The 60,742-nt window shown below is 36.9% G+C and overlaps 9 protein-coding genes and 1 long non-coding RNA gene across 12 annotated transcripts; 4 read left to right on the top strand and 6 right to left on the bottom strand.

The window, feature by feature from the left end:
* Positions 1 to 7,488: 7,488 nt before the first annotated feature.
* Positions 7,489 to 16,318, bottom strand: LOC110854826 (electroneutral sodium bicarbonate exchanger 1). Of its 2 annotated transcripts, none has more exons than XM_035855700.1 (16): positions 16,218 to 16,318; positions 15,579 to 15,757; positions 15,081 to 15,132; positions 14,648 to 14,918; positions 14,110 to 14,195; positions 13,860 to 14,045; positions 13,601 to 13,789; positions 13,424 to 13,539; positions 12,631 to 12,894; positions 12,100 to 12,265; positions 11,892 to 12,035; positions 10,899 to 11,336; positions 9,444 to 9,820; positions 8,999 to 9,119; positions 8,220 to 8,428; positions 7,489 to 7,731 (listed from the first exon to the last, which is right to left on the bottom strand). In XM_035855700.1, exons 2-16 carry the CDS (start codon positions 15,725 to 15,727, stop codon positions 7,632 to 7,634), a joined length of 2,868 nt encoding a protein of 955 aa, XP_035711593.1. In that variant the 5' UTR covers positions 15,728 to 15,757; positions 16,218 to 16,318; the 3' UTR covers positions 7,489 to 7,631. The 2 variants fall into 2 exon arrangements, with proteins under 2 accessions (XP_035711593.1, XP_021958949.1); XM_022103257.2 differs by having other exon boundaries at positions 15,579 to 15,788; positions 16,218 to 16,302.
* Positions 16,319 to 21,713: 5,395 nt separating this feature from the next.
* LOC110855052 lies at positions 21,714 to 23,388 on the top strand. The gene is made up of 4 exons (XM_022103485.2): positions 21,714 to 21,822; positions 22,246 to 22,340; positions 22,448 to 22,921; positions 23,010 to 23,388. The coding sequence occupies exons 1-3, from the start codon at positions 21,728 to 21,730 to the stop codon at positions 22,912 to 22,914; spliced, it is 657 nt and encodes a 218-aa protein (XP_021959177.2). The 5' UTR covers positions 21,714 to 21,727; the 3' UTR covers positions 22,915 to 22,921; positions 23,010 to 23,388.
* A 798-nt stretch (positions 23,389 to 24,186) lies between these two features.
* LOC118437018 (astacin-like metalloprotease toxin 5) lies at positions 24,187 to 26,847 on the top strand. The gene is made up of 4 exons (XM_035855761.1): positions 24,187 to 24,293; positions 24,739 to 24,885; positions 25,564 to 25,860; positions 26,448 to 26,847. Exons 1-4 carry the CDS (start codon positions 24,215 to 24,217, stop codon positions 26,666 to 26,668), a joined length of 744 nt encoding a protein of 247 aa, XP_035711654.1. The 5' UTR covers positions 24,187 to 24,214; the 3' UTR covers positions 26,669 to 26,847.
* Positions 26,848 to 27,776: 929 nt separating this feature from the next.
* Positions 27,777 to 29,397, top strand: LOC110855097. The gene is made up of 2 exons (XM_022103520.2): positions 27,777 to 27,841; positions 28,782 to 29,397. The coding sequence occupies exons 1-2, from the start codon at positions 27,797 to 27,799 to the stop codon at positions 29,187 to 29,189; spliced, it is 453 nt and encodes a 150-aa protein (XP_021959212.1). The 5' UTR covers positions 27,777 to 27,796; the 3' UTR covers positions 29,190 to 29,397.
* A 1,033-nt stretch (positions 29,398 to 30,430) lies between these two features.
* LOC110855090 lies at positions 30,431 to 31,117 on the bottom strand. The gene is made up of 4 exons (XR_002548420.2): positions 31,060 to 31,117; positions 30,851 to 30,982; positions 30,687 to 30,780; positions 30,431 to 30,607 (listed from the first exon to the last, which is right to left on the bottom strand). It is a non-coding gene; the product is annotated as an uncharacterized LOC110855090 (long non-coding RNA).
* A 1,730-nt stretch (positions 31,118 to 32,847) lies between these two features.
* On the top strand, positions 32,848 to 34,622 carry LOC110855099. Its single transcript, XM_022103521.2, has 4 exons — positions 32,848 to 32,983; positions 33,289 to 33,475; positions 34,189 to 34,217; positions 34,295 to 34,622. The coding sequence occupies exons 1-4, from the start codon at positions 32,963 to 32,965 to the stop codon at positions 34,406 to 34,408; spliced, it is 351 nt and encodes a 116-aa protein (XP_021959213.1). The 5' UTR covers positions 32,848 to 32,962; the 3' UTR covers positions 34,409 to 34,622.
* Positions 34,623 to 34,746: 124 nt separating this feature from the next.
* Positions 34,747 to 38,002, bottom strand: LOC110855162 (zinc finger protein 85-like). 2 transcript variants are annotated; one of them, XM_035855857.1, is made up of 4 exons: positions 37,471 to 38,002; positions 36,906 to 36,966; positions 36,406 to 36,631; positions 34,747 to 36,115 (listed from the first exon to the last, which is right to left on the bottom strand). In XM_035855857.1, exons 1-4 carry the CDS (start codon positions 37,945 to 37,947, stop codon positions 35,968 to 35,970), a joined length of 912 nt encoding a protein of 303 aa, XP_035711750.1. In that variant the 5' UTR covers positions 37,948 to 38,002; the 3' UTR covers positions 34,747 to 35,967. The 2 variants fall into 2 exon arrangements, with proteins under 2 accessions (XP_035711750.1, XP_035711751.1); XM_035855858.1 differs by having other exon boundaries at positions 36,412 to 36,631.
* A 1,974-nt stretch (positions 38,003 to 39,976) lies between these two features.
* LOC110855043 lies at positions 39,977 to 41,096 on the bottom strand. Its single transcript, XM_022103477.2, has 2 exons — positions 40,801 to 41,096; positions 39,977 to 40,386 (listed from the first exon to the last, which is right to left on the bottom strand). The coding sequence occupies exons 1-2, from the start codon at positions 41,018 to 41,020 to the stop codon at positions 40,142 to 40,144; spliced, it is 465 nt and encodes a 154-aa protein (XP_021959169.1). The 5' UTR covers positions 41,021 to 41,096; the 3' UTR covers positions 39,977 to 40,141.
* A 507-nt stretch (positions 41,097 to 41,603) lies between these two features.
* LOC110855010 lies at positions 41,604 to 43,983 on the bottom strand. The gene is made up of 2 exons (XM_022103442.2): positions 43,709 to 43,983; positions 41,604 to 42,145 (listed from the first exon to the last, which is right to left on the bottom strand). The coding sequence occupies exons 1-2, from the start codon at positions 43,923 to 43,925 to the stop codon at positions 41,751 to 41,753; spliced, it is 612 nt and encodes a 203-aa protein (XP_021959134.1). The 5' UTR covers positions 43,926 to 43,983; the 3' UTR covers positions 41,604 to 41,750.
* Positions 43,984 to 48,590: 4,607 nt separating this feature from the next.
* Positions 48,591 to 55,333, bottom strand: LOC118437022 (reducing polyketide synthase swnK-like). The gene is made up of 3 exons (XM_035855776.1): positions 55,127 to 55,333; positions 50,567 to 50,791; positions 48,591 to 50,389 (listed from the first exon to the last, which is right to left on the bottom strand). The coding sequence occupies exons 2-3, from the start codon at positions 50,691 to 50,693 to the stop codon at positions 49,674 to 49,676; spliced, it is 843 nt and encodes a 280-aa protein (XP_035711669.1). The 5' UTR covers positions 50,694 to 50,791; positions 55,127 to 55,333; the 3' UTR covers positions 48,591 to 49,673.
* Positions 55,334 to 60,742: the final 5,409 nt, after the last annotated feature.

Raw genomic sequence — 60,742 nt, 5'->3', positions numbered from 1 at the left:
TCGGTCATGGCGAGGATGAAATTTCTCCGAGCGAAATATTTCCTACAATTCATGTCAACGACAGTTCTGCTACGTTGGATACGTCAACCCTCTCTGTCCCAACTCGCCGCCGATCATCAGTGTCGCCTTCATCTCCTGGCGTAACAAAGAAGGACACATTCGCCGCGGCTCGCCGGTGGATTCTAAACTCCCTAGTCCCAGAGCGGAACTCACGAATAAGGAAGGCAGATGTTTTCGCTCGCTACGCAATTTTTATTGATCAATCGGGAGAGGGTGGAGTCGCCGAGACCACCCTCGGCAAATATATCAAGGAGTTGCTGCCCGACGTTGTTAGTCGTCGAACAACTGGAGCAGACGCCCACACATTTTTCGATGGGATGCGATGGATAGACTCACCGCCGTCGGGTGAATCAACACAAACAGATTGGAGCGAAATTCTTGCTCGTCTTAAGATGACCATACCTACACTGCGTCGGGTACCGAAGGGGGCAAGAATGGAGGTTGCTCGTGCCCTTACAAAAATCTTAGAGGAGGTCACCACCACCAAAACCGAAGACTCATGGGGCAGGCTATTTCTTTTTCCATACGCGAGCCTTGCCGTGCCCCAGAAGACGGACAAGGTGAAGAACTTGACAACGTGGTTCAAGTCACAAGTCGCCCGGTGATTATTGGACCAGGCAGCCCCACCGCCACGGCTCGCACGCCCTCCCGCCAAAGCCCCTCGAGAAATGGAAAGTGTGGCCAAGAAAGTGGAGGCAAAGCTGGCGGATGGAGATGTCCGGGGGGCAATTCGCCTTGCTTGTTCTGACGACTCGATAGCCCCCAGGACCCAGGAGACCATTGATGCACTCATCGCCAAACATCCGCCACACCCCGAACCGACGGAATATCCAGGACCACCAACTACCTCACCGGAACCACCAGCGGTCGAGCCGATAGAAATCATTACTGCTATCTCAAGTTTTCCGCCGGGGTCAGCGGGAGGCCTTGATTCCCTTCGCCCGCAAATTCTAAAAGATCTGGTCGCGACGGAGCAGGGCGAAGTGGGAGATAAATTAATTGAGGCTATACTAAATTTTACAAATTTTGTTCTCAGTGGAGGTGTGCCGGCCCAGTTTTGTCCCATTTTTTATGGAGCCTCCCTGACCGCCCTAAAGAAGAAAACTGGCGGGATTCGGCCCGTGGCGGTTGGAAATGTGTGGCGCCGCCTTTCCGCCAAAATCGCGCTGAAAAGGATGTCGTCCGACCTTGTGGAGTACCTAGCTCCCCATCAACTGGGGTGGGGGTTCGGGGGGGTGCCGAAGCAGCGGCACATGCGGCCCGCATCTACTGGGGATTCGCCCATACGACATCCAAAGCCTTTCTGAAAGTGGATTTCAATAACGCATTTAACGAGATACGGCGGGATACAGTCCTTAAAATAATTCATGAAAGGTTCCCCTCAATGTTCAGTTTTTTGTCGCAGGCCTATTCGTCCCCGTCTCAACTATTTTATGGGGACACATATCTCCTCCCGCCGTGGTTGCCAACAAGGGGACCCGGTAGGCCCCGCCCTCTTCGCCCTTGTCGTCCAGCCCATTATCCTCGCCATCGAGACGGAGCTCAACTTGTGGTATCTGGACGATGCAACTTTAGCGGACACCCCAGAAAAAGTGCTGATTGCTCTTGATACCATTATCCGCATGGGGGAGGAGGTTGGCCTTCGGCTCAACACCGCCAAGTGTGAAGTGGGCGTGCTTGCGGCGGACGAACATGCCCATCTTGAAATTTTGGAGCGTTTTCGGAAGGCCGCACCGGGGATCCAGGAGATTTCTCCGGAAACTGCTGTTCTGCTAGGTGCCCCTCTTACCGACGAATCTATCGAGGCGGTGTTAGGGGCAAAATCGGACCAACTCGCCAAACTTGGCGCCCGACTCCTCGAGCTCTCCTCCCATTCTGCTTTCTTTCTCTTTCGGGCCTCCATATCGACCCCGCGTCTTATCTATTTCCTTCGATGTGCCCCCACTTGGAGAAGATTCGACGAACTTAAGAGTGTAATGGAGGGAATCCTTAACTGCACCCTCTCTCCCCAATCTTGGCTCCAGTCCTCCCTACCGGTCAGTGAAGGTGGTCTGGGAGTAAGGCATGCTGTAGACGTGGCGATTCCGTGTTTCCTCGCGTCCGCCTACAGCGCCTTGCCCCTCGTTGAACTCCTTCTGCCGCCTTACTTACAAGACACCGATGTGGCTAGACAAGGAGAGGAAAGGTGGAATCCCATGGGTCCTGCTGAACTGCCCCCACTCGAAGTTAGAGGCGCTCAAGCCGCATGGGAAATGCCTCAACAGGAGGCCGCCGTTAACCACCTCAGAAGTGGAGCAACTACCCCAGAAGAGAAGGCTCGTCTCCTTGCCATGGGGTTCCCGAACGTGGGGGCATGGCTCAACGCTGTCCCTTCACCACAACGTGGGACTTTACTCCCCAACGAGACGGTCCGAGTTGCTTGCGCCCTTCGTCTTGGCTGCGACGTGTGCCACCCTCACAAATGTCCGTGTGGAGCGGAGGTCACATCAAAAGGCTATCATGGCTTAAAATGCAAAAGGAGCGCAGGTCGTTATTCGCGACACACCGCTGCCAATGACGTCATTTGGAGAGCGCTCCGATCTGCCGGAGCCCCAGCTATCAAAGAGCCACCAGGTTGCTCTCGACAAGACGAGAAGCGCCCTGACGCCCTAACATTAATCCCATGGGCGAGAGGGAGAGCCCTAGTATGGGACTTCACTTGTTCGGACACCTTCGCACCGTCTTACCTCCCTCAAACTTGCGTTCATCCTGGTGCGGCAGCCGAAAAGGCGGAGGACGCCAAAAAGAAAAAAATACGATTTCCTCCAGGACAGATTCCTCTTTGTACCCGTAGCCATCGAAACAATGGGAGTGTGGGGAAAGGAGGGTCTGTCCCTTATCAAGGAAATCGGATCAAGGATCACGATCCTCACGGGAGAGAAGAGGGCAACATCGTTTCTCCTACAAAGGATGAGCATATCTGTGCAACGTGGAAATGCGGCTACAATTTTAGGGTCTCTTCCAGCCGGACGAGAGCTGGAAGAGATATTTTTACTCTAATATGACGAAATAGGTTAAGTGTTTCTTTAAATTTCAGATAGGGACAAATTTGTAAGGCGCTGGTCGTTTAGACTTTTTTAAAATGTAATAATGTACACATGCATCTCTGCGAATACAATTTATACAACAATGAATAAAAGCTCAACCGCGTAGTAATAAATTTAAAAATTGTGGTTAGAATCCACCTCAGTTTTGTAAGATTTGAAAGTGTCAGATATCATACATATTTTAAGAATTTGATTTTGCCTTTGGAATGTACAAAATTACTCTCACGCTCAATTTATTATATCATATTTTAGTTTCATTGTGTGCCATATTCAATTATCTTAAGCAACATGCTAAACTGCGGGTTAGGATGAGTTAAAGTTTTTTTTAAAAAAGGTGGGTATTACCCACGGGAAGTTGGGGTTTTTAAGTTTAATAAAGTACGATAATATGTGTGACAATACTACAAATTAGCTACTAATTAAAATTAAATAAGTAAGTTGTTCTTGTCGAAAATTTACTTAAAAAGGAGATTGAGAATGATTCAGTTTGACACCAAAAACCCTGCATTTTCCATACCCCGAGATACATTTTGTGTTCACGAGAAATTAACTACTATATACATACATACCTCGAAGTATGTAGTTTTATTTTTGCATCAGTATTAAAATTCTTGGCGCGCCGCCGCCGCCGAAAAAAATTCACGGCGCGCCGACGCCGCCGCAGAAAAAAATTGGCGCCGATTTTATTTTGGCTTGAATACTAGATTTTGGTCTAATTATAATTACAAAAGTCATCCTTTAACAATATTTTCAGTCCCAAACCAAAGAGTTTTCATTTGATGATCTCTTATTTATGACAAATACAAAGTATTAGAATAACATTGGAATAAATATTTATGAAAAATGGGACAAATTTTCCAAGATTTTTACCAGTTGAATTTTCAATTAATTTGCGTTTTTGAAGATAAGTTACTAATTTTGGCGTAACCTTAATTTCGCGTCTTTATAATATCTTCAAAAAGCCATTATAAAGATTTTTTTATCACGAAAGAGGGAAATTGTACCCGAAATTACTTTCCAGAAATTTTCAAAGTTTACTATGTATGTAAATATATTAAAATTTCCAAAATTTTTGGGTGGAAATCTTTTCTAATTAAAGAATTGATATCTTAATCTTCAAAATGCTAAATTTAAATTACAAAGATTGAAAAACGCGGAAGTGTTTTAAAACCCCCGAATAATAATTCTGAGCATTGTTTTGAAGTAATACTACACATAATCAAAACGAACTTGCAGCGTTATAAAAATTGGTGAAAGATTAGACGTTAAAAAATGAAAATGCTTTTGTCAAAATCGGAGATGTTATAATTTTAACTTAAAAAGTGCTTTCCATTTTTTATCTTTGACGTTATGAGTGGTCCCTTATCCTACATCTACCCACGTGCACAGAAACAGACCGGGAGACATAACGCTTTTATATACATACCGTAAATACTCTATTTATAGCCGGGGCTAAAATCCAAAACTGGGTGTCACGGACCCGGCTACAATTAGAGACCCGGCTAAAATTTGGTCCGCCCTAATTTAAGTCATTACAAAATTAGCGAATAATTAATGTTGAAATCAGCTAAATATTCGCTTTAAATCTACTTCTTTAAACGAGGTTTTGTAGTTTTTAAAAACTTGCTGTCGTGATTATATGCATGCATTCTTATTAAGATCCTAACACATTATTCTGCAAATTTCGACCTTATTCGTTGATTAACCGGATGTTCAGTATTTTTGTAGGATCGGGTATGAACGGGGACACAGCGAAAAATACAGGCTATAATTAGAGACCCGGTCATAATTAGGGACCCGGCTATAAATAGAGACCCGGCTAAAATTTTGAAATCTTGGTCTATATAGCCAGACCCGGCTATATTTGGACACCGGCTATAATTAGAATAGGGCTATAAATAGAGGTTTTACGGTATAAGGGTTTAAAACTATGACATGTGGAAAGACATAAATGATAAAAGATTGCGTACATCTTTTTTTTTACCCGACCACGTTTTTTTGCGACCGAAAATGTACAAAATAGCTCTTTAAAAGCTCACAAAAAATTATTTAACATTTGGCGCCGCCGCCGGCAAAAAACCGGCGCGGCGCGGCGCGCCGCCGCCGCCGACCCTTAGTAAAATTTAAGCCGCCGCCGCCGATGTTACCATCGGCGTCGACCTCTGATACACATATGCAGCCAGCAGAGATCCGTGATTATTGAATTTTTTGGGGGGATTAAGGATTAAGGATTAATGTTATTCCGGGCTTAGATTAATCCAGGATTAATTAAATAATTCAATTTTTAAGGATTACAGATTAATTATTCCTGATTAATTCTTGATTAAGATTAATGTGATTTTTATTTTGTTATGTTGAATTATTGACACAGCGATATTACGGCAGGTTTGCTGCACAAACTACGCCATTGGCCTTTACCAAGTCGCAAGACTTGTCAAATTATTCGGCCTCAAAAAAGATGCCGACCAAAATAGATATCAAATCTTTCAGTTCAGCTAGATTACTGTTCGCCATGATTAACGATTGAACCAGTATTTTTATGGAAGCAACAATTTAAAGTTAAAAGTATAAGTATAAGTAAAAGTATAAGTAGTCTTAACTAATTACTGGCTGCCAGCCAGTAATTAGTTAAGACCACTTATCTAATTGTAAAAGTGTGTAATTGTACAGCCTGATTTAACTCTTTCTAGGGATGTAATATGCGAAGATACAACGAAACAAAAATGCGATAAGATTCGAATCCCTTTCAAAAATTTCCATGTGCATTTAAAAACTGTTCATGGAATCCTGGAAAGTGTTGACGGGACGAATATGGTTTGCGACTTTCCTTTTTTATTAAATGGGGACATTTTTGCAAGTAAGAACGCTCCTTTGAAATTGGGAAATTCATACCTGTTAAAGTTGAGTGAAATTTGTGGTGACACAACTGCTTGTGTACAATTTTTTACCAAAAAAAAAGTTATTCAAGGCTGTGTAAAATTTATTCAAGAATCACAATTATAACCAAAGCGGTTAGGTCATATATTGACACCGGGGGTGTTGATTTGACAAATTTTTATTTTGAGTGTATGATATTTACAAAATTAACTTGTGTATTCAAGATCCTGGACATTGCGGCACCCTCGGAATCCTAAAGAAACACGGCCAGACATTACTATTGCATTTCTATAAGGAGGCGAATTCGGTGCACTTTTGGGCAACACTGCTTGGAAATGACAAAACCGCGGAGAAACACTGGTTTCATTTAAATATAAAGAATGGCAAGGGTAATCCAAGAAAGGTATGTACGTGAGTTTCAAGAATTTAATCAATGATGAAAAATATGGTAAAATATGACCGATTTTCTAAGAATGTTATCCAGAAAAAATCGAAATTATATTAGTTAAATTTTTAAATAGATGGATCTATCTTACACGATGCCGGTATTACCGTATCACGGCAATTCCAAACTTGGTGGGGGGATCGTGCATGAAAACTGTGTCACAATTACGTCCTCCTCTGTGACTAAGTTCGGAGTGCGGAAAGAACCTGAGAAATTCCCCAATCTGTTTGTTTTGCCAATTATGTAGGTTTGGTATAGTTTAAAATTTTTCGTCAAAACGTCAAAACTCGATTTTTGCATATTTTTGTAAAATCGTACGTAAATAAACCGTTACAACGAATGTAACCAAGGGGTAAAAGGAGTGTGTTATCCGTCGACCTGAACACCATATTATTATTGTGTTTGTCCGTTCAAAATCTGTTAAAATTTGCATGCCTAACGTGTTTTCAACAATTCTGAACAATTTATAAGATTTAACTATTGATGACCATGTTGTGACCTTTGAGGTCAAATTGGACGTCACCACTAAATTCGGGGTTACATTTCAGTTCAAATTGATACATGTATGCAATTTTACCTTTAAATGAGATTTCAAGATATTTTGACCTTGACGGGTGCGACCTACAGTGTCCATCTTCGATTTCATCCTGTCCTATGATGTTTTTCAAAGTTTCAAGTTTTATATGTCCTTTGGTTCAAAAGCTATCTGAGCTACGGACAGATAGACGGACGGACATAACGATCTTATAAAGGGCTTTCACCCTTTACTATTGGTACATAACCACTATTTTTTACATGCAACGTTATCCCGAATAAGTCTACAGATATGTAGATATTTAACTACCAATTTTTTAAGCCTGCTCAAACTACAATTTACATGATTAGGTCGATGAAACAGAGGTAGACTTTGACCAATTTAGCGAGTGAAAAAGTTGCACAGTTGCCTCCGGAATTTAATTTAAATAAATTTGATTAACACTGCAAAATTACGGTTAAATCTTAGTACATGATGCCTAAATATTTTCGGTATACTAACTCGCCCTCTCGGCGACATTTTTATTTAACTTTATTTACAATTCATCCTTAGGTTCTAAATTCTTATTCAAATATTTAACAACGTTAGTACATATCATTAAAAGTAAGCTTTTTTGAGCATTCTCATGTTACTCTGATTCTTCAATGATGTCCAAGTCACGGTCAGTCGTCCCAACAGGGACGGCGTCTTCCTCCTCTTCTTCCACAGGCGTGTCAAAACTGTACGTTCTGCGAATTACAATTTTGGTAGAATTTACTGCAGTTCGGCCTTTTTATACTTTTTATAGTGCACGTAGGCCTTTATAAAATTAAGCATTTACTGCAGACAGGCCTTTATAAAATTAAGCATTGACTGCAGACAGGCCTTTATAAATTTAAGCATTGACTGCAGACAGGCCTTTATAAAATTAAGCATTGACTGCAGACAGGCCTTTATAAAATTAAGCATTGACTGCAGACAGGCCTTTATAAATTTAAGCATTGACTGCAGACAGGCCTTTATAAAATTAAGCATTTACTGCAGACAGGCCTTTATAAAATTAAGCATTGACTGCACTTAGGATTAGGCGTTTGTATAATTAGCACGACGATATGTGTAAAACATGGAGTTTCCATCATACTTAATTCATCGCGTCATAATCAGGTGACTTAATGGGTACATACAACTTGTATGTACGAAACTCAATCAAATATTTAAATTAGGGTCCATCCCTTACCGTATTTTCTCTTCGGGTTCTTTCTCATTCTCCATTTTCGTCACCGCCGGACTTCTTGGCGGGGCCGTGCTAGCCAGCTTTTTTGGCGGGGGTACTGTTTTCTTGGTTTTTTTACGTTTCGAATCCGGCAGCAAATCGTCCAAAGCTTGGAGTTCTTTTTGAGTGAAAATGTAATCCAGCAGCTTGCGAACGACCATCATCACTACCAACTGAAAACGAGAAATAGATAAAACTTGGATTAGCAAAGATTAGTAAATATTCTGTACGCAATAATTCCAGAAAAAGTATTTGAACGAGTGAGTAACTTAAAGAAACTCAGAATGTAGTTTTTTGTTTAAAATAACACTGTGGGTATTCACGTCAATTTCTTAAAAGCCGTAAACCTCGCTTCGCAACTTTGCGATTTTTGCGAAGATTTGCGATGCGACAACGAATCAGATTGCTTTATTTTTTTTGCGAAACATACAAAGCAAAAGGGCATCTACATATTATCGTCGTAAAATATCTCGTCGTCCAAGAAATTTTAATTAAAATTTTCAGAAATGTGCCCAGACAACCTTAAACTAACTCGGTGAAATGAGTTATGTTTAAAGTTGTTCAGGTAATATGTATTTTGGGCGTTCAGGACATCGATTTCGCAAAGTTGCGAAGATGTGTTGCGAAACGACCTTTTTAAATGACGTGAATACCCACACTGTTTTTAAGAGTGTTATTTATACATACATGAACATATACATGATGGTCAACATGCGTTTTACACATTAGAATTTTGTTCTTACCATTAAGGGAAACAGTATTGCTGTTGCTTTCATAGATTTGATTACCCACAGCAGAATCAGACAAAGGAGTTGAATCAGTGTGAATAGGTGGACCCTCGCCAAGGGGACGTTTCTCAAATATCTGCACGTACATAATTCTTAAGTTTAAGTACGCCAAAAAATAATAATATGTACAAAAACTATTATCATACATAATTAAAAATAATGTTATCATTTCTTAAATTATGAATAGTATTACTTTTATGGAAGTAAGTAAATGCACTATATTTACTTTAGTAAATTTACGTAGGATTTAGTACATTTTACGTAATATTCTATTTACTTATTTTACCTACTTCACAGTGCATTTATTTTCACAGGGGTAACATTAGTTTTAAGAGTGTATTAGGTAAATTTGCAAATTTGTAACTTTTAAGTTTAAAGCGTTTCTTAAAAAATTCCTTACCCGTGATCCGGTTGGTATTTTAGTGGCATTGCGAAAAGCAGGATCCTCTCGAAAAGTTCCATCCTCATCAGAGCGGAGAATCCCATGTATAGAAACACCCCGTAGAGAACCGGCATCGGCACAAATTTCAAAATTGGTGTTAAAAGGACAGATAGTCCAACTGAGAGGAAGACCAAAACGTTCGAAACTCGCTGCTCACGAACACCTAAAAAGCGCGGTTTCTCCCCTGGCGCGGCAGATTCGGATTCCATTTTTAGGGAATTTACATTCGTGAGGCTTTCCACGGTGGCCGCGCAAAACCAGGGTAGCCCAAGGAACGAGTTGATGCAAATTAATCCAGCCAAAAGGAACAGGTCGAGATGGTAGCCACACCCTTTCTGAAAAAGTTTTAAGAAACACATGTAACCTGAAACAAATTTTGACACATGTGAAACTCGAAAAGACTGACTTCTTGGTTTTCGCCGTTACATTGGGCATATTCACACAAACAAGTTTCACGTGCACTCTTAAAGCTAACAATGGAGGCGCAAACCATGTTCAGCCCAGATAATTTTTTGACCTTCTTAGTTTGAAAGAGCAAGTCTATACAAACAACATTTGGTTCGGCACTTGGGCAGATGCGCAAATTTCAGCACGCTATGGGCGCCGCAAGTTCGCAAAAACGCACGATTTTTCGGGCAATGCCCAGCGCGAGCTCAACTTTGTGCGTTTTTGCGAACTTGCGGCGCCCATAACGTGCTGAAATTTGCGCATCTGCCCAAGTGCCGAACCAAATGTTGCTTGTATAGACTTGCTCTTTCAAACTAATATGTAAGGTCAAAAAATTATCTGGGCTGAACGTGGTTTGCGCCTCCATTGTAAGTAAGGTTTCTCTTTTAAAGAGTAAAAACGAAAACTGAGTTCATAATTAAGTAAACTGTACAAAATTCAGAGTAAAATTTACTTTTTAATATTAAGTTACCGTTACTCTATGATTAGTATAAATATGTAAATACTTGTTTAGAATTTAGAGTGGATTTACTTCGAAAATGGTAACATTATTTTTAAGAGTGTATCACACCCTTCCGAAACATGAGTCTACCCATTGGCAAATTTGCTGATAAGTTGAAATAGCTAAAATTTGCTGAAGTTTACACCTTTATATTTATATCAAAAAATCATGTACTCGTATATACGAATCTGCATATTCTCAAATTCTAACTTCAATGATTAAAAGATGTCAGAGAAATTCAGTTATCACTCATAAAAATAATGTAACTCATTCAAAAGTAATTGTAGTCTCGATTTTAAATTAAGCAAATTATGTATCCTCACAAATGTCAACTTGATAGAGAGTAAAATTTACTGTGGATTCAGAATAGTCTGCTTAATATAGATTTAAGGTTGTATTTACATAAAGGGTAGCATTATTTTTAAGAGAGTATACATATTTCTATTGAAAACGTCACCACTTACCCTCAACTTGTGATCCTTCCTGTTCACAATAACTGCAGTGATTTGCTGATCCATAAAAATCAAAATCGTTGCCAACAATGCGGGCAAAATGGCGGCGAAAATGCTCCAAAATGGATTTTTCCCGAACGGGCTGATCACCCAGCCTCGTTCGTCCGACGTGGGCGCAAACTTGTCAGGAACGACTAATTTCGGGGTTTGAATCCCAACCAGGAAGTCGACCAGAGTGCACGCCCCGATTGCCAAAACGACCGAAAAATCGGACACAATGTAGCGAAACGCGGTCGGGAAGAAGGGTGAGACGCGAAATTCTTTTAGCATAAAAGAGACGAAGAATGTGCCAAAAAAGAGGAGGAGAGACATTAAGAAGACCGTTTGGTTGGTCTGGGCTTGCAGCGAGGTGATCAAGGGGTGTGGTTCGGTTGTCGAATTTGCATAATCCTGTGGACCAAATTGATTTTAGTTTGGGTAAAATCTGGCATTTTTCAAGTCGCAAAAGACTTCGAAACTTAAGGTTGCATTTAGTGACGACTTGATCTGTCATAGATTTTTAGTCTCACTCCACCCCTGTTCAATATCATTGAAGTGCAAGATTTTTGAAATGCATAAGTTTCATGACTTTGGAGGTAAATTCAGCCTTTAATAATGTTTTTATGGAATTTTTAATACCACAAAACTATTGACTTAAAATAATTTGCACTTCATGTGCCCAAAAATTACCTACAAAATTACTTAATTCGCTAATTTCTATAAAAAAATTATAGTTTTGTAACACCAAAAATTTACTTCGTATAAAAATATTTATCCTAAAACTCATAAAACTTATTCCATCTGAAGAATTTGCATTTAAATACACTGAATAAAGGTAGAATGAGATTTCAATTCTATGCTGGAGCCATTCCATCTTAAAGGAACAATGCTATTTTTGCCTTGCGTGAAAAATTCTAAGTCCAGATTTTTAAAATTTCAATCAAAATTAACAAAAAAATTATTCACATTATCCACAGCAAATTCCCAATTCCAAGGTACTGCACCCTCCGTGATATTATTGTCCAGGTCCTCTCCATTGGAATCCGTATAATTTCCGAACGATCCGATATCATGGTCAATGTTTCTAATCAGCATCACATTTTTTACGGCCTGTCACCGAAAAAAATTGAAATTTTAAATATTTTCAATTATCAATTTTATACTTTCAAATTACCTCGACCATGAAAATGACCGCGATCAAGGTGGCAAAGTCATCCTCGGTAAATCTCGTGATGTACGAAACGAGCGAACTTGCATCCAAGGCGACGAGCACGACCAAAATCGCGGCTATCCAGACGCCCACCCATAACCGAAACTCGAGATAATCCAGCCCGTTAGATCTTAATAAATTTGAATAAATTGCCTAAATACATGTTCACACTGTTATGGACTGTGATTTAAAAGTATACTATTTTTGATATGTCTTTCCCATGCAGAATTGAGTCTAATTATAAAATACGAACCATCGCAATCTGAAATATTCACTTATCTAGATATTGATTTCTCAGGATTTAAGCTGCTACCACGTGGTATTCAAATTTTTGCCGGTGATTCAAAATTTGCTACTAATATAAGGTAAAAGTTTAATACCGAACTATTAATGCCGTATTACTTGTCAATACAACTTTGATACAGTCATAAATTAATACTGCTTGGTACAATTTTAATACCGGATTTCTAAGAGTGCATTAATCCATTCACTTACTCAGAAAAGTGGACCAAAATTGTTTCAAACACGAGCACGGGTCCCGTCGACCCCAAAATGAGCAAGGGTTGACCGGAAAATAGTGCAAATCCGACGCCACATAACGCTCCCGCCATCATAGTTTCAATTGTCCCCATGTAATTGTGCGTGGCTAGGCCCATAAGCCCGCCAAACGTGATGATCGGGGTGAGACAGGCAAAATAGAGGAACAACCAGGTCGCCAGACATTGCAGTGATAAGGCATCCGTTATGTCAGATTTATACCTGGAATGAGGCATCCAATAAGATACTTATCAATAATTCTACGTATATCCTAATTTATTTCCAAAAAAACTAATTTTCGCGTCATCGTCAAACGAATTATCTGATAATACAGAGGTAGCCAAAATAATGATCAGATAAGTCAGCTTAAAAATCTGAAGCAGGAAATTACGTTTTTTTTTAAATTAAGCTATCGACCTCTTTTTAGATTAACTTTTGCAAAAAATTATTCGCAAATTGGTTTCTAAATAATTTTATCCACATTACACACACATGTGATTTTTTTATACTTTTCATGCCGTGACTATAAAAGTTTGCAAGCGGGTGTACCAAATTGTTGGAAATGCTTGGCTCAGCAATTTAAGCAAATACAAATTTTGCAAATATTTGGCCACTCTTAGATACGAAACCTTACGCTTTGCAATCAAGAATGCGCAAAAACTTTAGAATTTTTCATATATTAACGGCTTTTCATTTCAAGTATATTTGTATGTACATATGAAATTAGCAAAATCGTCAAATGGTCCCTCACCAAGGTAACTTCCTCTTAACATCGTTGTACAATCCGCCAAATAATTTCCCACTCCGAACCAGCCCTGTATCTTCTGGGTTGTCCTCCTCATCCGAATCTTCGTCGCCACTTCCGTCCTGAAAATAATTTGCAAATTTGCAAATCTATCTCACACTCTGAAAAAACTATGCTACCCACTTTAGCCTGCGGTTCCAGCCTGATAGACGCATCCCACGAGGCCGGTGGCAAAAGTGATGTCGATTTTTGAAATGCTTCCAACGCTTGCAAAATCTGTCCGGGTTTGTCCGCTTTGTACGCGGCGGATCGGAACCTGGGATCCGTAAACATGGTCCCGACGGCTCTGCCAATCTCGTAGAAATCCATTTCCTGCATGAGAAAAAATTCGCAAAGTTTGCAAATTATTTTTGCAAAAAAAATCTCTGTTTCGTTTACTTACCACCGGGGCCAGTAGGACGAACAAGAATCTCGTCGGCAGCGGGACTTCGGTCAAATTCCCGAGCACGACGGCTTCCCCTAATCGCAAAAAGGCGGCGATTGGAACTTGCAAAAAATACAGTTGTCCCACCATCACGTTGACACATTCCGCGTTGGACGCAATTTTTCGCATGAATTGCAAGTTTTTCTAGAAATTGGGATATTTCCGTTAATCATTTCTTTAAATTGGCATCTAAAATATTTATAAATACCTCTTCGTCATCCTTTTTTGGCAAATGGTGATGATAAACGACTGAGGAAAGGCTGGTTCTCCGATGTTGAAGCATGTGCGGCTCCACTACAAAAATTTGCAAAAATGAATAAATTACGAAGCATTGATTTTATTTTGCTTGGTGGTGCATCGCTTCAAATAAAGTTTTAAACACTATTTATGTAACCCAAATCGGGCAAAAATTGCAGATTTTGCAGGAACCAGAGAAAATTCAACCTCTTGAAAAATATCTGGAAACCTTATCCTTAAAAATTTTCATCATTTTTTCCACTACTGGGGCACTATTAGAAAAGTTTACATTACACACTTAAAAATAATGTTACGAATTTTAAAAGAATATATACACTCGATTTAAAATTAAGTACACTATTTTTATTAAAGTTCGAGTAACGTTAGAAATAAGTTTACTATGAATGTAGCTTATAAATATTTACTTAATATAAAATTGAGAATTTTTCAAAAAGTTTAAATTATCTTTAAGCGTGCGTAACAAATTTTTTAACGAAACGCTTACACACGTTTTGGTTTATGGACTTCTTGCTTCTTCCTTTTTTGAAAAAGCCCGCTCTCCTCGTAGTGATGGACTTTAGGTCGCAACAAAGTTTGGAGGATCTTGGCCCTGTGCATCTCCTCAATCGAGCCCTGCGCCGCCCAACGTTCGACCAGCTGGCGAAAAGTCTTCCCCTCCCCGTCCCCCGTGTCGAAGTCGAGATCCACAATTATCGCGCCCGAATCGAATCCCTTTCTCAAATCGTGAATCGCTTGAGCCTTCACGGTCGGCACGAATGGCTGTTAAACATAAAAATTCATTTTGATCTCAGTGTTATGTGCTACGTATGTACATATTTAGCGTCAAAAAGTACTAAATATTTACATACTTATGTAAAATTACATTTCGCAATTTTTCGAAAATAATTTTAAGATTGGGTAATTGTTTTAACCGTTTCTCACCTTCGACCATCGTTTCCCACCTTGTTCCACGTTCTCTTCATATTTCACCCACCTTTCAATTAAAGATTTAACGTTTAAGGTAGAAATAATAATAATGTCAATTCCATTACAGTTCAACACTACCACAAAAATACAAGGAATTTCAATCTATGTCTACAAAATTCTAGCGTTTTGAAAATTTAATGCACTATCAACTCCAAATTAAGCCAACTGCACTAAATCCAGAGTAAGCTATCAAGATTTGGTAATAAAATATTTAGAATTGGGACTGTAGTTATATTTTTAGATTGGGGGTGCATTAGTTTTAAGTGTGCCCTGCACAATTTTATAAAATTTATCTAATTCCGTGCACAGCTGTATCAATGATTTATCAAGAATGTAGGGCGACAGATTTTACTTAGAAAATTATAAATGTGGGCCAAATTTTGCAGAAAAAGTGCAAAGTTACATATATGTACATATATAATCATCTACTCGCAAAAAATCATATGTACATACCTTGAAGCTTCTCGCCATTCCTCTCTACCCAACGAGTTGAAATGCATCATCTCCACGAACAAGGGGTACTCCTCGTCGTCTCCTTCCCCTTCAAGGATCCCCTCAAAAAAGGCGTCCTTTTCCGCATTGTTGTTCGCCTTATCCTTCATCTCCGCAAAAAAACTGGGGCACAATAATCACTACTCGAAAAAATCACAATATTTGCCAAATCTGTAACACCACGTTTGTTAAAACAAATAACAATTATTTAATGATGACCATGGGGCGGATATGTATTTATTATCAACTTTATCACTCGAAATATTTCCAGGTTTTCGGATAAATGTAAGTTTTTAAATTAATATTTTCACTATTGGAAACCTACGTAAGTCTTTGACATGCTTTTTGCAAAAGTGCATACAAATATTTGGCAAATATTTCAACGATACCAGAAGTAACTTTTTTCCTTCAAAAAATTGCAAATTAAAAAAAAATGTACAGCATCGTATTAAAAAATGAAAATGTGAACATATATGTTTTTTTGTAAATATTATATAAAAAATTTTGCCCGTATTTATTAAATCTAAAATATGTGCATATTTCAGCGATTTGGCTTATTTAAATACATATCCACCCTTTGATGGCGACACTCACACGCACCTTGCAAAAATGTGCAATAAAATAAATTTTTATTTTGCACGACACAACAACTTCCTCCCTTCCTAGCCACCTACTCGGTCCGGACTGGGTCTGCTGGTTAAGAAAACATCCACTTTAGCTTGGCCAGGGATGGTCAATTTGTCTCATTTTTTATTCATTAATTCATCCTCGTTTAGCCGGACGCGTACATAACTCAGTTTGTCAGATCTTATAATTTAAGCTGTAAATTTGAGTCTCAAATTAGAACTGGCAACTATTTTGTTTTGCTGGTAGCAGATTTTCCTGCATAAAGGATGTCATTAATTTTTTAGCCAAGTAAAGGCCAAGCTTTTCATAAAGTTTTGGGTGTTAAGATGGGACATGTAAGTCACGTGAGTCGGAAAATCGGTCACGCACTTTTGCACGGTCCGACGCATGATAATTTTCCGAATTTAAATTCACTTTGGCAAATGCACTTCTAAAAATAACACCTTTTCTTAGAAAGGAAGAAGAGCAGATTGCAATTAGTCCGTTGTGCACAAGGTAACTAAAAAATATGTACGAATGCCACAACATAACAGAAAAGACAAACTTTTCTGCCAGGGTTCGCAAAATGTGCGATATTTTAGCCAGTTTGTAAATAAATATCTGAATAAGTACTGACATAAATTACTTGTTTTTTTGCAGGCAGAGATCATAATTTACTCGTCAAATAGTTCCGCAATTGATATTACATCATTATTACGTAAATTCATACGTCCAATTCTAAGAAAATCAAGAAACTATGGTTGGTTTTTTATAGTTAGACCAAATTCTTCATAATAATAAACATATACAAGTAATTACGGGTTTTTCATGAGACATTTTTCAAATTTCCTGACAAAAATATTTTTTCGAGATAATATTTAAACCTACTTTTCGAAATACATATACATGCCTACATAAATATGTAATATTATCCGATACAAAATCGTGTCAAATTTCAAATCTCTGCAGAGAAGAGTACACGCATACACTCTTAATAGCTCGGTAAAGTCACGCAGGTAATGATTTCTCGGTAATGAATTTGGTAATAATATGTATTTTACCAGGTAGTAAAAATTCGTTGTCATGATGGGTAAACTTTATTATCAAGCCATTACCACACCGTACAAGTTATCATTACCACTTTGGTAGAGTCGTATATTTGTGCTTTTCGGTAATATTTATTACCAGATTATTTACAATGAATTGTCCAGGTTTATTAACTCTTTTTTCTTTAATTGTGCGTAACGCAACCCTGTTCTTTCCTCGGCACGTAGTCGTATCCCATGACCAGATTATGTATGCATTTTGCCACATAATCAGCTCCAGAAGACACATCCCAGCAGGCGCCGCATCAATTGGAGGAATTAACGCCAATTGTGAAATACTTGCTAATTTGTTCCTCACCACATTAAAGACAAGCTCACTCACTCCTGCTTAAAAAAGTTATGATTTATGGCACTTCCTTCCTTACGATGCTTCAAGTTAAGGGGCCTTTCACAAATTATTTATGGAAACGTCGATATATGTATGTATCACATTATAAAAAACTGACCTTTAGACCATATAAAAATTGCAGGCGAAATTTTTAATTACAATTTTGGTATACATAGTTTAGCAAAATATTACTAACAATGGAGGCACAAACCATGTTCAGCCCAGATAATTTTTTGACCTTATTAGTTTGAAAGAGCATGTCTTTACAAACAACTTTTGGTTCGGCACTTGGGCAGATGCGCAAATTTCAGCACGTTATGGGCGCCGCAAGTTCGCAAAAACCCACGATTTTTCGGGCAATGCCCAGCGCGAGCTCAACTTCGTGCGTTTTTGCGAACTTGCGGCGCCCATAACGTGCTGAAATTTGCGCATCTGCCCAAGTGCCGAACCAAATGTTGCTTGTATAGACTTGCTCTTTCAAACTAATAAGGTAAAAAAATTATCTGGGCTGAACATGGTTTGCGCCTCCATTGTAAGTAGATTTGAATCTTGAGAAATTTTTTTAAATACATTTTGATACTTTTCTAAAAAAAAAATTCGCTATAATCAAGTTTGTTCATAAATTTGTAATTATCTATTTTTTACAATTTAAAGTAATATTATTTAGAGCCAATTTTGAAACCTGGTCACTACAGAAACCCAAAAATACATATATCAATTTAAAAATACGGAGTGGCATCACCACGCTATTAAAATCTTTTAATCTTTCAACGGTTCATGCAAGCTTACAACCATCAAAGAACTGCGGCTGATTAATCTAAATTAGTCGGCCCGAGATTCAAATCATTTATCATCACTTTAAATTTATTAATCTCAGAATGAAAGAAACTGCTTCAATCTAGTCGATATCTAAATATAAACCGGTTTTCGTACCATATAACGAGACGAGTCCGATGACATTAAAAGGAAAAAAAAATTCCATGTAAAGTAAACAACGAGATAACAAAATTCATGGATAAAACTTGTAATTTTACTGGCTTGTTGGTAAGGGGCCGATCATAAAACATGTAAGCAAAAATTACAATTTTATAGATCTCGCACTCCCTCTTTAACATGTCACATATCATTCCAGCTAGACATGCACCGAGTACTCGGGGCTGCCGAGTACTCGGCAGGTTTTGGCCGTGTTCTCACTACTCGGACTTGGCCGAGTATTTTTGCGTGCTCGGCCGAGTATTCCTTCAATTTTTATATGCATCCAGTACCACTTTACCCGGTACCTACACCGAGCAGTTCGAATTATCCATCATGTGATTTTTGCAATTAATATCAAACTTACTTGAAAAATGCATCCATGAAATTTGTTAATTCTATCCGGTAATCAACTTTAATCGAACTGTTGGAACAGGAAGAAGAATCAGTAGCTTCACGTGATTCCGTCCACCAGTTCTCAAAATAAAGGTATTGGTAATTAAATATTATGTAAACAATGATTTTTTTTATGATGTTTTTAACAATTTACTCGGTGGCCTAGCCTTGCTCGGTATTCGATTGCCGAGTTTTGCTCGGTGCTCGGCAAACGAGCAGAAACGAGTACTCGGCAAAAATATAGAGGGTGTTCCGGAAGTAATGCAACTTTGGTCAAATGCACATATAAACTCAACGAATGAATTTTTTAAAGCGAAATTTTGGTCAGAAAGGGACAAAGGTTAAAGCTAATTAAGTTTTGCTTCCAATGGTCCGTACACCCCTTCCGCCAAATTTGGAGACGTTTTTGTTGGGCGCTCACAACTAGTGCTTCGCCACTGTTTTTGGTCACCTTTTTTGAGATTTTTGACCACATGTGTTGAAATAAGTTCAAATTTTTGACTGAAGTTTTTCGATTACAATATTTTTTCTAGGATAGGAACTAAAATTGTTCAATAGGTCTTGTATTTGGCAAATTTGGGAACGTTGTTCACCTCTATCATGTTAATTGCATTTGATCCGTTTTAAGGCGGAGCGTGATACTTTGGCTTATATTTAATTTCCAGTTTTGCATAAATGGTTTTCTTGAAGGTGGGAGAGTTGTATTATGTGCAAATAAAAGCATTTTGATAATCTGAGCAGTAAATCGTCTTGTACAGGACGATCAATTTTGGTTAATTTTAATTACTTCAGGTCAAGGATTTTTTCTGCCCTCCTGCTTGCTACTTTTATTTTACTCTTGACTATATTTATAAGCTTCTAGAACCTTCTAGGATTTGATGTCCAACTTCTAAGCTTTCAAATAATGTATGGTGTTCGGTGAGAACTTCAAGTACTTCAGCGAATTTCGCTCCGACATAACAAATTTCTATCTACACGAAGTTTATTACTTTCGGGGCTGCCACACGAATGTACCGACCAGATATTTTTTGCGATTAGTCTTTTTTTGCAGCTCATACCTTAGTATAACACAACAAATCGTCACTTTTGGAATTTCTTATTTTTTAAAGTGAACACAGCTCAATTTCTTGGAGCGCGTAACCACTTTTTCGAGGTAGTGGCAGACGATGGTTGCGAGTTGCTTGGTGGTATTTGACCTCATTTTGGAACGGATAGAGATATCGACTTCTGGTTTTCGGATTCTACTAGATAAATGTGTGGACTACAATATTCACCCAATTTCGAATTTGGGGCAAATTGATACCCTTGGATATATGCATTTTACCAAAGTTGCATTACTTCCGGAACACCCTCTAACCGAGCGCTCGGTGCTCGGCCGAGTCGACTTTTTCGGTACTCGGTGCATGTCTAATTCCAGCATCTTATCCCCCTCCTCTCTCCGTCCTCCTCTCGCGTTAAATAATTTATGAACGGCCCCTCATACTGATTCTCGTATTTTGAGAAATTTAAGTGTCATGGACATACAGAGGACATATATTTTTTAATGTACAGGGTGGTTTAAAAGTCAGGTTACAATGGAAAATTTTTCAATGGGAAAAATTCGTAAATTTCCATTAGTTACGGGTTACGGATTGAGATTTTTATTAATTTTTATCAGAACTCATGGAACACTGATGACAAAATTCTTAAAATATTTAATTTCAGAGGCAAAATTTCTGTAACTAGTGGAGATTTGTGAATTTTTCCCATTGAAAAATTTTCCATTGTAACCTGACATTTAAACCACCCTGTATGATATCACGAATACCATAAATCACTTTGGAAGGAGGTTAGAAATCGTACATAAATACGTCATTTTGGATACTTGCTTATTACGAAACTGGAAAAATTAAGAACTACTTATTCTTACAATTAGATATTACTGGAATTTTTATTGATAATTTAAACCAATTACTTGATTATAACTCGTATTTACATACATTATAATTTTGACAAGTCTCAATCGTTTCTAATATTTAAATGGTACGGATTAATATGTACATTTGAATCATGATTTTCGTCATGTTTATTTAAAAATTCGAAAACATATCCAATTATTTATATATGTAGAAGACTTAATCATCCTATAAATTTGGAATAATTAAAACTACCATTTTTTAATTAAATAATTGCATTCAATTAGCTCAAAATTATTGTATTATTTATCGTATGTAAATCATAAATTCATATCCTATGTACGCACGTGACATTTGTACAGGTCATTTGTACAGGAATATGTATGTATTTAATAATAGCCAACTCGAAGTCCTATAGCGTCCAGCATTTGCTACACCAAAAAAATATCACATGAACCAAGGCAAACCTATATACAAGTTTGTGGCCGTTCATAAATTACGGAACGCAAAAATCTTAATTTTTTAGACCCCCATCCACCCCCCCATTAGCATGTGTAACATACTTACATAGGCACGATATTATATGAACTCTGACCCTTCCAGCCTAACAACCATTCAGTATTAAATACGTAACTTGTGGATGGCCCTTTTCATCAAGTTTGTCCATACTTTAAAGGGCCCTTTTAAAAATAGAGGAAGACTTCCAAGAAAAAACGCTAACTATACATACTCTCTCCCCGCATGCCCCTTGATTCAACTCGACCCATATTTTTGGAGTTTCTAATTTTACTTTTACCTAATTTTGTCATGACGGAGGAATTAAATTTTTTACTCACTCATATGATAAATCACCCTTGGAAAGGTTACACGCACACAACTCCAGCACCTTTGGAATCAATTTGGTATGTACATAAATAAATTACACTTAATATGGACTTACACCGTTTATAAATTTTAATCGAAATTTTATTGAAGTAAGTATTGGTGGAGAAACGAGAAAAAAGTTTTAGAAATTTGTTAATATTTCGAGGTTTGCAATCCATTATTAAGACATTCGTAGAAAAAGACGACAAAATTATCCCACCGTAAAGTTTTGAAGTATGTAAATAATGAATATTTAGTTAGTTTTATGCAAATTTCGTAATTAATTGTCTGACAAAATTTGACATCAACAATTTTCTCTTCGACACTATGGATTTGAAAGTGCTTGGTTTTTCATAGAAACTTATTCCAGAAATAATTAATAATTGTCTCATGTATCTCCGTTGTACAATGTGTACATATTTAGATACTTATTTAAAAAATATATTTTTTTTAAATTTCAGCTACATAAATTACATTTCCAACCTTCTCATTGAGCCACACATACATTCCCCACTTAGCCAGACCGACTTACAAATGGAACCGTGCAGAGAGCAGGGTAAATTGTTCACTTAACAAAAAATGCATCGTCTTACAACAAAGAGGATACGTACATATTTACACAAATGTTGAAAATTTAATTGTGGTTTTATCCCCAAAATTTAGAAATTTCCAAGAAAATGAATACCCAAACCGGTCAAGAATTCAATTTCAACCCCACCGTCAATCCTGGCCCTTCATATTTTGGAAACTTCCCTTCCACCAGTCGCGCTAATTCTTCAGAAATTTCGAAATTTCCCCAAAATCTTTCCACCCCCGAGATAACCCCAAATACACCCGTGAAAAAGGAGCTTCGTTCCATTTTAAAAACCCCCCTTCGCAGTGCAGAATACCAGCCAAATGAAAAATATACGAGAAAAATTCGCGTAAAAGTTGGAACAAAGAGGAATCACGAGGAGTCCAGGATGGAAACGGATTCTGAGGCCGAACAAGAAAAACCCAGAAAACGGGTCACATTTTGGCCAGTAATAAATTTATACGCTTCTTGGGCTCAAAAACGTCGAAACAAGGAAAACGCTAAAATGGAAGAAATTAACGAATTGTTCGGACAGATGTTGAAAGACGGGGAATAATAAAAAGGTAGGAAAAAATTTGATGAGTTAATTAGAATTTAATTAAAAATCTAATCGTAATCAATTAAATTGTCGCATAATTTTTACACTTTTAGCAAAATGGTGTCGAATCACGGAGGGCATATATTACGGTAATAAAGAGCGTTACCGTATCTGTAGGAATGAAGTGCACCGTTGTGGTAATGAAAATTTACCACTTGGAAATATCTTAAATCGGGGAGGAAGTTATTCCCAAATTTATACCACGTGACTTCACCACATTTTTAAAAGTGTATTTATTACCTTACTTATGTCACCTTACTTTACACGTAGTTATTGCGAAGTTATGTACATGTTGATACCTAAAAAATGCATAACTATAAATAAGAAATAATGGTGCTTACATATTTAATCTACTTAATTTACTAGTTATGTAATTACTTACTAATTAATGAATTTTTAATGTATAATAAATACAAAAAAATTCAGAAGGAATTTTTATCACCAAATAAGGTTTGTCATATTAATTTGCATTTTAATTGTGGTTTCGTAAAACAACGACTGACAATGGAGGTCTCCTAACGTATGCTCACAGATTTGGACCAAACTAGCGTCAATCGATTACAAATATAATTAGTAGGAAATTTGCAAATGGAACTATCTGCCAATGCGCAGGTTTGGCGGAGATATTTGCATAAAAAGCGGGAAAAATGCGCAGCAAATTTGGAAATTGAAAAATTTGCTGGCCTTGGTGGTGCATTTTTTCCTCTTTTATGCAAATATCTTCGCTAAACTTGAGCATTGGCAGATAGTTCCATTTGCAAATTTCATACTAATTATATTTGTGATCGATTGACACCAGTTTGGTCCAAATCTGTGAGCATACGTTGGGAGACCTCCATTGTGAGTTGCATTGCTGCTTAAAGACTTGACGTGAGTACCCCGTATTGTAGTGTTTACGAATAATCCTCTGTTTCCATTGTAACCTGACTTTTAAACCACCCTGTATATGATAATGTAACAAATTATTTCGACATACAAAATAAATATGTAAGTACAAGGTCAGGCGTACCGTACGCCCTGAATTGTTTGAAGTACGTAACATCGGCCCCACGTAAATGATTCCTTAATTAATTACTAATTGCATAACCCATCTGGCTGCACATATGTATGTATGGGTGAAATGTTGACGTCATCGCTGTTTTGTGCTGTGCCTACCTCAACAAAAATTAGAATATAAGGATAAATGCAGGTAAGATTTTTATCATTGATATTCGTACTTGTCATGGCATCTTCTCTAATCTTCGTGATCCTCAGCGGGATGATATCTGTTGTAATCGGAGGCAGTGATTTTCTTTCATTCAAAAAAATGGGCGAGTCAGACTGGTCGCGAAATCGGGGTAATTTATCTGTATCAAAAGTTTTTTATTATGGTTTGATTTTATTAAATTAGAGACTTATCACATGCAAAGCTTAGGGCGAGTAGTCTTTTCTTTAGTAAAAAATCAATCCATAATTGTTCCCAAGTTTAAGCATAGCACCCAGGACGGATTTTTCACGCGAAACGGTTTTCCATTAACGTACATATTCGTTCACTGGGATTATTTGAGTTTCACTTCAAAATGCTCCAAATGGTTGGTAAACTTTTTCCCGTAAAAAATCCGTCCTGAGTACTAGGCTTTATCCAATAAGTTAGAATTGTGATGGTCTATTCACAATTATTGGACATTAATTGTCGAAGTTTTTTTTTAATTTTTGACAATACAAAATAAAATTTCGACATCTTGTGGAGCTAAATTCTAAAGAATCACAATTTTGTCGTCAAAGTTTTAAATTTCTGCACAGTTCGACACCGATTGAATGACGCGGTGCGATTTGGGGACATGTTATTTCCGCGGGAAGCTCTACGAAATGCAACCCGATCCGCCGTACCAAACGATAACCAACTTTGGCCGGGTGGAATCATTCCGTACGAAATTGACAAATCTGCCGGTAAACTATTTTCAGCAAGGTTATTATAAATTTAGGACATATGTATGTAGTCATGTACGCATTCATTTTTCGGTATTAATCTTGTTTTCACTGGGTATTAAAATTTTGCAATTTATAGGCCCGGTAAAATTTTACCGAACCTAAACTCAAAACATAAATTTGTCAAATCAACACGGCCGGTGTCAAGATATGAATTAACCGCTTTGGTTACAATGTTGAATCCGAGTTATGATGATTTTGATACCGGTAGTTATAACGTTATGGCCGAACGGAAAAATTTCATTACCACTCGGAATCACAATTGTAACCAAGGCGGTTAAGTCATATAATGACACGGGCGGTGTTGATTTGACAAATTTTTGTTTTGAGCGTACAAATTGCAAAATTTTAATATTTAGCACGCTTTTACTACACTATTATATATTAATTGTGACTCATTCTGGTAGAATAGTACATAATTATTAATCATTAATATATAATAATAATCGATAATATATAATTTTAGCACGCGTTTGAAGAGAGTATTCATTTTTATAATTTGACTATGTGCGTCTGTACTTATGCATGTTGTCCACGTCTAGTTCAGTCCATATTTTGTAGTCCATATTTTATTGTCCATATTATTGCCGGATCTCATTTATTCCGTCATTAATTAAAAATTTTAACATTTTTTATTAGCACAATACACATCTCTTTTCATCCAAGCGACCCAGCAGTTCAATAACTTTACCTGCGTAAAATTCGTTCCTCGCGGAAATGAGGAGAATTACCTGGGCGTCCAGACGGGCGAGGGTGGGTGCTACTCATACGTCGGGTATTGGCTCTCGGGCCGCCAAGAGTTTGGGATAGGGCGTGGCTGCGTGGACATTGGGACCATCGTGCACGAGTTGGGGCACACGGTTGGCCTGTATCATGAACACGATCGGAGCGATAGGGACGATTACATCGTCATATTTTGGAGTAATGTCCAACCAGGTGAGAATCTACCTTGACAAGGTAATTTCTTTTCCAGAAATTAGCGTGATCGTGTCTTTAAAATATTCTTGGGCCATTTTTCATAATTCGCAGATGTCATCCACACCTTAAATATGTGCATAATTCATATTTGTTGCATTATTTGTCTGCCTGGATAAGTTCTACATTAATAATTACATACTACTTTCCACATATATACGTTTATGCAATTTTACATAATTGCACTTTGCATAATTGCCCTTTGCATAATTGCACTTGGCATAATTGCACTTTGCATAATTCAGTTTTGCATAAATCTAAAACGCAATACCTCAAGCCAGGCATGTATGTACCTTTATCAAAATTTATACTAAACTATTGCAAATTTGTCAAATCCAAATGTCCCAAATTTGTCAAAATTTTACCTTTCAAAATTTGACTTTTCTTGGACAAAATTCCGGTTTTATCGGTGCAACTATACTATTGGCCATGTTAATCGGTCTTGTTTAAATCGTGGAAAAAATTGAATTGTGCATATTCTACTCAAAATTTTTTTAATATCTAAAAAAATAATTTCCTTAATAAATCAATGTCTTGATTCTCGACAGGTTACGAGGATCGATTTGAAAAAATGCTCCCTGCCCAGAATCGTCTCCTCAACGGGTACGATACCGACAGCATTATGCACTACGGGGAGGCCGCGTTCTCCAAGGATGGCGCCAGTGAGACGATGAGAAGCAAATTCGGCCACGTTTTGCGAGACCCGTCAGAAAAACATGGCCTGGACAAGAGTGACATTGAAAGGATTAATAAACTGTATAAATGCTGACGACCCGACGGAAATTCAGAAGTAAAAATTACATCATCATGATTCGAAAATCGATCCAAGTTTTTTAATAAAATTGGATAATCAAATTACGAAAGAGTCCAACTAAACATGTTAATTATTTAATGTTCGATTGATGACTTGGCTGAATAATGTAACAATGAAATATCAATATTGACATACCTAAATACGGCTTAAAGGGAAGAATTGACGTTGTCAGATAGAACGGGAGGTATTTATTTACATAAATTTAACTAATCCGGGTAAGGTAGAAGAACTGAGACCCAAAACCATCCATGTACCTGTTTGATGACGCAATGCATGCACGTTTCTTCCTTAAATTACTGTTTTTTAGCTTGTTTTTGATACTATATACCATATTTCATAACAGATACATGCCCAATCCTATAAAAATGGTCGTACTAATCAGACAAAATATTATGCACACCTGGGGCTATCCATATATTACGTCATAAAAAATTCTTGATTTTAGCACCCACCCATCTAACTTATGGGTATATTAAGAGATACGGAATTTTCACATGGAAGAGATAGAAAGACCTTAATCACCCACCTACTACAATGATTACGTAATTTATGGACCTTGCATCTCCGAGTAATTAAGCCTAGCATATTCTCAACTTATCACATAATGTACATATACATACCAAGCACCCTGTCTTTGCTTTGGTTTTGAGTGAACAAGTTGTGTCTCAAATGGAGCGACGGTGGCGCACATACCTATCTGTGTATTGAGTTGCTCGAGACAACTACCCGTGGCGCTTGTGTGCCAGCCTGCCAGTGTATTATTAGTTTGGTTGAGGACCACGACGGGCGCTCATAAGGTGGCTACTATCGCTCGTTCAGTACGCCTTCTAGATTTACTATATAGTATAATTCTGTGATACATACACAGCAACTGCATAATTAGCAAGGGAACGTACATGTATTACAACGCCCATTTCTACCCACCTCTTCCCTATCCTTTCTGATGACGTAATGTGTGGACGTTCCCCACCTGGAAAAATACAGCATTTCATCTAATAGTATTTTAACGAGGGTGCAGATCATGTATGTCAATTTAAGAGTTGAAAAGCAAGATGAACTCGTATTTCGTATAACAGACGGAAAATGAAGGTTCTCTTATCGACTTTCCTTGCAGCGACCACGGCCGTGGTGGGTATTTACGCATTTTATATTATACAACATATTATAAATTTCAATACTTTTAATTTACATATTCCAAATTTTTACTTTTAATTTACAAGTTTAAATGTTTCTAATATGCATAAGTAAAAAATTTCAATACTTCAAAGTTACATATTTTAAACTTACAAGGGAAGGTCCCCGACTGCTTATCGTGTCCAGGGTAACCACCATGTTTTTTAGAATCTACTAGGACCCCAGATGAAGGATTAATTGATATTTACGTGTAAAACTCATATTTGGCGCCATGGCGTGGCACCAAGCTTAAAAATTTGCATTTTCGACCAATTTCAAACCCTCATAACTCTTGCAGTTTATGTCGGATTTTCAAATTTGTATGCTTAAAATGATCACAAACGTCGAAATTTTCGAGAAAAAAACAATAATCAAAAATTTCTAATTTTTGAGATATTTTTAGCATTTTTTCGACGAACCCCCATTTGTAAGAAAATTATGAAATTTTGCGAAAAGTTAAAAGCGATAATTTTGGAAAAAATTTCATGGGATATGAAAGTTGAACTCCTTGTCATGATTTTTGCCAAAAATATTGAAAATCCGTCAAGGATTTCAAAAGTTATGGCGGTTTCAAAAATAAAAACATTCAAATTTGGCGAATTTGGCGCCACGGCACGACGCCACATATGAGTTTGACACGGAAATATGAATGAATCCTTCCTCTGGCGTCCTAGTAGATTCTAAAAAACATGGTGGGTACCTTTGACACGATAAGCAGTCGGGGACCTTCCCTTGTTAGATGTTTTCCATTTACCCAGTTTAATCTAGTTTTGTTCTACTATAGGTTAATGTCTCACTTTGCCCTAGTGATATCACAAATCACAGAAAAATCACCTTAATCACAAAGTTAATACCCCAGTTCAAACATGGATTAACACGATTTCTAATTTCACAGGTGGTTGTAGCGTCGGCCGCCCTTGGTCAGAGAATGGGGGGCTATCGTGCCGCGAGAAAAGCGCCGAACGATGGTCGCGTCGGGCGGAAGGCAACCAGAAAAGGTACAGGCGATGGTCGAGTCGCTCGAAAAGCGCCGAACGATGGCCGAATCGCGAGAAAAGCTACGAGAAAGGGTACAAACGATGGCCGGGTCGCTAGAAAAGTCGCGAACGACGGTCGAATTGCGCGGAAAGCGCCGAGGATAATGCGAAAAGGCCCTGCGAATTCTCGCACCGCCAGAAATACTCCGACAGAGGGTCAATTACCCGGAAACATAAGTCGAGGTAAAATGATTTGGGAGTCTGAAATGGACGACACCGAAACCAATGTTCGCCTTGCTATCGACAAAATGGAAAAGTACGAATAAGTCAACCCTTTCCCCAATTTCCTCAGAAATTAAATTAAATTTCGAATAAAACTGTTACGCATTTGCCAGACTACAAATTTTATTTTTGATAACGTTCGCCTGCATATTTACAAGGGAAACTTTTTTTAAATTATCACCCGACTTGTGAACCATAATGCTTGTCATTACCGTGCCGGTAAGAGTCATGCACATACACGCACTTGTAATATGCACCCCATACAGTAATGATGTAATACCAGTTGCCTAAGAGTGTGTTGGAAATTTAAAATTCAAATCGTTAATTTTGGTTAGAATATTTATTTACAAACTTAGGAAATAATGAGACGCTTTTGTAAGATGAGAATGAATAGTTTCATAAAAGTTTGTGAGCTACATACATAATTTTCCCTTAAAATATTTCTAACTTTTTTTTTCAAAGTTTCTATTTAAGTTTGCAGAATTTACGAATTTTACAGTGCTAAGGATAAGTATGTAGGAAGGATTTAGCATTAGTCCTATACATATGTGTATATTACTAATAAGTATGTAATACACCTTAACTATTACAAATTTTGCTGTGTCACCATTGTTTACTTAAAGGAACTAAAATCGATTTTTTAATTTAATTTGTAACCGTTTAATGGAGTGAATGGGGAGCAAAATTATCTAGTTATTCAGCCTGTACATATAGCAAGTCACCAATGCTTCCTGCTTGGCAAGCGTAAAACCGTATCCACTCAAGTGTTAAACACGGCGTGAACCACCAACGACGAAGCAGCCTTCACTAATAAATAGATGGTCAGTCAGTGTTGGTTGAAATGTTGGATCAGGTTTTTTAAGTGTGAATACTGCATTTTTGCTACTATTTACGTTACTTTTTGTCTTGCACATACATGCACTACACTCTAAATAAAATCATTACCAAATCATTACCAAAATGCACACGTATATGACTCTGCAGAAACGGTAATAATAACCACCGGCTGGTAAAGAAATTGATTGAACCCGAAGTGGTAATAAAGAACACTTTTCGGGATAAAATTAACACCATGATGTATGACAGATGTACTACAATATGTTGTAAAATGTCTACCGCCAGGTAATAAACCGTACCACTTTGTACACGGTGTGCTATTCATACCGGTATTAATGCTTTGCATTACGTATACCCCATTATTACCAAATGTTGTGCAGATTTCCACCGAAAAGAATGGATTTTTTGCTTTTCTTTACAATAATCTTTTAATCAATTATATTCGTTGTAAAATCATTTTAAAACATACTTACATAATTACAAAATTTAAGAATAATGCAAACTATTGAGTTACATACATACATATACATATTTACATATTTATTCTTCTATTCCCCCTTCAAATTCTGATAAATCGTCGATTTTGGATGAGTCCACATCGGTTGACGTCATCAAATAAAATGTCCTGCAGATTAAAAATTCACAATTTTTAGAAACTCTCAATACAAGAGCAAATTTAAATAATTCACGAAATTTTCACTCACCAGACCGTCCCCTGACTTAGAACATCTCAATGAAGGCAGTAGCTTAATTATTACAGCTGTTAAGTGTTTCTGGTCGGAGGTTGTAGGAGAAAGTCTGAAATTTAATTGGTCAAATTAAATATATTATTAAATATTAAGAATTCTTAAGCGTCTCAAACTTTCACCTCAATTACATAACTACGCAACCAATTCATTAACTAAAGTTGTCGACGACGGTTTATCGAAGCAGTTTTTCTGATTGCACTCTGGTACTAAACGGAAATTTCGGCGCTCTCAGTCGTTGCAGCGTTTACAATCTTCAAAAATTAAAAATAATTTTATATAATTATTTTCGGATTTCGGATATCTAAGAATATCATTAAATGATTGTAACCTGACTGAAAATATCAACCTCATTGGAAATTTGGGTTTTTCGGAAACCATTACTGGATATCGACGTCTCATCAGGACGTGCAGCTAGAAAGATATAATATGTTGCAGACTAGAAATAATTTAAGCTTAATAAATTACTGACCGTAAATTATTGATGAAACTGGACAGGCCGGATCCAATTTTACTTCGGTTTGTATTTCGCCTTTGACAAAGAATTCAAAGTTTTGGGTTATAAGGTTTTCAGCAAGGATAGGAATACTTCGTCGTCGATCTCCGCCCCCTTGGTCGTCTTGCAGAAAAATCTCTGCTCCGATTTCCAACTCAAATTTTCGTTTCACTGAAAAAATAAACATAAGTTTATTTTATAAACTCGTTTATAAACTCGTTCCTATTAAGATGGTGCTCGATCACCATCTTGATAAGGAACCTACCTATGATAATTTTATACTTACCTGTTTCCTAAAATCCTATTTAATTTCCAAAGGTTTTTATCAGTTTTTCCCACATGCAGAATTTGGAATTGGACACGGGGATTATTTCGGCATGTTGACTTGAGTTGAGCTGAGCGGAAACTAAAACTGAAAAAAGCGCCGCTGCATAGCGTCTCACAATTCATACAAAATGTATTAAAATTCTTACCCGTGTGGTAATAAACTACACCAAAATGTAGATCTCATCAGCACCACAACGGAAAAAATTTGTACTGCACTTGATTAAAATTATGGTAAAGAGTGCTATATAAGTTTGAACGACATTATTACCAGCTGGTAGAAATTTATTACCAAAATTATAAAGATAGCTTAAAATATTGCGGTGGAAGGCTAGTTACCCGTTTGGTATTGATACGGTAATAATCCCGTATACTTTTTGTAGGACGCGTAATTACCAAGAGCTCGGTAAAGACGCTTATTAGGAATTCTTTACCAAGTTGCTAAGAGTGTATCTAAATAACAGCGTACATATATTGGAATCTTTCAACTTGTAAAGGGACACGCTAAAAAATAGTGTTACCTTAAGTAAATGCAATCTGAATTTAAAATTCAGCAAACTTTACGTAATTTATAGAAAAATATACTCTTTTTTAAATGATGATACTGGATTTACTATAGTTTACTTTAATACAGAAAAGGTATTAAATCTTTACAGGCTGGAGTATAAATAAATATGTATACATTATTTGTGTGACATATATGTCACATAAACGGCACGGTAATAAATAACGGGAATTTCCATTTAACATTATTGTACTAGAAAATTTACACCTCAGAGACCAACCACTATCAATCCGGTAAGAAGTTATTACCAACTCAATACCAGTATTATGGAGTATTGTATATTTCTTGTTCAACCGAATTTTTAACAGTTCTTGAAATTGAGACTACATTTACTTTGAGGAGGGTAACATAATTTAAAATTTTTAAGAGTGAAGCTATTTCAGAAAATTAATTGAAAGCATTTATAAATACACTTACGCAAAAAATTGCTTTAAAGTAAGTGACACACCGCTGTAAACAGCACACATTTTACAATATGCGTTTTACTTGCATATCTAATCCAACAATACATATTTGCATACATATTTGCATATATACATAGGTGCACAAAATCCTTGCCACAATTTGTGGCCCACAAATCTCGCATAAAATCCTGATCCGTCACGACAATCGGTCATGGCCCGTTATATGTACGCACATACAGTCACATAAAATGCATGCAAATCTTATACGTAAACGTGTCCACGCTATTTTATTAAGCTCATTTTATTCGCCAGTATTTAAAAGTCTTCTGTTCAAGTATGTTCTATTCATGAAAAGTGTTAGTGAATAAATTTATTTACAGAATTATATTATTTTTAACTAATAAATAAATGAGATACGTTAGTTGATAAAGACAAAATAGTCCACATGGATTTGGGAAGTGTTCTGGTGAGTTTTGTTCGTACGTTAAAACATACATAAGTCGTAAAACTAATTTTACAAAAAAAATTTTACTACGCATATGTATGTGTATAAATATTTATGTATCTGCATCGCAGCATATTTAGTTTTGAAAAAATATTTTATTAAGCAAAATACATAAGCCAGGCTTTCAGATAAGCAAATTTGCAAGGATTTTTTTTCACGCAGAAAAATTTGCGAACTTTATTTTTTTTTGTTAAAGTATGTAGCTGTAACCAGGCAAACTCTAATGAATTATTTTGTTGAAATAATTATGATTCGATTTTACACAGTTTGTCTTCGCGATAATTGTTTCCTTTGTTGCGGGAAGACCTCCAATTAATCGATACGCATACGAGGATAATTATAGTGATGGCGGTGGGAATTTTGGACACGATCCTCCTCCGCGGCTTGTTGAACGAGTCAGCTACGTGCCAGGGTACCGTGGCGGGAAGGGGTACTACCAGCGGGAGAGGATCCGTAAGTTTAAAGGATAATTGAAACGAACGTAGCGAAAGGGCGAAAACCATGGGTTGTTGGAGAAAATGTCACTTTTACCAATGAAATGAGGGGATAAAGTCATACCCCGTCAGACTGATGGACAGGCTGACGAGAAGACGGTTGGACCGACGGACGGATGGACATAGTACATACAGCTAAGGAGACAGACACACGGATGGACAGACAGACAGACGGGTGGACGTATACTCTAAATAATTTGGAGACAAATCGTCACCCAACGGAGGTACTATAGTGCTCTACTTTTTGGTAATGATTTACTGGAGACGTTTTGCCACCATGGGGAGATAAACCAAAAACCCGTGTATCAAACACAGTGGCGTCGTCATATAAAAAACTCAATACTGCCATGTAAAACAGAATCTTATTGTCAGATAAAAATTTTCAATTTTGTTTAATTCAGAACGTCATGTGTGTTTGATACACAAGTTTTTGGCTTATCTCCCCCTGGTAATAAAACGTCTCCTAAATCGTTACCCAAAAATAGAGCACTATAGTATCTCCGCGGGTGGCGATTCGTCTCAAAATTATTTACAGTGCACAGATGGAAAGACAGACATACAGTTAGGCAGGCAGACACACAGCTGAATAGATTGACAAGACATTTCCATAAAAGGGTTGCACCCTTTAATAAAACGGAGAAAAATATAAATCCATATTTTTTTACGTTTCAGTAAGAAATACGGGGCCACCTCGACCACTGGTACTGCCAAAAATAAAATAAAAATTACCATTTGCTCCAAATTCGGCCAATCTCATTCTGATTATTTCTCCTTATAGAGATATCGCGTCGATCGGAAGGGACCAAATAGGGTGAGGCTCTGCCCGAAAAACTCCAAATGTAAAGATCAGCTCTACGATGTCAATCAATATAATGTTCGACAGAATTATTGAATCTTGTGAAAAAAATGTGGAAATTATTTATTGAGCTACATATCCCTTGCAAATTGTAACATGTGGATTTGTCGGATTATGCACAGATTCCTTAATAAGTCTCACTGTGAAAGCCAACAAATATCGAAATGGAAATAATTACACATGTGTTTTATACAAGTTTCCAGAGATCATAACGTGTATCCAGATTTCAATAAAATATCGTCACAACGAATAGTAAAAACTCTCCTTTATTTATAACAAATATACCTTTAAAGTTTAAACTCAATAATTAAATTAAGGAGTAAATATGTATGTATCATATCCAAATATGCCCCAATATATTGTCTATGTCCACACAATCAATAATCTTGAATTAAAGAAACCTCTGGAGCAATTTCGAAATACATCTGCTACATTTTAGTAAACATACCCCAACAGAATATTTCATATGTAACCCCTTTAATTTTGATTAAACTTGAGTTCAATTAGCCCTAATTGTACATATTAAAAGTATCTGTACATTAGACTATCTTAATGTGTACGCAGTTGTTTAACAATATTTCGTAAAACTATGGAATATTATCATTCGGTGAAAACAATTTCTGGACTGAATTTGAACAAAAATTTCAAATTTGTACTTTGACCACACCCCCTATCGTGGGGTGGGTCCAAATATGATTTGGAGTTATCTATAAGGGCATTGTGAGACCTGTCAAATTACCCTCTCAATAATTTGTTGATACGATTGTCACCCGCGGAGTTACTATGCAATTCGAGGGTTATAGTAACAAGTTGTCTCCTTAGGGTAGCAAATTGGCTCAGATCTCGGCAATATTTTATCACCAGAGCGTTGACATTGGGGGTGAGCAGATACTACCCTTGGGTGATAAATTATTAGCGAAGCGGTAGAATAGCGGTAGAATTAAGGATATTATTGCTCAAGTTTTGAATAAAATTCTTTAAATGTCAATGTACCAAGTACCAAGGTATCTAACAATGCGATGACGCCAGCGGTTGCGCTCCGATTTTGACCAAACCACGATAGTTACATATGTAGCCTCAGATAAAGAATTAAACACGCAAGAACCGTAACAAACCCTTGCTACTAGTTACCGAACTTAAAATTTGGGATATTTTAACTATCTAATCCCCCCAAATTAAAAACTTTAGCTTATCGAAATTAATAATAATAATATCCAGTAGAAAATTAATGCCAAGGGGCTTGTCACTGTACTTGTCAATTTTTCAAATAAGCAAATTCCGCTTATTCAAATAGCCCAAAATTTAAAACTAAACCCTTCTGGATTTATAATTACGATATCCACCCGAAAATTAACGCTACGGGGCTTATCTTTATGCTTATCAATTTTTCAGATAAGCAAATTTCGTTTATCCTTATCGTCCGAAATTAAAACATGTGTATGTGAATTAATAATGACAAAAATTAAACGATTTTGATAAGCAAAAATTTAATTAATCCTGCATGGTTTTTGTGAAAGAGAAAGTGAGACGGATACGGCACTGTTGCGCGATGGTGGTGGATCCCACCTGAATCCGAGTTTTTCTCACTTTCTCGCTCAATATGGAAACATGGTTTGTGGAACAGTTGGGGTGGTTTGGCTCTCTTGTCTGTGAATAACTTTGTGCACGGCCAGCGTTCGAGAGTGAGAGAAGCTCTTTCCGCATCCGGTACACTTGAAGGGTTTATCCTTGCGGTGGACGTATCTGTGGAAATTGTTACCATGAGGATGTTACCAGTTATCCCGACAACATCAAAACTATTACACTCAAAACAAAAATTTGACAAATTAACACCGCCGGTGTCAATATATGACTTAACCGCCTTGGTTAAAATGTTGATTCCGAGTTATGATGATTTTGATACTGATAGTCCTAATGTTATGACCGGACGGAAAAATTTCATTACCACTCGGAATCACAATTCTAACCACGTCGGTTAAGTCATATATTGACACCGGCGGTGTTGATTTGACAAATTTCTGTGTTGAGTGTACCTATACCTATGACCCCTCAACTCCTCCTTTCTCCGGAACATCTCTCCACAAATATCGCACGAGAATGGCTTCTCATTTGTATGGGTCTCCTCGTGGATCGATAAATTATAACCATTTGTAAACCTCCTGTTGCAAAATATGCATGCAAATTGCTCCCTGGGTCTCGAACTTTTCATAAATGGTTCTGTCCGATTTGTAGGTTTTTCTGGGGGATAAAATACCTGGTCTGCAAAAAAGAAAAACATGTAACAAATTTTTCTCCGAGGTAAATTCGTAGAATTTGTTTTACTATTACGTAAATTTAATTTTTTTTATAGATATCCTTCGTATTTTAAAATGGTTTACGTAGAAAAAATAAGGAGTCAAGCGTAGTGAAAATCGTAACTTGAATTTTGATGACAAAATCGTATACAGCGTTTACAAATTTTCGTATGTAACCGTCAGTCTATACGTTTTGTACTAAAATAAATTCAAGCTTAATTCGATGCTAATTATCCTACCTGTCGCAGCCTGGGAAGAATTGTCTGAGTCCACACTTTCTGCTGAACTCGAATCTCCAAACTGGAAACATTCAGTAAAATCCAAATAAACATTTATACACTTACAGAAAATTACGAGGGGATGGATATTAATTTACGACAAATTGGTGCGTGTTTACAAAAACACGACATAGTATTCACGAAATATGTACGCCCGTACAGTAAAAATATGCATTTTGGCAAAAATTGCACTTGTAAATTTCATTCTCTGGATTTTTTGTGATCCAATTTCTTTGAGCGGATAATTTAGTTACATAATATTTGCAAAAAACACTTGTATTTGTGGAAAAAAGATTTAAGTATTTGTCAAATAATAACAAAACTATTTGTCTGGCTGAAAATATATTTACTCAGAAATATGTAATAAATATGTAAAACTATTTTGAAATTTTTGTGATCTATGTATTAAAATTACGGAATACTCCAAAAAAGTTTGACTGTCGGTCATGATAACATAAAAAGTTAATAATAATTAAATACATAACCTCGGTCTGAAAACTCCAAATCATTTAACACTTATCCGTACCTGTTCACCGATAAGTCCAAGTCCCTCGTCAAGTACCTCCGCCGTGGTTGGCGCTCCCTCGCGGAAACGAATTCTTAACGTTATTTGACATTTACGATTTTCGAAATCCGTCTTTCCGCTCTTCGAAATTTTAAAAGTCGATAATGAATTGGCATTATTTTGTACCTTGTCGTGTAGTTGAGTAGCTTTGGAACGTTTAATTGAGGAATTGGATTCTTCCTTGCCCAACCAGCCGCCATCTTCCAGCCCAACCGTGCACACCTGATAAGCGCAGACCGCCAGGTAAAGCAGAACGGTTAAGATTGCCACCAAAAGATAAGCGCAGAGTCGGACACAATCATAAATCGCTCCCTCTCCATCGCTTATGTCCAAGTTTTCGTGACCGTTAAAGATTTTGTAACAGGTGGCCTGGGTTATCACTAATATGGAGATGATAACCCCGTAGAAGTAGTGTTTCGGGAAAAAGTCTTGTCCCATTTTGAGTTAAGTTTAGAGTAGGATACGTTTATAGAAATTTCCAGAAATGTTTCTGCCGGACAGACAAAGGCTGAATGACCGTGAGGGTGGAAAAAGAAGAAAGCGAGATGTTTTGGGCAGCATTCTTTCGGGAATGTTCATATATTATGTCATAATTTTAGTGGGTGGGTGCTTTAGGTACATATACATTCCTATCGTTCGCATGTTAAAATTCTTTATCACTTAATACCTTGGGTGGGCAAGCTACCCCGCGTTTTGGGGTATTGGGGTATTGCGGTTTTTGCAGGGTTAGTAAAAACCCGGGGTTTTACCTCGAAAACCACTACCCCGGGGTTTTACTGGGTTTTACTGGGTTTTTGGGTTTTACTGGGTTTCACTGGGTTTTACTCAATGTTTGGGGTGAACCGTTAAAAATTACAATGTTACACTAATTTGTAAAATTAATATATTTTTCAAGATTTACCATAAAACTTCAATGCAAAAGGCCAGGAACACCCAGAAAAATACTAACATGATCAAACTCCAAGTTAAGCTGTAAATTTTAAATCATAAAATCAAATTTGAAAAAATATAGAAATTTACATAATATTAATCAGAGTACATAATTCGAGTTAGATATGTGCTTGTAAACTGACTCCATTGATTTATGTATTTGACTTTGAGATAAAACCTAGTAAAACCCGAGCAAAACCCAGTAAAACCCGAGTAAAACCCAGTAAAACCCGAGTAATACCCCTTTAACATAGTAAAACCCGCTGGGTTTTACTGATTTGCGACCCAGTAAATCCCAGTGAAACCCCAAAACCCCGACCCAGTAAAACCCGGGGTCGGAATACCGTGGGTTTTTGATAGGATTTGGGGTACTAAATTTGAGTAATACCCACGGGTGGTCGGGGTAGTAATGGTTTTAAAATTTACAAACTATGATAATAGGGCAGTACTAGAAATTATACAGTTTAATAAGTTATTAAAATATAATTAATGAGCAACTTTGTTGTGAAATTACTGAAAACATAGATTTTTTTCACAACTTAATGCATGAAACACCGCCACAGTTTACCCCAAAACCCCGACTACCCGCAAAACCCAGGTAATACCCCTGGGTTTGGGTTTTCAATAGCAAAACCCCGGAGTTTTCCTTACCCTGGGTGGATACTAAAATCTAGAATATTTTTGATGGCGTAATATATGGATGGCCCCTTGTGTTATTTTGTGTCAAGGTTGCTTGAAAAAGGGTAAGTTTTCCTTGCTACACAGTTATAAACTTTACCTTCAGTACGTATTGTGTGCCTGCCCCAATTCTCGGGGACAGGACCCTTATTCACTTCATACATACATAAATACATACATATACCTAATGGAAAAGTGTGTACACTCTAAACAATCTGGAGACAAATTAACACCCGCCAAGGTACTATGAACAGTGCTCTGTGTTTCGGTTATGATTTAGGAGACGTTTTATCACCAACGGGAAACAAGTCAAGAATTCATGTGTCATGCATGTGGCGTCGTTATAAGAAATTGAGAATTTTTGTGCGAATTAAGATTTTTTAACATTAAAGTTTCAAATTTTTCTAGAGCAACGTCACGTACTCTTGACATACGAGTTGTTACCCTATTTCCTTTTGGTGATAAAACATCTCCTTAATCATTACCCAAAAATAGAATACCTCCGTCGGGTGACGAATTGTCTCCAATTATTTGGAGTTTACTAGAAGACATATTTAGGGCTACTGGTGCATGTGGGTAAAGAGTTTAGCATTATTGAGGAGAACATTTTTTACTTTAGGTAATGTTATGGACCGAAAAATTTCTTTACCACTCGGAAACTTATTTACAAATAGGAAAGAAACTAACTAAACAAAACTTATTACTCAGGAAAAAATTGATACTAATCCGGTAAGAAGTTATTACCAAATCAATACCAGCACATAAGTCCTACATGATTTTTAACAGTGTATGCATGCTACTGAATAATTATTTAAAGCAGTCAAACCAAAGCATGTTTATTTAATGAGTAGCGGCTGGATTTTTGGTTCGATTCGGAATTTATTGTAAGAATTACTTCATTCATTTGAAACATGGATGCACAACAATTCTACATGTACATATTTAAGAAAATTTGGGACATGATTTCCATAAAACCATCAAAATTCAATCATTTATTAACGATTTTGAATGTATTCAGCTTTTATTAGAGGACATCAACATCCGCCGCGACGCAAACTTCGACATGGAGATCGTTCGAGTGCAGGAGTGACGCCCTAAATTCGACCGTCCTTCCGGACAAGATGTCATTCGGGACGAAGGAGTATTTCGCGGTGTAAAGAAATCCTGGCTGGACGGACGAGTTGGGCATCTCGTAATTAATAATGGTCATACAAATGTCCCCGCTCAGGCAAATCTCCACCCTCAAATTTAACTGGGGGATGGCCTGACCTGCAATTTAATAAATATTTGATTCGAAATGTTGCACAATTTGGACAAAATTCTGTAACAAAAATAACCGACTTCTCGTAACATGTTTTTAAAATAATGTTGAGAAAGAGTTAAAGTTTACAGGATTATAAGCATGCATGGAAATGAATTACGTAAATAAATCGAGTAATTTCAAATTTGTACCAACATTTACCAATTTTAGAAAAGTCAAACTCGCATAAAATATTTACAGTTAGTTTCAACCTTTTGTAAACCTACACAAATTTCATAAATTTTCAGAAAAAAATTAAGAAAATCTGTATATTTTTTCCAAACACCTTCTTAAATTTGTAAAGAATTCAGTTTTACAAGTGTACAGAATTTTCTGAATTAAAAACACATTAAAGTTTGCCAAGTTTACAAACCATGTCTTACTTGGCATAAAGTCGTTCTCGCAATTGTAGATTTGCCCAGGCGTGAATCTACAGTACCCGTCACACCCACTGATCCTCAGTTGGCGTTGGGTGGCTAGTCCGCCACACCGCCGGAGTGGGTCGACCGCACCCAAAATTGTGGACTTTACACCTTCAATCGTGCCGTGTGAATTTGCATCACCGGCGAAAAAGAGAAAGATATATAGAATAAATTTATACATTTTTTGGAAATATTGTAAAAATTTAAAAAGGTGTAACTTGTGCAAGTATCTGGATCGAACTGACGTCAATTGGTAAATCCCAGGAGTAAATGGGACCTATTTTACGTATCATCAATCAAGATAAGCCTGGACAGGTGAGACAATATCTTGGTCAAATCTTATCTTGGTCATATCAATTGTTCGGTAATAATTATGGGGAAATGATTCGACAAATATGTAGGTATGAATTCCTCCCTAATTTAAAGATACTTTGCAACAAATAGGATGGAAATTTACTTACCTGTCTGTACTGATGATCAGGCCTCGAAACGTACATTAAGGTATCAGCAGGTATACATATTTAAATATTTATATAGTCCAAACAACCCCAGTTCGATTATGGGGAAGAATTAATTTGAAAAAACAGAAATATTCATATCTGTGTAAGCCTTACGGAAGAATAAGTTTACATTGCTGAACTATACATATTTATGACCAATTAATTAGCGTTCGTACTGTATGTTTCTCGGGTTTAGGTACATATTTATGTACAAGTGGGATATATCCCGGTTATATAATTGCATTATGATAATACAAATCAGGATAAACAAATTAACCCAAATCATCTTTATTCCGCATTTTATATATCACGTACACATTTTATTAACAAACCAACCTTATCAAAAGCATAAAAATCCTGATTAAAAAAATAAATCTTAAAGAGCCCTTTTTTCTGAACCGCTACTAAACTTCAATAATTTGTCAAGAAATTGGTCACATTCACTGGATTTATTCTCCTCGCTTCTGGCACGACATAGCCAGCAATTCCGTTGTACACGTAGCCACCCCCACCCACCCCCAACTCATTCCAATTCGTGGTGTAGAGATGGTCCCCATTGGCCACGTTGTGGTAAATATGCAAGGCCACCGTGGAGCTCATCGGGGTCGGGAAGACGTACCCTTGCACCCCTTGGAAGCCATACCCCCTCCTCCCGGACCCCAACTCGTCCCAGTTCGTGGTGTAATAATGGTCCCCGAAAACGCCCTGATAAGGCAAATAGTACCGGAACAGGGGCACCGTGCCGTCCTCCGGGTGGGGGAAGATGTGACACGCGATCCCCTCGTATTTGTAGGCGTCGTTGCCATCTAGCCATCAAAAGTTAAGGTTTTTTTAAATAATTAATTTCACGCAGTCGATTCTGACATAATAATCTGTCCCCTAATTTAATTGTCTGTCTCCAAATCGATTTTGAATTAGAATTATTTCTAATTCAAAATCGAGTCAATTTATCAAAATTTGTGTATGTATTTGCAATCTACAATCTATATTTCTGTATTTTTAAAGAATGGTATACACAATTTTTTAGTAATTAGTTCATGCTCAACCCACGTTAAAAGATATTTTACTCCTATTACTCATTGAAAAATTAGGAGCAACATATTTTAATAGGTTATCGGACAGACTGACAGATTTTAACCATTTAGAAAAATTAAACTAACAATGGAACCTTTTTCAAGCTACACGAGATAAGCTTAGTGACCTATGCTAAAAAATCAAGCCAAAAATTAGAAATGACGTGGTACTTATCTTTCCATACATTCATATGATTTTATATTTCCTATAAATATATATACGCTATATTTTATAAATTATAAGTTTTAATTTATTGAACCCATCGTCACTTTTTTAATACGGATAATAGGATTTTAAAAAGCAAATATAAAATTATATGAATGTATGCACCAATTTAGGAGATTGTGAAATTTTGTCAAAAATAATATGCGTTGAATAAGGTGCGAGCGTGGGAGAGTAAAGGGGGCGGAGTGACCTCGAAAGAGAAAATTTTCACTCCTCCGCTCGCCCGCTTGAGAAAAAAACAGGCCGCTGTGAACTGTGAACTTTGCCCTCAAATATTTGACCTCCAAGTGCCCATTCAACGGAAAGATAAGTACCACGTCATTTCTTAGTTTTAGCTTGATTTTGTAGCATAGGTCACTAAGCTTATCTCGTGTAGCTTGAAAAAAGGTTCCATTGTAAGTTTGTCTCTGATTTGTTTGAACGAACAGGAATTCTATTTCTTCACAATTTTTTAACCTTTGCATTTTTAAGGTTGGATATTATTATCCATTTCAAATTTTTGTTTGTACCTATTGTCCAAAAGTGTACACTTTGTTGTACATAGATCAAAATTATGTGAAAATTGGTCACGCCTTACCAGGGTTTCGATTGGTAAAAACCAAATTGACCAGGGCAGCGGGAAAAAGTGGGAAAAAGGCATTTTTACCACCCACCCAAAATGGGTGGGAAATGGTTTTGGGGCAATCCGAAACAACTTCTTTTACCTTTGAGATTTTCAAAATTTGACTTCATATTCGTATTCTCCATCAAATTCTGAGAAAATTAGTTGGTAATACGGTTCAATTCGAACAATCTCTAAAATTAACATGTGTTCATATGGGAAAATTGGAAAAATAATTAAAACTGATCAAAAGTTCCCGTATTATATATCAAAATTCTCAGAAATTCGTGGAGATCACGAATATGAAGTCCAATTCCGGAAATATTGATTATTCAAGAACTAAATACATGGACAGCCATATTTCCCAGTTTGGACGGTAAAAACCGTTTTTCCCGGTTTTTAACACTTTTTCCCACCTGCCGTGGTAAAAAATCGTTTTTGACCGGAAAAACGAAACCCTGTTACTTACCTTCGAGTTCCGTCCAGGACGTCGTGTAGAAATGGTCGCCCTTTTCGACGTAATGATACCGATGCAGGGGGAGCGTCATACGGGCAAATTTCGTCGCCTTGTTTTGTCGCCCGGCGTCGTTCCCCTCGTCGATAATGTTCCCGGAGGAAAATTCCGATACGATTTTTGCATTCCCAAATGCAAGCAGGGAAAGCGTCGCTAGCAAGAGAAGATGCATTTTTCCACTATTTTTTAAAATTTGATATGTTTTTAGAATACTGGACGATTCAAGTCTGATTTAAATTTGGATAAAACCAAATATTTTTATACTATTTCAGTCTACAATACATAAAATTTCAACCAATATTTTAAAGGAATTAGCATCAAGTGGAAAGTTTACTGCGGGGCTGTGCATAAAGCATGTGACGTATTTTATGTCAAACATGTAGCAAAGAAACTTACACTTTCCGCGTTAATTATAACGGTAAAAACCGGATCAACGAAAGTAAGCCATCATCTCAAAAATTGGTCACATTCTTCACGTCTGACCAATCTTTACATGTGTGACACGATTACAAAAAAATATACATGACTTTCTACACAATTAAATTCATCCATTTGTATTATTAGAAATTTACTTCAATTGTTAAAATTTTTCATGCATGAATAAAACATAAAGTGTGCAGTATTTGTATGAATTGGACAAGTCACATTTGTTTCCCTAATAATGAGGAACTTCTGGTATTTCTGTAATTCATGAATACAAAATTTACTTTGGCACAATTTTTCTTCGGATTTGGATTTTACATATGTACTCGACATATAAATTACTTGTTTCAACGAGTTGCTTCAGTAATGTTATGAGCCATGTGTTTTTGGAAAATTCAACCAAAAGCTTTACAATTATTTTACAAGCAATTTACTTACAAGTATTGATTTCGATTAAATGTTTGTATATATGTCACTCCAATCTGTACATCACCTATGTTGTCATTCTCGTTTTTTTAATCTCGAAGTTTCATAATACCTCAGACATGACATTTAATTTAGAAAAAAGTATTTAAACCATGTTTAAACCTTAACGGTTGAAAACCTAAAATTTCGTACGCTTAATTTTCGCATTTTATTTACATCTTTCAAATTTTAGGGCATAAATATATTTTTAAATATCTTTTCGTTTTAAAGAATGTCCACATCACAATGTGTAAGTCGACGATGTGTAAGTCGTAATGTAGGCACGGAATTCCACTCGTTGTCCTGATACATACTACTGCCATAAGTTCTGACCACTACACAAATTAATGTAGCGGACTCAGTTTAGTGAATTTTAAAAAAAACGAACGATATCACGAGAAACCCATTAAAGTCCCTAGAAAATATACCGAGCACTTTTCAAAATTTCCTCCTTTCGAAGCTACAGGAGCCCAAAGTCCACATCCCACTCGCAGTACGCCCTCATTCCAAGGAATATTAGTCTCATCTCTAAGCGACAGATTTTTTCTCAGATTTCAAACTTATACGTGGTTTAGCACATGTATCTAGCTTCAGTTTGGACCGCATGTCATATTCCAGAAGGTTGGGGTTCAGCAGCAGTGAATTTTAGTATTATGGTCTCATGAACAGGACCTGAGCCCTGTTTGAATGTCCAGTGGCTATGTTTTAATAGGGCGAGGTCCAGTGGTTCTCCTATTCTATCGATAACTTTAAAAAATACTTTTTGACAAGTAATTTCACCCCCAGAGGAAGAAATTCACTTTTTTTTACCAAACCAATCTACGCCGAATAAATCACAGAATCCGGATGGTGGGTCAGATTACTATTTTTATAATTTTTATGAATAACGAGCCTATAAGCCCGTCCTAAAGACGGGCCACGTGAATTTTTTTACCTTTGCCAGGGAATTTTTTTGATGCTGCTAAAGAATTTTTTAGACGTTGCTAAGCAATTTTTTTAAGTTGTTGAGGCATTTTTTTTACCTTGCCAGGGAATCTTGTATATGTTGCTAAGCATTTTTTTGACGTTGCTAAGGATATGCTTTAATATTGCTAAGGAAATTTTTCAACGTTGCTAAGGAAATTTTTTTTATGTTGCTAAGGAAATTTTTTATGTTGCTAAGTAATTTTTGACGTTGCTAAAGAAATTTTTGACGTTGCTAAGGAATTTTTTTAACGTTGCTAAGGAAACTTTTTTACGTTGCTAAGGAATTTTTTTTTATTGCTAAGGAATTTTTTTAACGTTGCCAAGGAAACTTTTTGACGTTGCTAAGGAATTTTTTTTATATTGCTAAGGAAATTTTTCTATGTTGCTAAGGAAATTTTTTACGTTGCTAAGGAATTTTTTTTATGTTGCTAAGTAAAGTTTTTTATGTTGTCTTGAAATTTTGCACAAATGTAGTATGGGTCAAACGAGGAGTTAAGTTCGAAGATGGGCGAAATCGGTCAAGTGGTTGACCGGTGGGGGTCATATAGGTGGGTGGGGTATTATGCACCAATATTTCAAAATTGCCGTAGAAAGCTGAAATTTGGTGCAGAGGTTGATAATGGTTGCTAATGAAGGAATACAAAGTAAAATTGCAAAAATTTTCATCTGGGGGGACCCTAGGGGGTGACCCATACCGATTTTTAAAACTTATCCAATCGAGCTCAAATTTGGTACATAGGTTGTTAATGACTACCAATGGAAGAATATGAATTGAAATTCGACACATTTTCACCTGGACAGACCCGATGGGGTGACCCATACCAATTTTTTAAATTCATCAAATCGAGCTGAAATTTGGTAGACAAGTTGGCAATAGCTCCTAATGGAAGAATACGAAGTAAAATAAGAGAAATTTTCATCTGGAGGACCTTGTTGGGAGACCCAATAAGGTGACCAGGGAGAAAAATATGTGTGCAACCAACAAATGTATACGAACCTAGTCACCCGCGTGGCTTGAATTTACATATGTTGCGTCTAATATTACTAGGTTAATATCCTGGGAGGTTTAGGAAAAACTATACACTCGTTTCAAAGTTATGGTCATGGTCCATACTGGTGACCAGCGAGAAAAATATGTGTGCACTAACAAAAATTTAGCGATAGCCGATTACATTTAGTGATAGTGAATAAATTTTGGTATATGGGTTACTAAAGGCTCTTAATTGAAGAATTCGAAGTTTCAAAATTTTAATTTGAAAACAGATTTACGCCTGACTCGGGCTATATCAAGTCTGCACTGTAGGTTTTTTGTTGCTAAGAAAATTTACTTATGTTGCTAAGGAAATTTTTTATGTTGCTTAGGAATTTTTTTTGTTGCTAAGGAAATTTATTAAGATAGATATATACAATGAGATCGTGTTTTTTCGCACTCAAACGATTTTCAAGTTTGATGGCTTAAAATTTTGACAAAATTATGATCTACATGAAAGAAATTTTGCTCAATTTTTCGTAAGCTTTTTGTAACAAAATGTGCAAACAAAAAATGTGTATGATTTTCGTAATCTACGTTAAATTTCTTATAAAACGGACGTATTTATTATATACACAGTACGCCCAAGTTAACTGTAAGTAGCTATTTTCATAGCTTCTTACTGAAATGTGGTACTTGCCATCTCCTGATCAAACCCTGAAAGAAATCCCTACTAAAGAAATGAATCAAGCGGTACGCTCCAAAAAAGTGAACAGTATTCTTTTTACAAATGAGGAGATTTTCACATCGGAACAATCTTTTAACCAACGACTTGACCTAATCTACGCTAAATCGGTCCAAGACATCCCCCAGTATAGACAAATGGTCAAAAAGTCCCATTATCCAGGTTTTGGCATGGTTTTGGAAGCTGGGAGCTAATTGGGGTGATTCCTCTACATTTCGTTGAAAATGGGGAAGGTAGGTGGATCAAATTTCTTAAAATACGTTTTTGAGTTGGTAATACATCCCCTCAATGAGATCCAGTTCAATGGAATCGATTGGAACACCCAGCTGGATTCAGCATCACCAAATAGTGGAAAAAATGATCCAAGCGTAGCTAAAAAACTAAATTCTGAACTTTATCTCCACTTCGGAATCAACCATCCTTCTGACTGTATTTAAATCCCTGGATTCTGAAAAATGTTCAAAGTTAGGGGCAAAGGTGTGTTCTAAGCCCCATAGAAGTGTGAAAGCTTTAAAAAATTCTATGACCCGCGTCTTCAGCTCTGAATTAATGTTGGAGTAGGAAATTTCGGGAACCAAAAATTGTTTTCTACTCAGAATTTAACAGGCTTTCCACTAAAATTTACTAGAAACTTGTAACACAAAAACTGTTGAAGCTACAGCGTTTCATTTCATTTACAGTTACCTTGGGCATGCTAAGTATGTAATAAGAATCGATAAAACACAAAACCATGGGTTTATGACATTACAGAAAAAGCTCGATTCGAGTTGTACGGAAATTGTTTTGTGCCCCTGGGATTTCCGTCATCGAGAAACCCGGTGTCCCATTTTCGGTTTTGGCTATTTACATATGACTAAATACAGAATTTTAAATTGAATTTAGTGTTACAACTTTCCCTTGATACAGGCATACAAAACAATCCGATGGTACGAAGCTTAACCCTCCGATGTGGTTGAAATTTTGAAAATACGTGGTCAATGTCAATACAACCAACGTTCCTTCAGACAGTTTCAACCTTTACTATGGCTTCGCCTGGATTTGTGGCATCCTCGAAATTTTTGGCTGAAGGAAGGTCTCTGATTTCGTTGAAATTCAGGAAGGTATGTAAAACCGTGTCTTAGCAATTTCTATCATTGATTTATTTATTTAAGCTTTTGCGAGTATGGCATGGGATGTAAGCCGTTTAATGGATGTATGAATATTTTTTGTGTAAAGTTGTGCTGCCTTATTTCCATATTTCTATAAGAATCCGACTTTGAGAAAACTCGTGAGGAAAAACAAATTTATTATTAGGTTTATTTTGTTCTACTTATTACATCGAGTTATGTATTATTAGATACACTGCAAAAAATACCCGTCGGTATTTCAGTACGGACGTATCAAAAATCACATTGCTAGCCATCCGTGCTTAACCGAACTAAATCGTACTCCGTGCAAATAGGAATGTATTTAAATTTAAGTACGGATGGCTCGCAATGCGATTTTTGATACGCCCGTACTGAAATACCGACGGGCGTTTTTGCCGTGTATCGACAAAGGCCGTTTTTACATGTTCAGCTATGTAATGATAAGATCTTGGGTTGGTATGACCACGGTTTTTTATTATTAGTCTGTAGTAGATTAAGTATGAAGTAGTTTGAGGAGAAAGCAAAGTTTTAACAATACCCAGAGACAGATCGGAAGATGCCAAACTTTCTGGGGGAAGCCGATTTCGTCAGATATAAATTTATTGGTGAGTGAATAACCGTGATGTAGGTTGTGTTGTAGGTTGAAACGAAAAGGGGCTCAGTTAGGAAGTGAATATTTTGGCAAGAGATGTGGGACGGGTTTGATGCACACACGTTTGTTTGTATTATCGTTCAAGTTATTCCATATCTTTGCCCAGTCAACCTCAATTCGGTGCAAATATAGAGCTGCAACAGCTTCTATTATTGTACGCCAGTTGGAGATATTTTTTCGTAGTGAAGGAATGCAAATAAAGTTTGCCTCAGGGCAGTTTTTCTTCATCAAGCCGGTCAGGATTGGTTGCGGGCTAAGTTCCAGAAATAAACGGCCACCAACGGTAACCGCGGAGTTGGCGGAGCCAATAAATTGCGCAGGTTTGTGCAACCCCTGAAACCAGTAAGATGCAACTAAATTTTCTGATGCTTCCATCGGTTTTCCATACACCGATGAGATGTACTTTACGCCAGCATGACGCCTAGAATACTCTAATTTTTCAAGATCTACAAGAAGCTCAGTGGGAGCTGGAATCATGTACCTAGAGTGGTATGGATGAAAAACCCCAGGAATTACTGTGGCCTTCGTGATATAATTAGAGGCTAAGAAGTTGGCAAATTTTTGGATTGTGTCTACGGAACAATGGTGTTATTAGTGGAATTGATTATGCAAATGTCAATAGCATCTTCATCGAGTGTATTTTGAGGGGCATTACGTTGGGAAAAGCTGTTTAATAAGGCTCTGGTCGTTTCCTCATCAACCAATACCATAAGCATTCGTCCCGGCTTTACATTCCTCAAAACACTTTGTCTCAAAGACACGACCAATCGAGCTGCGGTTGGAAGGCTCAGCCCACCAACAGCTACAGCTGCAGCAAGTTCGCCAAAGGAATGTCCAACGACACACAAAGTGGGTCTTACACCCCAATCCGCCCACAGTTGAAGTAGGGAGTACTCCAAGGCAAATATGCTAATCAGCGAGTAGAGGGCAATCTCCTCGCCATCCCTCAACCATCGAAGGAGATCTATACCGTCAAGATCCATGAGTTGGGAATTGATATCGTCGAAGTGGCTACGATAACTTGGACACGTTTGATACAATTCTAAGCCCATTTGGAAAAATTCTGCCCCGGCTCCAGAAAAAAGAAACGAAAGTGGGGTTGGTCCATTACTTTCTGGCTCACTGTTTAGCTTCATCACATCGTCCGTTTTGCTGCAACAGAACGGTTCTGCCCGGAGAGCATTGAGAAGTTCCGTACGATTAGCCCCAGTTACTATTGAACGGAATTGGCTGAAGTGTAAGCAGCATGTAGATGCTGTATAACAGTAAGATGCCAGCTCCTCTTCTCCTATAATTAAGTATTTAGAAATGTTAATTACTTATCTCCTCGCCAAATATTTAAATATAACATAAAATTCATATTTATGTAAGAGTCGCATTAAATAAATTTCAACCTTTTAACACTAGCTTCACATCAATTTGTCACAGTTAATGAAAGAAATAGGAAAAAGTCAATTTTAATTACCCTTGATCAATTCTAAAGCATCGATATGATTTCTCCTCAAAACTTCTAGCGATGTCGCACATTCAGCTGAAAATGGAAGGATGAAAAACGGCACACTTTTTTCCTCTGTCCTTATCTGTGACGCCATATTGTTGTTTTTCTTGTTCTCAACTATTTGCACGGAATTTGTTGCAACTGAAAGCTTTATTCTTGGTATGGTCCCTCAGACTGAATCCTCTGGGATTGCTGAATATGAAGGAAAAACAACGATTATATTGAATCGATATAATTTACTGCTTTCCTTATGAAATGATATAAAAGTCCTTATTGGTCTCCTCAAACGATGTTGGTAAAATGCAGACAATTAATGGGTTATTTTCAGTTAGTTAATTTTCCTCAATCAAACATAAATATTGGAGGTGCAATGAGTAAGTGTCTATAACATCTTTAATGAGGTCGGATCTAAATTCATGAACAGAGGTACATCTCTTTTCATGCACACGAAATGAAAGACTGCCGAGTACCTCGTAAAATGCATTATTTATTTCTAATGATTGTCTCATATGAAAATATTCTTTACATCTAGGGTTACTAATTTATTTTTTTATCATTTTTACGTATGTGTTTTCGTTTCTGAATGCCAAAAATAATTTACTTACCGGTAATAACTTTTGTACTTAGGAACATAGTCATGTGATGGCTAAACTCTGGAAGTTCCAAGGCCGGTAGAAGTCTTAAAATATTAAATCGTGCATGCATCCAACCCACAATTTTAGGTTGGTGCACGAATTGAAGTCACACCACCATGGTGATGTGACCCGAATTACTCTATAGGTGATTATGTTATGTTCGTTGTTACACACTACAAATTTGACAATGGAGGTCTCCTAACGTATGCTCACAGATTTGGACCAAACTAGTACCAATTAATTAGAAATTTAATTTGGATGAAATTTGCAAAATGAAACTAGCTGTATACATCTGGCAATGCAAAGGTTTGGCGGAGACATTTACATTCAAAAAGAGGAAAATGCGAAGCTAATTTGGAAAATGTTAAATTTTGTAGGCCGATGGGGTGCATTCACTCCTCCTTTTGTGCCAATATCTCTGCTAAACTTGACCATTGGCAGATTGTGCCTGTTGCCAATTTAATACAAATTATATTAGTTTGTTCCAAATTTGTACGCATACTTTGGGAGACCTCCATGGTGAGTTGCTTAGCTTAATTAGGCTAACCTAATGCCCATCTTTTCCTATATACCTTCACTCCTAATGATCTGCTTCCTGGTCTGTATGTACATACATACGTCAAGTCTTCATTTAGATTGGACCAATTTGTAAATTTTATTAAGCAAAGGGTGTTATTGGTAAGCTAAGCAATTTATACATAAAGTTATTCTGAATAGGTTTTCATCTTGTTTAAACCCGAAAATCTTCTTAACTTTGGAAAGTGATATGTTTACTGGAAAATGGATTAAAATTTGAGCAGTTATGAAAAATATAAAGTATTGGAATGCTTGTTCTTTGTATGGACTGGTCACTGATTGAAAGTGTCAAGGTTCCCCCTATTATTTCAACCACTTAAAAATTAATTTGGGACATGTAAAAAAGCATAAAACTTGGCAAATTTGATAAGCTTTCTAAAACTCAAAACAGAATTTGATTATCTCTTTCCGTTAAAAAACGACAGCACAAAATTTGGAGGAAGTGGAAAAATTAGTTCGCCACTCGGTAAAAAAAGTATTTTTCTCGAATCGGGAAAGGGCTCCTGACCACTTCATTCTTGAAGGGATGCCCCGGACAAAATTAGTCATACACTAGACATATCTAAGGATCGTAAAAATTCAAAATCTAAAATTTCCCCTGGGCAACCTGTCTGCCTGAAGACTAATACACTGACGACAAACGTGAAAAAATCTTTTAGAGGCTACCCCATTTTATGGCTGCGATGAGGGCTGCAAACAGAAAACTAAAAATTTCAAAAACCTATCTGCGCAAGATCAAAGCCAATTACATGGGCCTCAAAGCGTATAACATTAAAACCGCGCCAAAATACAACGACGATGAAAAGCTGGAGCTGAAACAAATTTTCCAAAACTTTTTGAGAAAATGTTGAAAACGACTCCCAGAAGTTTGTCTTCGTGGATGATGAAAACTACTTTCCCGTTCACCTCGAAGCATCAATCGCGTAAAGTTACACTCATGTGGAAGTAAAAATGACGTTCGTTCGAAATATAAATTCAAAGCTAAGCAAAATTTCAAATGAAATATATAAAATGGCCGGACTTCGACCAAAATGGGAAGGTCTCAAATCCATTCGCTTCCACAAAGAATTTCAATTTTTAACTTTATTTGAAAGAGTCTGTCATCAAGAGATTTAATCCCTCTATCAAAAACAAACACGTTTTATTTTGACCTAACATGGCTACGTGCCACAACAACAAAGTAGTGACAAAGTATGTACCTTCCAGGAAAAAAGGTGATTTTGTGGAGAAAAAAAACATCGCTCCAGGGGCACCTCAGTGTCGACCCATTGAAAGATTTTTGCGATAAATGAAGAAATAATACTCTTATGAAAAAAGGACACCAAGTTTTTCGAAAACCTTTGGGCGGGTTATGGAGAAAACCGTCATAGAAGTTGGTAAAGCGAGTGGCAAACCACTCATTAGAGGTGTGCAACAAAGTCTTCTCTCCACGGGTACGGAAGGGGTATTGTGACAACTGAAGGATTAAAAAACTTCGGCATGTTCATCTTTAGTATTCTACCAAAGTTGCATTACATTTGATTCACGCATTCATTTTTGCTGTTCTAAAACGTTCTGACACTTACAATATGCGGGCGCGTCTTATCTATAAACTTGTCAACGCGGGAATATTGTTCAATACAAATAAGTATGTAACGCAAGTATGCACAGATATTTTACAGTGGCATATTATACACTTTTTAAGACTTACAAGGGAACCTTAAGTACTGTCACCTCTCGATTTCCTTCGGAATAGCCTTAATCGACAGATAATTTAGTGAAACTAAAACTTTGTTATAGAACATGCGGTGCAAAATCGCGTTTTCGCGAAATATTTAGCGAGAGCTGCACCAAAACCTGCCATTTTCCCAATGCTTTTAACATAGCCACCAGCCTTTCGAATGATGAAATGAATTTTATAGAATCTTAATAAATTATATTTGTACCTGTCCACGTAATTTCAGCCGATCACTAATATGCACAAAATGATGCAAAGATTCGCAAATTTTTTGCAAATTGCGAAAATCTGAAAACTTTCGCAAATTTTGAATTTCTTCGTTTTTTTAAATTCAACAAATTTATCAGCTTAACTGATATAAAATATATTTTTCTTGTTGAAAAAAGTTTGCAAAAATTGAAGCTTAGAATTTTTAAATTTTGCTTTTTCTAGAAACTCAAAAATTTTCATATATGTAGGTATGAGCGAATAAAGGAAAAACAAATTCGTTGAACAATTAAAATATGCAAGCATTGCAAAAAATTCTACATATTGAATTAAAAAATTGCACACACTTTAAGTTTTTGCAACTTGCAACAATAAATACCGCAAATAATTTAGAAAAATGCGTAAAAATAGACTAGCATTGGTTATTTAACTTATTTTCATGCAAATTGCGAATTTCAGTTTTTGCAAATTTTTGCAAATTTTTTGCAATAAGAAAAATATATTTTATATCAGTTAAGCTGATAAATTTGTTGAATTTAAAAAAACGAAGAAATTCAAAATTTACGAAAGTTTTCAGATTTTCGCAATTTGCAAAAAATTTGCGAATCTTTGCATCATTTTGTGCATATTAGTGATCGGCTGAAATTACGCGGACAGGTACAAATATAATTTATTAAGATTCTATAAAGTTCATTTCATCAATCGAAAGGCTGGGGCTATGTTAAAAGCATTGGGAAAATGCAGGTTTGGTGCAGCTCTCGCCAAATATTTCGCGAAAACGCGATTTTGCACCGCATGTTCTATGACAAAGTTTTAGTTTCACTAAATTATCTGTTGATTAAGTTTATTCCGAAGGAAATCGAGAGGTGACAGTACTTAAGGTTCCCTTGTTAGATACTTGATTTGTTCAGTTACAAACACTCTTAAAAACTGGTATTAAGTAAATCATTACTGACCGGAGTATGTACATATGTACATACGTGCATATGTACATATATACGTATGTACTCACTCTATCGGCACAGTAATACCGGTTAGTAATGTTATCTTATTGAAAAATTTACAAACTACAAGCAAGCCATTACCAATCTGGTAGGGAATCACTACCAAATCAATACGGATATGGCTTATGTAAGTATAGATATGTTTATTTAATATGTATGTACATTTATATGTGTATATGTGACTTTATCGGATTTTTACAGTGCAGAAATTCTGCGCACTCTACGAAAATCGGTATTAAATCATTACTAACCAGTAATGTTGTGGTATTGAAAAATCAACCGTTAATTTACATGAAAAACACTAGAAATTTGTACAAAATTAATAACAGACATGAGTACATAAATATATGACTCTGCCGGATTTTTAAATGTGTATTTACTTATTTACCTCTACTACCCTTTTTCTCTCTTTGGCGTAAATTAAGCGATCCCTCGTAATCTCCTCAGCAGTCCTGAACTGTGCCGTCAACATTGCAAGGTAGAAATAGGGAATTAATGCAAATATTAAAAAGAAACACTAGACGCAAGATTCCTAAGTTTTGACTGATAAATATTAAGGAAAAACTCGCCATGTACATAAGAAGGTTAGCGAGAAGCTCAACTAGTGGGGAGGAAAACATGTGAGAGGGTGATAAATTTATTGATTTGTGCGTGTCTGCGTATAAACCAAAGTTTCTGAGGAGGAGAAATAAATAACGGGAATGAGAGAAAGCACCCGGGATTTGAAATGAAACTGCCTAAATGAGTTGGTCATAAAATGAGATAAATTCCCATTCTGATCATTTTAAATTTTTCCAGAAAAATGGAATACAAACTTGTATTGTTATTTTTGACCTCGTACATATAAATAAGTACATCCTTGTTCGAAGTAAAAATCCCAAGTATGTAAACTCTAAGCCCAGTTTGAATTTTTAACCGAATTATGTATTTATGTAACTGATAGAAAATATTGTGTCGACAAGGAACTAGTCAATATGTACCAATTTATGCATTGGCATAAATTCTGATGGGAGTAAAATAAAATATGCCATAAAACGCATTCGTGCAATCCAGGATAAATACCTACCATCTATGCATGGGGAAAGTGCAAAAAGCACGTGATCGATTTGAGCTGAGTCGAGGCATCGTGTCCTGCCCATGTGAAATATAACGTGGGGCATATAGGTCACACCGTAGGGTAAAGGGGCAAAATTCTCCAAAAATCGATCGCATGCTTCATGTCGGGTCCCAATTACGTGATTTCATATATTACAATTGTAGTTATTTCCTCAGAAAAGAAGGATGCATTTGCATATAAACATATATACATATTTGCATGTGCATATTAAGCATGTTGTGACTGGATTGCAGACACATTTTTCCAGACCAGTTTTACCAATTGTCTCAATTCAACGTTTGTACACTAGTGAGAAGAAACTCTCTTATCAGCAGTGCTCATCAAGCTACCTGGACTTGCGGGGTATGTATATTACTACCCAAAAATGTATCGATTCTTGTCTGACGAGATAATTAAACACGTCTGCAGGAACATACAGTATGTAACTTATTTAATGCTACGATTTTTGATTTCAAATTCAATTTTCCCAGGAACAGGTAGATATTTCAAAATTGTTTTCATACCAATTATTCACCATATATTGGACTACATTGAGGCAAATTTTCGAAGGCATGGAAATAATACTGTTGAATCCACAAATATTTTAATGTCAAAATATTGCGAATTGCACGTTCCATAATTAATGCTACGATACACAACGGGTGCAAATTTGCCGTTTTTCCTAAGTGCAGGGCAGAGTTTCGTAGGGATAAACAATTCTGTAGTATGTCTGCTAGAAATGAAAATAATCTGACGAATTAAAATAAATAAATACCCAAGGACACCGTTTCTCAGTATAAAAATATTGAAAACGTGACCTCCCTCCATTAATAACGCCTAACTTTAAGGAAAATATGGAAACAATTTAAAATACACACAGCATCTGTTCCAAGGTTCGCCGAAGAAAGGAAAACCACAGGAGCTGTGGTGAATTGTCATCGTCAGAGTCGAAAGCCCAGTAACCTTCCACACGCTGACGGGGCAATTGTAAACACAGTGACAATAATTCTTGTCTGTCCGCGCCAGAAATTGCGAGAGATGTGCAAAGTGACCGTTTTACTGATCAACACCTATAAATGATTACACACAGGCTGATATTCGTAGGAATATCTGGGGAAATTCGAAATTCCACACCATACACCTCAGCGAGCAAACACAAGAAACGCTTGGCGTGGGCAATGCAAAGGGAAGATGATCCCATGTCTACCGGAAAAAATTTGTATTCTCAAATTACACCATAATTCAACTTTTTAGCTCAGATGGAACGGTAAGAGTTCAGAATTATACCAAAGAAGTTTAAAGAAATTGATTTCTGAGACAAACTATCGAACATAGCCGAGATAAATAAATCTAGGCCATGGGTACAGCCAAATCCTGGTGTGAAACTTTCCAGATTCTGCAGGGAGGTTAGGTTTTGGGGCAGTATATGTTGCCATCGGGTAGTAGCACTGACGTGCGTCGATGGGATCATGACCAAAGAGGTTTACCTTGATTTGCTAGAAATAAATCTTGGGCAATTCACAACGAAGACTGACTTTTATCAGAGATTTATTTTGAAAAATGTCGGATATTAGACAAATATTGCAAAGCTTTTGGACTGGACATTCAAATTTATTGACTTCAACTCGATTGAGCATAGCCCAAAAACACTGCAGCGTCTGGTTGCGACACCAAAACCGACAAGCATGGCTCCCCGCCAAACCGTCATCACAGAAAAGTTAATAAACATCGACCGTAGCGTAACCGAAAGGTTGGTGGATTAGATGCACAGACGATTTCAATCAGCTATTGAAGTTTGACAAGATATTGAACCGATCACACCCCCGTAGCATTAATTATGTAACGTGCAATTCGCAATATTTTGATATTAAAATATTTGTGGATTCAACAGTTTTATTTCCATCCCTTCGAAAATTTGCCTCAATGTAGTCCAATATATGGTGAATAATTGGTATGAAAACAATTTTGAAATATCCACCTGTTCTTGGGAAAATTGAAATTGAATTTGAAATCAAAAATCGTAGCATTAAATAAGTTACATACTGTAAGTCAATTACTTTTATAGAATTTACATAATTTAATAATGCTCATATGTACTTAATACATATGTACTTACATTCATATATATATTCACACAGTACTATGCAAATACGTACTTAGATGCAATACAAGCAATAAAAGAAGTATACTTATTGTGTGACTTGTTAATTATCCAGTGTTCTCGAACCGACAAGTTATTCACTGTTGAGGCAGGCCTGGAAGGTGACGCATGAAAATATATACATACGAGGGGACCACGGAAAGTATCCGTTCTGACCATGTTCCTGCAGTAAATTTAGGGTACTTGCCCTACAATTTTTTAGAGTAGTCCCCTGCTAGGTCAACACACTTGGTCCGATAAATTTCAAACATTCCTTCCCCATTTTATAAATGGTTCTCGAAAAAAAGTCAAAACTGCTGATTTCACCTCATCTATCATCAGAATCTCCTCCCCCTGAGGTTTGTTTCAAAATGTCGCAATACACAGCAGTCACTAGAGGCTAGGTGCAGACTGCAAGGGGGTTGAAATAATTTTGGCATTTTTTGGCGTAAAATGTCATCCTTCTAAAGTTTGGATTTTTTGCTGGAAACTTGTCGTCAGGGTTTTCGCAAGCGACGCGATTTTTGTCCTTATCGTTTCTCTACAAAGACTTGGGTTAATTATTCAAAATTGCGGTGTAATAAGCACCAGGTATGGCCGGTTTCGGAGCCGCAACGCCCAACAGTAGAAGTCCTTCTGAGTCTCAAAATCTGTGGTCATTACCAAAATAGCAGTTTTAGCATCACGTTTACTCCTTTGTGGGCGGGTGCTTCCACTGCTTGCTTCTTGGCTTACTATCAGTGCCATAAAAATGAACCTAGGTTCATTCCCCAATGACTAAATGCAAAAAGAAGTACACGTTTTCGTTTTGAAGGTCTAAATCTACGTAACAAACCTTGGATAAATTTCATCGGTTTGGTCTGTTTCGCTGTTTTCGATCACATTAGACGATCTCTTCGACTCGGCCGTGACCGTGAATTTTTAAGCTATGAGATCTGAGATACATATGAGTTTATCTTTCACGCTAACAAAAAAAGTGGGGCAAAATGACCCTCCTTCAAGGTCAGAACGGATACTTTCCGTGGTCCCCTCGTACATAACCTCGACTCAGAATTACAAAGTGGCCAAATTTTCAAAGTTTAATGAACGATTTTATGTTTAAAAATGCATTCTAGTACAGTTCCGGTTTCAGCAGTGCTGTTTCTCTATCTTGGAATTCCATCAAATTTTGAATACCTGGCAGCTACAAGAATTGGAATTCGTGTCACGAACGAGTCCGATCGTAAGAAAACAGGAACACAGTTATTAAGAGATAAGATTATTCAATTTTTCGAAACCTTACTTAACGACATATTTGATAGGTTTTTCTTAGGTAGGACCAAAATTATTAAAGCTATTTTGAGGTTTAATTCTTATTAAGTTTTGTATCCATTGTAAAATTATATCGAATTCTGTATCTGCGTTGTCACATTTGATCAAATTTTTTACGTAGGCTTTTAAATTTTGTAAAATTTTGTATCCAAGCTTTTGAATTTTATTACATTCAAAAAAACTTTAAGCTTTTAAATTATTTTCAAATTTGGACTGTAAACTACATATAAGGAATAAGAGGAATTGTTTTGCACATATATGTATGCTCGCAAAATTTCAGGAAGCTTTTCCTCTTAACTATATGCTTAGCCCAATTTTTTATATGGACAAATTCATCCCAAAAATTCAATTGACAATTTGAGAATTGAAAATTTTGAAATAAGATTTTTCTCTTCAACAATTTAGCCCAAATTTTTGATACGGACAAATGCGTCCCAAAAATCCCCAAGTCCGAAACCGGTCATCTCTACGAAATTGAAACGAACGGCAACTGTGTCAACATTTATTCTCAGGAAAACTGTGACGGACACTTCGTCCGGCTTCAGACAGGTTTTTTCTTCACGAATGTCCGAAAAATGGCGGCACATCGTTGGGATAATGACATTTTGGTGGAAAATGAACAAATCACGGTGGCCCCAATCGGACCATGTTTTGACCAATGTGACCCCCGTAATTGGGCCGGAATTAGGAGAAATATCCCAGTAAATGTTACCCTGTTCGATAACGTGGTCCATTCTGGTGAGAAATATCGGTTAGAAATATTTATAATTTTGTGTAAAACTCGTTTCCAAACCGGGTTCAAATCTATCAAAAAATGGGTTTTTCCAAGTTCGAAAAAATCTAAAAACCGGATTATCAAAATCATGCGGTTTTGGGCACACTATTGTCAATTAATTATATTAACTAATTAAATCACTAAATCAAATATTTTAGGAGCGGGAACGATATACACGATCTCTAACATGGATTACATCAAAACCCCGCCTTTAGTGACGTGGGGATCCATTCAAATTTCCGGAAGTCCAACGTCCAGCTGTATCGAATTACATGACGATACTTCCTGTACCGGGAACTCGGTCCAGTTGCGACCAGGATATCCGAATTTGCGGAATTTATGGTCGTGGGTCTTCTCTGATAGGGAGGATTACGCAATTACGGCCAAATCAGTGTCATTTTGTGGACATGCTTGTCCGGAAATCATTCCGACTTCGCCCAGGAACCTAATTTTACCCTCCACTGTGACAACATCACGGACCAGATTTGAAGCTGAAATTGCCAATCGGTGCCACCCGCAGGTTGACAATGGCAGAATTCACTTAAATGAAGAACAATCTCCCGTCACGGTTAAGATATTTCTTATTTTAGCGATTTTATTAATCTCTGGCTTTACCGGGTGGGGTGGTGTTCATGTTTTTAAACAATATCGGAATTCCTACTTTAACTCTTCTGAAGAACGC

Source organism: Folsomia candida, unplaced genomic scaffold, assembly GCF_002217175.1.
Source record: "Folsomia candida strain VU population unplaced genomic scaffold, ASM221717v1 Fcan01_Sc011, whole genome shotgun sequence".
Classification (NCBI taxonomy): Eukaryota; Metazoa; Arthropoda; class Collembola; order Entomobryomorpha; family Isotomidae; genus Folsomia; species Folsomia candida.
Note: the sequence above shows the minus strand (reverse complement) of the source record. Positions and strands in the feature narration are given on the sequence as shown.

Coding starts and splice junctions, on each gene's coding strand:
- LOC110854826 (XM_035855700.1), bottom strand. CDS start 15,727: ATGAAGGATAAGGCGAACAACAATGCGGAAAAGGACGCCTTTTTTGAG. Junction 8,429..8,998: donor CAATACTGTTTCCCTTAATG/GTAAGAACAAAA, acceptor TCTCGTTTTCAG/TTGGTAGTGATGATGGTCGT. Junction 7,732..8,219: donor GAACCCGAAGAGAAAATACG/GTAAGGGATGGA, acceptor TGTAATTCGCAG/AACGTACAGTTTTGACACGC.
- LOC110855052 (XM_022103485.2), top strand. CDS start 21,728: ATGACGGAGGAATTAAATTTTTTACTCACTCATATGATAAATCACCCT. Junction 21,823..22,245: donor GCACCTTTGGAATCAATTTG/GTATGTACATAA, acceptor TTTAAATTTCAG/CTACATAAATTACATTTCCA. Junction 22,341..22,447: donor GGAACCGTGCAGAGAGCAGG/GTAAATTGTTCA, acceptor CCCAAAATTTAG/AAATTTCCAAGAAAATGAAT.
- LOC118437018 (XM_035855761.1), top strand. CDS start 24,215: ATGATATCTGTTGTAATCGGAGGCAGTGATTTTCTTTCATTCAAAAAA. Junction 24,886..25,563: donor CGAAATTGACAAATCTGCCG/GTAAACTATTTT, acceptor ATTTTTTATTAG/CACAATACACATCTCTTTTC. Junction 25,861..26,447: donor TTGGAGTAATGTCCAACCAG/GTGAGAATCTAC, acceptor GATTCTCGACAG/GTTACGAGGATCGATTTGAA.
- LOC110855097 (XM_022103520.2), top strand. CDS start 27,797: ATGAAGGTTCTCTTATCGACTTTCCTTGCAGCGACCACGGCCGTG. Junction 27,842..28,781: donor TTGCAGCGACCACGGCCGTG/GTGGGTATTTAC, acceptor CTAATTTCACAG/GTGGTTGTAGCGTCGGCCGC.
- LOC110855099 (XM_022103521.2), top strand. CDS start 32,963: ATGGATTTGGGAAGTGTTCTG. Junction 32,984..33,288: donor TGGATTTGGGAAGTGTTCTG/GTGAGTTTTGTT, acceptor GATTTTACACAG/TTTGTCTTCGCGATAATTGT. Junction 33,476..34,188: donor CTACCAGCGGGAGAGGATCC/GTAAGTTTAAAG, acceptor TTTACGTTTCAG/TAAGAAATACGGGGCCACCT.
- LOC110855162 (XM_035855857.1), bottom strand. CDS start 37,947: ATGGGACAAGACTTTTTCCCGAAACACTACTTCTACGGGGTTATCATC. Junction 36,632..36,905: donor TTCTTCCCAGGCTGCGACAG/GTAGGATAATTA, acceptor TCTTTTTTGCAG/ACCAGGTATTTTATCCCCCA. Junction 36,116..36,405: donor TTGAGGGGTCATAGGTATAG/GTACACTCAACA, acceptor CAATTTCCACAG/ATACGTCCACCGCAAGGATA.
- LOC110855043 (XM_022103477.2), bottom strand. CDS start 41,020: ATGTATAAATTTATTCTATATATCTTTCTCTTTTTCGCCGGTGATGCA. Junction 40,387..40,800: donor CGAGAACGACTTTATGCCAA/GTAAGACATGGT, acceptor ATTAAATTGCAG/GTCAGGCCATCCCCCAGTTA.
- LOC110855010 (XM_022103442.2), bottom strand. CDS start 43,925: ATGCATCTTCTCTTGCTAGCGACGCTTTCCCTGCTTGCATTTGGGAAT. Junction 42,146..43,708: donor GTCCTGGACGGAACTCGAAG/GTAAGTAACAGG, acceptor TTTGATGGCTAG/ATGGCAACGACGCCTACAAA.
- LOC118437022 (XM_035855776.1), bottom strand. CDS start 50,693: ATGGCGTCACAGATAAGGACAGAGGAAAAAAGTGTGCCGTTTTTCATC. Junction 50,390..50,566: donor TGCTTTAGAATTGATCAAGG/GTAATTAAAATT, acceptor ACTTAATTATAG/GAGAAGAGGAGCTGGCATCT.